Below are 70,872 nucleotides of genomic sequence, written 5' to 3' on the forward strand. Positions count from 1 at the left end.
CAAGGAATTTGTGTGCGTACGATGAGTGCACCCAAGATATCTAGCTTGGACTAGAGAACCATACATAGTGTGCGAGAGAGACCTATAGATGGAGTATATATGCATGCGAACTAGAAAGACCCCCCCCCCACGCACACACACAAAGAGAGAGAGATGGAGAGAAAGCGAGAGGGACCAACAATGTTTGTGTGTTGGATGCGTGCGACATAATTGAAGATTGTCGGCGAGAGAGAGAGAGAGAGAGAGAGAGAGAGAGAGAGAGAGCAGGAGTCCGGGAGAGGGGGAGGTCGCGTTTTATGCATCAAAGACTGATATAAACCATGTTTCGATATAAACTTGCATTCAAATATTTAAATTGGAGAACATGTTGTCTGCAATCCACACATGAACGGATATATGCATATATCAAACAAGTTCATTAATTTGACTTTCAACATGTTCATGGAGTACTATAATACTGTACAACATGCTATTCGATTGAGGTGTTCAATTTTGGATTTAGTTCACTATTTTGACCTGGTGAACGAGCTATTTCATTGAATCGAGATATTTCATTTTGGGTTTGATTCCCTTTTTGAGTGGCTAAACTATTTGTCATATAGTAAATCGCTAGCAACGAGCATGTAAAAACACATTACTCCCGAGCATCATCTCTCCATCTAAAAAAGAAGTGGCAAGCTAATATTTCAAAATTTGATTCGAATCGACTTGGTAAGGTAGACGTGGATGCTCGTTCTCCCAAATTTTGAACGAACCGTTAAACATCCTCTGCTCGGTGGAATTCGCCCGAGCAAATAAATGGGATACGCGAAATTACCGTCCTATGTGGGAGACGCATTAATTGGCCTGTTGTACATCGAGGGTAGGTTCGTAACTTCATCCAAGCGCGCCTTCTCCTCGGCCGAAATGACATGTGCCGAATAATTCATAAACCATGGTCGGCAAAACACGCTCTCCTCGCCCGAAATAGCTCGCGCCCACTATTTCAAAACACGCTCTCCTCGCCCGAAATCGCTCGCGCCCACTATATTTCAAAACACGCCCTCCTCGCCCGAAATCGCTCTCGCCCACTATTTGGGGAGAAGCAAAGTTACTCTACTATCCCCGACCCTCAGTACACAGACCCAATCCGAGAAGCCTAAAGGCTGGGGTAGAACTGTAACTCCCCCTCACATTTCAGACAAATGCGTCCGTAAAACATGGTTCCACTCCCCTCCCAATCCCCCCCATTCATACCTCGTGGGCACCAAATCACCTTCTCCCCGGAAGCTCCCTTCTCCCGAGCCGCGAAACCTCAGCCCCTCCTCCATGGCGCCCCCCACCACACCAATTTCACAGCCGCCCTCCTCCCTAATGCCGGAGACGCTGTCCATTTGTCGTCGTGCACTGGGTCGTGTGCCTCTTACTCCGTGCTGCTGGAGCTTCCTCGACGACGGTCGCGTGAACCGTACCGGAGCCGATTCACCCCCACCGTTGTTCACGGTGCCGGAGCGGCTCCAACTTCGGATCCGTCTAGAGTCCCGGCGCTGCTTCCCCGTAGCCGTCGACCGTCGCGACAATGTTGTTTCCCTGCCGCCGGTGGCCACCGCAACCGCGCCGGCCTCACCGACTCGGCAGCTAGACCTGCCTACTTCACCATGCCGCCAGATAGGCCGAACCCTCATCTCAAATCACTTTATTTAGGCATCAATTGTCTGAATTTTTATTCTGGGCCAATCGATTCCCAATGGGAAGCAGCACCCCTCGAGGCGGCGGAGCTCCTAGGCTGCCGGTTGGCTGGTGTCTAACGTAAGGGTGCGGGGCCGCAAGTTCGCCGTGGAAGCAGCGCTTAGATGGCTATCTTAGAGTTGCGTGGGTTGAAGGTATTGCCGCAGCCGGATCTGGATGACGGGGACTCTGTGTGGATTGGCCCGGGGGCGGCGCAACCACGGCAATGTGGTGGGGCGGGGAGCGGGGTTTTGGCCGGGGCCACGGACGGCGGAGGCAAGCTGCTCTGACATTGGTCGCTGGCTTGGGGAAGATTCCTAACAGTGTCAGCCGGGAGGCACAAGACGGCCATCAAGCCATCCGGCGTAGATCAGACAGTACCAAAATAAAATAAAATCGTGTGACCCCAATTTAGTCTTTAGTCAACAGACGTGTGACCACTCTCGTACCTTGTTGTTGATCTCTTAGTGCATTTCTTCAGATCAATGAGATGTGCCATTCTTAACATTATGCGTTATCTGCATCTTCAGCCACACCGTCTTCCGACTCACCGCAGCTGCTCCAACAAGGGAAGCATACACCAGAAGGGAGCTATAGTCCCCACTCAACAGTTCCCTGCATCGAATGAGCGTGCCCGACATGGACAGCCACAACAACTGCAGGGCCATCGACAAGTCAGCACATGATGCTCACTCCTATGTATGGCGGCCAGATAGGTTGTACCCTCGTCTTACTTGTGTGCAACATTTATGGCTTTGTTATTCATCTAAGCATGGAAAATAGATTATCACATTTCACTGTATATTCATGATGATCTCTTACGGGTCTTGTTCAGGAGTTAACGTTGTTCCATAGTTCAACTAAGATACTTGTTCTTTAGGTAACGTTGTTCCATAGTTATCATCCATCAGCCAATGCTATCCCACAGGCTGGTGATTATAGTATTATACCACTTCTAGTATTACCTATGTTGTTCTTTAATACTTTTGTGTGCCATCTAGTTAATCTCGAGTACAAACGATACATATTCTGTAGCTTTCATCTGTGTTCTCCCTTTAGTTTTTGAGACCTGTTGCTGCTAGTTAACCCCAGTCCTACTATTTATGTCGTCTCCTACAGGCACTCATTACATAAATCTAACTACTAGTTGTCTTCCATGCATGTCAGATATAATTTCACACACTGATATATCCACAAGAACCTCACGGAGCAATGTAAAGGCCAATAAACTTGATGTCAATGATACCCAATATGATGGAACATGTAAAGGCAGTTCTTCAGAAGACTTGCAGAAAGATGTTGAATCCTCTTCACCCCACAAGGTCCTTGCTCTAACTTGGCCCGTGATATGGGTACAACATGCATATAATGTCCTGGAGTGTATCTACTCTGTTGCAATGCCATGTGCTTAGCATGCTGATCATGCATGTAAATATGTCATGCCTTCCTGTTTTTCAGTACCTATTCCATTCATGATAACATGTTTTCGAATTCAAGTACTGTCATTCTACTCTATCGCAATGCCATCTGCTTAATTTGGACATCATGCTTCTGAATATCTTATGCATTGTTATTCATCAGTATGTACTTCATCTGTCTACCATACCATGTTTTTTTACATTGAAGTGTTGTTCTAGTCCTCTGTTGCAATGCCATCTTAGTTTCCCAATCATACACGTGTATGTTGCCTGAGTTTTTTCTGCACGTATTCCGCTAGCATATAGTTTTACATTCAACTAGTGTTTTTTTACTATGTTGTCCTGTCGTATCCCTAGCTCTTACACCATACTCCCTCCGTCCGGATTACATGTTGCCAAAATGGATAAAAAAAGGATGTATCTAGAACTGAAATACGCCTAGACCCATCCATTTTTTCCGAATGGAGGGAATACATGTCAATATGTCATGCCTTTCTATTCTTCAGTACTTATTCCATCTCTCTGATGTAGCATGTTTTATAATTGAAGCACCATTCTTCTATACAAGGCATGCAAGGGGAAGACGACTATGTTAGAATCTGAAGGTTACAAACCAGGTCTTTGCAAAAGATCCAAACGCGAGGAGATAATAAACCAACTCCAGTTTTTATAGATACTGCTCCAGCACAGAGAAACCCAACTCCTACTGATAATAAGCAGATTCCAGTGGCCAAAGAACTAGTCCGCTCCAGTCCAACAAAAATATATCAACTCCATTCTAAGAAGCATGTGCGTATCCTTGCATCATGAAATTTTATAGCATGATGGTCATATTTTCTACATGTTTCTTACCCATCTCTCTTTTAGAAAATAAGATTAACAAATAGAAGAATTTCTGCACTGGTATCGTCTGTGAGGGAAGATTCTTGCAGGAATTCTCTGCACTCCAATGCAGATGTAAGTACCTGTTGTATATCACTATATTTTTACATCAGCATGTATTTTGTTAATCGGCGTGAATCCAACCTTTATCCGATGTAAATTTAGTTGTAGCAAAATGTATGATTAAAGGCCACAATGTTGATTTTTGTAAGGAAAACTGCCTGATAGTTTTGCATCCTGAGCTGCATGAGTGTACTATCTCATATCAGTGGGTTTGATTACTTTGGTTTTGAAGTGGGTTTTCAGTGTTTTTTTACCGTGTTGTCCTGTCGTATCCCTAGCTCTTACATCATACTCCCTCTGTCCGGATTACATGTCGTAGAAATGGATAAAACTGGATGTATCTAGAACTGAAATACGCCTAGACCCATCCATTTATTTCCGGATGGAGGGAATACATGTCAATATGTCATGCCTTTCTATTCTTCAGTACCTATTCCATCTCTGCTGTAGCATGTTTTATAATTGAAGCACCATTCTTCTATGTAAGGCATGCAAGGGGAAGACGGCTATGTTAGAATCTGAAGGGTTACAAACCAGGTCTTTGCAAAAGATCCAAACGCCAGGAGATAATAAACCAACTCCATTTTTCATAGATACTGCTCCAGCACAGAGAAACCCAACTCCCACTAATAATAAGCAGATTCCAGTGGCCAAAGAACTAGTTCGCTCCAGTCCAGCAAAAGAATGTCAACTCCATTCTAAGAAGCGTGTGCCTATCCTCGCATCATGAAATTTTATAGCATTCTAATCATATTTTCTACATGTTTCTTACCCATCTCTTTTTTAGAAAATAAGGTTAAATGATAGAAGACTTCCTTCATTGGGATTGTATTCGAGGAAAATATCTTGCGGGAATTCTCTGTGCTCCAATGCTGATGTAAGTACCTGTTGTATATCACTATATTTTTACATCAGCATGTATTTTGTTAATCGGCGTGAATCCAACCTTTATCTGATCTAAAATTAGTTGTAGCAAAATGTTAAAGGCGCCAATGTTGATTTTTGTAAAGAAAACTGCCTGGTAGTTTTGCATACTGAGCTGCATGAGTGTACTATCTCATATCATGCACATTACTGAATTGTAGTGCTGCTCTGGTTTCCCATTCATTCATTGTGTCAATGTTGCTTTCGTATTACCTTACCTGGCTGATGACAGTTGTGCCATATTGTGTTAATTTGCTGTTGGCTAGTTGCCCAAACGTTCGTTGTGCCAATGTTGCTTTCCTATTATCTAACTTGGCCAATGATAGCAATGCTAGTGTCTTAATTTGGTGCAGGCTGCTGAAGATAAGAAGACAAACTCTGAAAACAGCAAGGCAACCCCATTGTTTCTTTCCAATAAATCTAGGCCAGGTAATATGCCAATAACTCGTGATTAATCTGTTTGGTTCCCCTCCTAATTTATGTTATGATGCAGTGGTCGAGACACTCTCCACTATCAATAATACAAGCCTGCCAAAATCGCCATCTGAATCTGTTCAGTATCCTCTGCCTCGAATGCAACGAAAAAAAGTATGCTTGTGAACCAATTAATGGCTGAAGGAATGATGGAAATGGTGGAGGAATCAGAGGTGCAGAGTCGTGCGACACAACAACTAATCAATGTTTTCAGAGACAGTGTCGCAAAGCATCAAGAACTTGCCCACATGCTTATGGGCGTCATCCGTGCTGAGGTTGCAGATTGTGACGTTGTAGATCGTTAGGTTCTGTTCATTTATTTGCACTAGCATCAATCTTTGATTGCCCAGTGGATGTAATTTCCTATAATATATGCTAGGTGTGCAACGTTTTTCCCTGTATGCCGTACGTTTGCTTGATCGGTTTTGGTCTTGTGCATAATTGCTCGTCGTAATGGGCTCAAATTATCTAATTTGGCCTAAAGACATGTATGAACTTTAGTGGGCCCATTAAGTTAATGGGCCGTTACCAGGCCTAAAGTTCATGGTTGGCCCTCTTAACTCCCGGGTCGTTAACAGGCTGACATCGAAGCGGGCAACAGGTGGGCCCAATTGATTTCACGGGCCGTTAACAGGCTGTTACTAAGTTCGGGCTACATATGGCCCAACTATACTGTGGGCCTTTAGCAGGCCGAAAGAGACAGCGGGCTTGTACAGGACCATGAAGAGCATGGGCCGCTAAGAGGCCGAAAGTCAAGTCGTATTGTAAATGGCCCAACTGTGTTGTGGGCCTTTAGCAGGCCGAAAGAGAAACCGGGCTGGTATTGGACCATGAAGGGCATGGGCCGTTAAAAGGCCAAAACTCAGGTCCGGCTACAAATGGCCCAACTCATTTATGGTCCGTCAACAGGCTGAAAGGCACACAGGGCCGGGAATTGGCCCAACACTTAAATGGGTCGCTAAAAGGCCAAAACTCAGGTACGACTACAAATGGCCCAACAGATATATGGGTCGTCACCAGGCTGAAAGACACACCGGGCCGGAAATTGGCCCAACACTTAAATGGGTCGCTAAAAGGCCGAAACTCAGGTCCGACTACAAATAGCCCAACTGATTTATGGGCCGTCAACAGGCTGAAAGACACACCGGGCCGGAAATTATCCCAACTTTTAAATGGGTCGCTAAAAGGCCGAAAGATGTACATCGTGAAAATTGGACCATCCACTGGATGGGTCATTAACAGGCCGAAATCTCATCGGGCCGATATTGAGCCCAAATATATAGCGGGCTGTTAACGGGCTCGAACTGACGATGGGCTGCAATGGTGTCAAATCTTTAACGGGCCATTGACGGGCCGAATTGGCACATCTCGTATGGGCCGTGGGCTTAAATGGACTTGACACAAGTAGGCCTTATATGGGCCGGCCTGCTATTTTTTACTGGGCCGGCCTTTTTCACCGGAATGGACCACTGTTGGGCCGTGCCACGTGTCGACCTATCATAGGCGCCTCCTGTCCAATGAGTGGATGACATATGTCCCAACGGTGAGGCAACACGTGTTTCCTCCGGCCAATGATGATTTTACACGTGGAAAATCCCCATTGGTCCGGGCTGTTAACGGGTTATCGGATCCAAAACCGGACCTGATAGCTTAACGGCGTTCCGTTACGGTGGATGCCACGTGTCGGTCACCCTTGACGAAAGCACTTCTGTGACGCGCGATTTATCGTCATGGAAGTGGACACTTTCGTGATGATAATTTTGGTAATGTCATGGAACACTTCTACGACAGCACATGTATGACTATCTTGATTCTGTCATAAATTTGTCATGGATGTACATGCATGACAGAAAACTTGACCTACTGTGACAAACACGTATCATCACGGAAGTGTATTTTTTTGTAGTGTAGCCTCCCGCGCCTCTCTCCATCTGTGCTCTATCTGCTCCCCCCTCTACCAGTCTTTGCCCGGCTGCCTGCTCTATGTTCGTGCTCTGTATGCCTATGTGTGTGTGCTCTGTGTGTGAGGCATGCATGTGAGATGATTGTGTGGGTGATCTATTTGAGGCGATGTGCTCAGCCGGGCATGTGTGGTGTTTGTAAAATGCTGAATTTCTAGTACATATGAATTGTGGTTATAAACATATGTACTGTGCATTGCTATTGCATATGAATTGACTCCATGGCTTCTTGGATATGTGCCATGAACTTCGAATTTGTTGTGAATTTAAACATAGAACTACTGTGTATGTTATGTTCAATGTCATTTTGATGCTATGCTTTGTACCGTTGCTCTGCTATATTTAATTTTTTATGCAAAATTGATGACTGTCTATGTAGATGTCCGTGCCTTTCACGGATGCAATTGGTGATAGGGCAACCAAGTACTTAACATGGTTGATTGCTTTCAAATGCAGAAATCTGATTTAGTAATGTCATATTTTATTATGTCTCTAACAAGTACCAAGTTTCATCTTATGTGCAGATTCATATGGCAAGTAGAGCTTTCTGCAAAGGACCTTCAACGAATGTAAATGCGCTTCTCAACATAAGTGGAGGAGCAAATGTTGATGGACTATTAGTCCCAGTATCACCAAATCCCAAGCATAAGGACGCAAGTGCAATTACTTGCAGTCCATCGAAGTTGCAGAAAAATAATGTGTCAAGGGACTTCAATGGTGATATTTTTGCCATTATGGAAGAGGTTGCCAAGTCTGGGCCTCCGAGACTAGTGATGAGTATTAACATGGCTACAAAGTTGTTTGTCGAACCATCAAACCGCAGCTTCTTTTATGCAATGAAGACAAATGCAGGGAGACTTCATTGGCTCAAGAGAAATTTCAAGGAAAGGAAGAAGTAGTTTCTCCTCATGTGTACTGTCATGTATTAGCATCCTTATTTTAGACCTTGTTTGAGTATAGTAGTAATGCAATGATGACCTTGTTTGAATTGTGTGTAATGCAATGACAAACTTGTGACATGGATGCTGATTCTGTGATGGCAGCAAGAGAGTAGGATTGTATTTCACTATAACCATGTATTTTGCAATGGAAGGACGGTCTCATGAAATATATCTATACCTGTTATTAAAGGGAGGTGATATTCTTAGTTTCATCCCGCTTTAACTAATTTCACGTACGCTATTTGGTTTCGTTATTTGCCATCCGTTTTGGCCCAACGGAGAAAGCCCATCTGACGGCGCACTATGGCCCAGGTCCGGAGAAGATAAAATTGTCAATGGGAGGGTTCGATCTCATAACCTGTCAACCGGCCACGCACAGTTTGTCCAACTGACCCAGCTAGAGATATGAGTGGATTTTTTTCTCCCGTTGCAACGCACAGGCCTTTTTGCTAGTAACTTTTTTTGCATGGTAATACGTGTTTCATTCATATCATAAAGAACAAAGTATAAGTCACGTAAAAACCGACATTACAAAATTAAAAAGATAGCAGAACATCTCTGAGCTTGAGACCAACGGCCGTCATCTGCCTCCGGCACTACTACAGCAGCCGCCAAAGAAAAGAATGACGAATCACCTCCTCATCCGAGCTCGACGCGGCTCCATCACTGATATGCAGCTTTGTGGACCTCAAAGGTGGCTCACCAAAAGTGAAGCCCTTGCCGATGAATGAATCAGACCGGGGCCACACCCCGGACACGCCATCAAACTCCAGATCTGGCACCCCACCACGACTAAGACGCCGAAGGAGGAAACCATACCTGCCATCCACGAACCACGAGCCCAGCACATGTTCCGTCTTCCAGATGTCGTCGATGCAGACCACAATCTGCATCCGCTCCTGGACTACCTCCCAAGCTCCGCGTCGACGCTGGAGCAAACGTCGTCGCAACGGCGGAGCCCGAGGACACAGGTCCACCACGAGGATGCCGTCGCCGCTACGCCATCCTCGCTTGAACATACTGGTTTCCAAATCCATCCCCAACCATAGGACCGATGGCCTCGTCAGGGAAGGATTCGAAGAATCTTTATTCAGCGTCGTCATCGTCGCCGCCGAAGCAAAGACGATGAACAACCTAAAAACCTAGACTACGAGGGAATAAAAACGACCCACACGCGTGGATCCGGTGACCCCCCCTCATCACCGACGACCGAGGTCACCGGCGGAGGGGAGCCGCCGGAGGACGGCGCCGGAAGATCGGCCTCTCCTGGCGGCGGCTAGGGTTACAGCCGCCAGGGACCAGGAAAACGTTTGGTTTCCTTCTCCTTTTTGCTAGTAACTAATAACATATGTTATGATGAGTTCAGAAGTATTGTCATGTGCCTAGAATGTAAATTTATTGATATACACTGTATATGCCATCAAAATTTCAGTTCAAATATGTGAAAACTGGACATCTGCGACAAAAACAACTCTTAATCGGGTTGTTTAGTGTTAAAACAATATAATAATAATAAATGAGACCAACCCAAGAGCTAACCCTCGTTGGCTTTTATTTATAGGAGAAACTCCATGAGCACCGCGTGTAAGAGCCGAGACTCCAACGGGTCGACGCCCCATCCTCGTTAAAATAGTATAATCAGCACTTAAACCTATTCTACAGAAGCACAGAGGGCGTTCTTGTTATTTTAGCATGTTTCAGCAACAACCACAACGGTTACATCACAACCACCAAACGCCTGCACCTTAGCTCCAACCTTCCGGCTACAGCTGCTCCTTCTAGCTGTAGCCCTTGCAGCTGCAGCCGAAGAAGCTGGAGCCCAAACAAACACACCCTAAATATGGCTACTGTTGGCAAGCATGCAGAATTTGACCAGTACAGCTTTTCCCTTGGGGAATGGATCGATCGAGTACATGATCACCGATCACGTTCTACAGTTTGGTAAGCATGCATGCAGACGGTAGGATAGGATTGAGGCGGAGATGGAGGGCTGGGCAAAAACCCCGGCCGCGAGAACGACGAGCCACGCCTCCTTTGCCCGCTTGTTCCTCTCGTCCAACCATTTCCCAGTACAATCCTCTCCACCTCTCATTCTTCCATCATTTCCCTCTCTCTCTTGTATAATCAATCAAGGAGTGGTCTGCTAGGTGACCGAGGCAGCTAGCAGTCCGGCGAAGGCGATGGCCGCGTTGTTCACGGCGAAGCTAGGGCGTCAGGCGTCCGGGTACCTGCAGGACAAGTACAAGCAGGCGAGGCTGGCCCTCGGCGACGTAACTCCGGCAGAGCTGTAAGTTTATTCATTCGCATTGCATTTGCATCTAGTATAACTCAACTCATGGTGAATGCATGGATTCGGCCGTAGGGCTGTGCAGGAGGCGACCAACGACGACGCGTGCGTCCCGGACGCCAAGACGCTGGCGTCCATCGCGGAGGCGGCCTTCGACATCGACGACTACTGGCGGATCGCCAACGTGCTCCACCGCCGCCTCGGCTGCGTCCACGACTGGAAGGAGTGGCGGCCGGTCTACAAGGCGCTCGTCGTCCTCGAGTTCCTCCTCACCCACGGCCCCGAGGAGCTCCCCGGGGACTTCCTCCCGGACATGCAGGCCCTGCGCGACCTCCGCGGCTTCACCTACACCGACGACAAGGGCTTCGACTGGGGCGCCTCCATGCAGCGCCGCGCCGACAGCGTCGTCGGCCTCCTTACCGACGCCGACCGCCTCAAGGACGCGCGCCAGAGGGTCCGCTCCCTGTCCTTCTCCCACGACGGCGGCAGCCCGACCTCCTCCGTCGCCTCCTCGGGCTCCTCCCGGGCCTCCCGCGGCACCTGGTCCTTCGCCTCCTCCTCGCCGCACTACTCCGATAGCCCCACCTTCGTCTGCCTCTGCGGCCCCAACGTCGACTACCGCCATGACAAGAAGTTCGACGCCTACACCGCCGACGACAAGCGCGATCTTGTCGGCGAGCAGGAGGTCGACGACTACCCGACTCCGCACAGCCAAGGAAGCTGGCTCGAGGAATCGACCCCATTGTCCGGCTCCCCGGTCAGCTGCGGCAGCGCCAGAAGCGCCGGCGGTGGCAGGAGGGCGTCCGGCTTCAATAGCTTGTCTCAGCCTGAGAGAAGGAACAGCAGCAAGAAGCTCCAGCGCCAGCTTTCCTTGCACTATTAATTTTAGTTGCCTAATTCGTTCATCATTCATCCATCATTTTGCTGCTGAAGTGTATTAATTCTTGGTTCTGCTTACTAGATTCCACCTTATGCGCTAGCTGTTGGCGCAAGTACGTCAATCACCTCAAAATTTAGTAGATTTGAAATATCGTTTTCATTAGCCATTAGTCTCTATGTTGAAAGAGTTTCTGTTGAAGAAATAGCTAGCTAGGCCTACAACTTTTCCCATGTCTTTTTGTCTGATGTCTGGATGTTATTGGAAACCTTATGTTGAAAGAGTTTCTGTTGAAGAAATAGCTAGCCTACAACTTTTCCCATGTCTTTTTATTTGATGTCTTGATGTTTTTTTTTTTGAAGTATTTGATGTCTTGATGTTGGAAACCTTATTTTGAGATTTGAAGGATGGCATTTGCTGACATGGTTTTTCTAACAACAGACACATCTTTAATTGAAGTAAATATAATCTAGTAGGGATGAAATGTAGCTTCGATCATTTAATTCACAAGAGAACTACTCCGTATTTCATAACATTTCAGGTAGGGAATGGCTAGAAGCCAGTTAGCTGACTTTTTCATTTGTGGTCAGTCGATTTCTCAGCCATTGGATGCAAAATCAAAGGCCCATAGTGCTTCTTCAACCTCCACCCCCTTGAGCCGCCAGCCACCACCGGCCGAACCGCTGGCCACCGCCACCCCGCCCTTCTCGGAACCACTCCCCACCACCGGTCCTCCGTCGCCCCGGCCATCCCTCTAGGCCTCCCGCGCCGAGATTTTTCTCCGGTGAATCCCCACGCCACCGCCCCCCACCCCCGCCCCCACCCTGAACCCTAAGATAGATACTGGGGTAGCCTCTCCGGAGAGCCCCCCTCCCCGCTGCGGCTGGCTCTTCCTTCCCTCCGGCGAGCACCCCCCCCCCCCCCCCCCCCGCGCGCGTCGATCAAGAAGTCCGACGCCTACACCGCCGACGACAAGCGTGATCTCGTCGACGACCAGGAGGTCGACGACTACCCGACTCCGCACGGCCAAGGAAGCAGCTCCCCTGTCAGCTGCGGCAGCGCCAGAAGCACCGGCAGTGGCAGGAGGGCGTCCGGATTCAATAGCTTGTCTCAGCCTGAGAGAAGGAACAACAGCAAGAAGCTCCAGCGCCAGCTTTCCTTGCACTATTAATTTTAGTTGCCTAATTCGTTCATCATTCATCCATCATTTTGCTGCTGAAGTGTATTAATTCTTTGTTTTGCTTAATTACTAGATTCCACCCATTGCGCTAGCTGTTGGCGCAAGTACCTCAATCACCTCAAAATTTAGTAGATTTGTAATATCGTTTTCATTAGCCATTAGTCTCTATGTTGAAAGAGTTTCTGTTGAAGAAATAGCTAGGCCTACAACTTTTCCCATGTCTTTTTGTTTGATGTCTTGATGTTATTGGAAACCTTATGTTGAAAGAGTTTCTATTGAAGAAATAGCTAGCGTACAACTTTTCCCATGTCTTTTTGTTTGATGTCTTGATGTTTTTTTTTTTGAAGTATTTGATGTCTTGATGTTGGAAACCTTATTTTGAGATTTGAAGGATGGCATTTGCTGACATGGTTTTTCTAACAACAAACACATCTTTAATGCAAATAAATATAATCTAGTAGGGATGAAATGTAGTGTCGGTCATTTAATTCACTAGAGAACTACTCCCCCCGTAAAGTAATATAAGAGCGTTTGGATCACTACTTTAGTGATCTAAATGCTCTTATATTTGTTTACGGCGGGAGTATTTCATAACATTTCAGGTATGACAGGACCTCCACAAAACTAACAGTGGACAACAACAGAACAACCTAGTGCTCCCGCAAAAAAGAAGAGCACAACCAATTACAAACCTCCGCATTTTACATGATTTGAACAAGAAGCACAAAAAAGGGATATCAAGTTGGTGGATGATAAGAGCATCTCCAGCATCAATCCCGTTCTAGGGCATAACCATTTATTGGGCTTTTGGATCCGCTCCAACAACTGCCCTTGTTGCAAAATTTTGCAAAACGTTTTTGGGCCTCCCAAAAAAGGGCAATGCCGGCTTCGTGTTTGCGGTAGTCTCTAAAAACAACTAAGAAAAAAAATAAACTCACCCTCTAGTCGACATCCTGGGCATATTTGATCCCTAGATCACGGTGGAGCTGGAGGTCTGAGAAGGAGGAGCTCTGCGGCATGGAAGAAGGGTAGAAATGGATATGTGTAGTTGTCACTTCGCTCTGCATCTTTCTTTTGGTCTATTGGGGTAAGGAGAAAAGGAATGGATGATATGAGCACGTCTGAGATGAGTGGATCAGATCGTGCCACGCGTAACATGCACCTGGGCGAACGCTTCTTGTCTGAGAGTGCCACGCCATCCATGCTCGGAGATTCGAGTGATCGATCGAGTGGTTGTCGTCGCATCGCGCCAACAACACTCCCAGCAAACGTCAGCTCATTAGCATTTTTGAAAAGGATTGCTCTCCTAACACAAATAAGGGTTCGGATCATAGGTGTGTCGAGCCAAAGTGTGCGCTACTATATTAGTATCACACGGGCATTGTTGGAATGAAACCAAAATGGTTCTAAAAGCCTTATGAAAAGAGTCAGTTACAATTTTGAAATGAAACCAAACCGACTCTAAAAGTCTTGTGAAACAGTCGGCTAGAATCATCGCAATCGACTCTAGATCCTCACTATACCATCGCATGCTTGAACAAGCTCCAAACGAGTCTTGACTCAACAGTCACCGGGGAGCATCCCCAGATTATCAATCATTTCGAGGCCTTTCCGCATTGCCGTTGTAAGACTAGCCACAATGGGTAGTAACATAGACTAGTAACATGCATATGTTACTAGTCTATGTTACTACCTCTATAGTAGGGAGTAACATATGTGTAGTAACATGCAACACTCCATTTATTAGGTTATAGACTCATCATGCCTTGATATGTGTGATGTTACTCATACTACTAGTAAGACTAGCCACAATGCATATTAACATACACTAGTAACATACATATATCCCTAGACTATATTACTACCTTCATAGTGGGTAGTAACATAAGTGTGGTGTCATGCAAAGCTTCATTTATTAGGTTATAGACTTATATTGTATTGGGACATGTAATGTTACGGTAACTAGCTAAATTACTCAAACTACCTCTCTCCTCATTAACTCATTGCCACATAAGCAAATTTGCTGAGTAGGACTCGATGTTACTGCTGAAGTTACTTTCACTGTGGCTAGTCTAAGTGTGGTGTCATGCAAAGCTTCATTTATTAGGTTATAGACACATATTGTATTGGGACATGTGATGTTACGGTAACTAGCTAAGTTACTCAAACTACCTCTCTCCTCATTAACTCATTGCCACATAAGCAAATTTGCTGAGTAGGACTCGATGTTACTGCTGAAGTTAATTCTACTGTGGCTAGTCTAACTAGCTATGTTACACTTTGCTCCCTTTCTTCATTTATTGCTTGCCACATCATCTATTTTATCTAGATATGTGTGATGTTACTACCTATGTTACTCCCATTGTGAGTAGTCTGATAGAAAAGGAGAACTGAATCCGTAGTGTCTTTCCGGAAGCCGCGATTCGGTGCCCGAGCGCAGATGCTCCCGAAATCGCGATCTCCCGTTCGTGGCTTGGGATCCGAAATAATAGCTCTGACGCATCTGACAAGGGGCGAAGGCAAAAGGGCCATCCGCAATATACGGTCGGAAACAGCGGCGCGTTTGTGGGACCGCGGCGTAGGCGTGCGACGGAGTTCGGACGTGGCCGTCCTGATCCGTGGACCAGGACGTTGACGAAATAACCGAGCCTAGGATCAGGTAAGAAGCTCAGTTCGTTAGCGAAAAGCTGAGCCGTTTTTCTCTCCTGACGAACGAGGAAGGCGGCGGCGGCTGTCCCTTCTCGGCCACAAGGAAAAAAGGGAGGTTGCTGGGATGGAGTTCCTTCTCGACGCCGTCGACAGGTTAGTACACGCAGATCTACAATAAATCCCTACTTGAAGGAGGAGGCTAACAAACGGCCGTGGACGTCGGCCATTGCCGCCCCTTTTCAGGTTCACACTGCTGGAGGAGGTCGCGGACAACGTTGAGCAACCAGATCAGGTTCCTATGGTGTTGATGCAGCCAAGCGAGGCCGCCTGCGGTGGGACTGTGAACTCAAAGGGTGCTTCTGGATGCGGCCAGCAGGTCGGTGGTGACGAGCTAATCGGGAGGCATGGTGGAGCTCGCTGCCGTGCGGACGCATCTCCGACTAGGTCAGCGCAGTCCACTGACAGAGTGAACCCGGAAGCTCCTTTTTCGATAAAGGATGTTTTTTTATTGACTCATAATGTAGCATCGAGGGATACAATCATAATGAGTACAACACGCGGCCTCTGCATAGCTAGAATGCACACAGCCAACACTAACACACACAAATAATCACGTCCGCGTGGAGCAAAGTCATACAAGACCGAAGCTATGGCAGATGGAGTGATAAAAAGAAAAATTCCTGAAGCGATTCGACAATATACGGTTGTGACCATCGGCACCCATCATCTATTGGCAACACAAGAAATACGAGAAAGGTTCTTCAAAAGCGACACCTCCAGGAAGGGAACGACACACAAGCGCCGCCGTCGCCGGGTTCAACCACCAAAGGTCAACCATGGGTTTTCACCCTGAAGATCAAGTCCGAGCAAACTCCAAACAATGCCTTCATCAGGGTAACGACGCAAAGAATGCTGCCATTGTCAGGTACAACCAACTAGGGCTGAACCTAGGGTTTTCACCCTGGAACTCGAGACCGGGTACTCGAGAAGTACTACCCAATCAAAGTCATTCTTTGTTGTCTCCTCCACTTTCCGCAATCCCTGCAACAGCATACGTGCAAGAGCCTCATGACGAAGCCTTTAACGGGGAAAGGACATCAGCACCACCAAAATCCTGAGATTCTCCGGCGGCGCCGCATCATCCTCACAAGTGGCAGCTGATGGTTGATCTGCATCAGACGACGCCACCATGTGACGCCACTAACTCCACCGTCCTCGCCTGTGGCAGCATGACCGCGAACGATCCTGGATGGACAAAAAGGTCTGTATTCACTTTAGGTTCACACAAAATGTGCTTTAGCTCTTGTCATTGGTGATATCTTTCCTGATAATTGGGTGCAAGCTGCTACGCTTGCAAAAGCAAATTCACTGGCTTGTCCACATTCAGAAAGAAGAAATAGTGCTGACATTTTTATTTCTATGGCATTTGGGACAGTGTACTGAATGTTTTACTTGTTCTGAAAATTCAGATTATGGCTAAGGAGTGCGCCACATGACAGGACACCATGTCCGTCGTGGATGAGCGCACTCGAGGAATCGATTCACAAGTTCGGTGAGTCCCGAGTTCAGATTGTGTATGAGCTTATGGGTTTTAAAAAAATGGACTGACTTACATTCTGCAATTCCTGGGAGATTAGATTCAGAATAAGGTACGGTAAGAGCTGGCTAAACTTCGAGAGGACAAGGTGTCAAGGTCAATGCAAGAAATCGTCAGCGGCTGCTCGGTAAACACTGATTCATGTAATTCTCGTTTTGGAAGATAAGCAGCAGCCATGGGTGTCGGTGCTTCAAGTGTGTTTAAATGATGACATTTGTGCTTTTTGTCAAATTATACAGGGGAAACCAGAAGCGGAGAACAGTAGGTCATGCCGGTGGAAGTGTCCTGCATTGATAAGGCTGTTCGATAACAGCTGGTATATAACAGAGCAAGCACATGGCCCATGATAAAATATAACAAAGGCTATCTGGAAACAATCTTTTTCAAGCTTGCTGGAATTCTCGTTGATGTCGCACAAAAGGAACTCTTCTGCTGCGCGCAAGCTGTGAACCCTTGTCTTGTTCATTTCAAGTGTAACCTTTATGAACTGAATTGCTTCAGGGTTTATGTTGGCATCCCTGCCTTTGATTTTGCGATGACCGCAAGGGATCCCAAAAATCTTGCACTCATCCTCAACCCAGAACTTGAGGACCTTGCTGTCTGTCAGCACTATCTCTCTTGGATTGACACTTACCCTGCTCATTATCCAAGAGAATGTAATAACACCGAAGCTGATAATGCATTTATTACATGTAAAATAGGAGTGGAAGAGGTGATGTCCAGCTACCTGAAGAATTGTACTGTTCAATTAGAATTAGAGGAACATACTAAGAGATACAATGAGTTCCTGTTCAATCCATTTTTGTTGCCTTGCCTATCATGCCTTCATTGAACCGAAAAAATGGACTACAACAAAAAAGATAAGTTTCTATTTAGGCATTTCTGCAAAACAACAGACACACAATCATCACAAATACCATGAAAACTACTTGATCTTGGACTTCTGAAGATGCGTCTGGCATGCGCAGCTCAACTTTGCCATCGGCCAAGTGGCACCCCCGACGACAAAGCTCATGCATAGCCTGGTCTTGAAGCTGCTCCCAAGACACATTGGCTTCCTGAGCTCCCCTCAGCGCCTAGGTCCAGTTGTTCATCTTTTTTCATAAATAGCCTGATCATGTCCATGGTGGGGAAGTGATGGAGAAAACGACAGTCATCGCCGAAGTGGTAGTCGCTGGTGCGGCGCATTGACAAAGAAATAAATCCAGAGAAAATTATCCAACTGTTGCAAAGTTAGTGCAGGTAGCAAAGTTTTGTTGTAGATACAAAAGGTTGTTGTTCACAACATGCCATCCTTGCAGAAAAAGATTTGCATTCCGAATGGAACAACTTGATATGTATGACTGCAGAAAATTAACCTGAAAAACCTGGTGCATATCTTCTTCGATTTGTTAAATGCCAACAAAGTAACTGGTTACATGCTCCCATCTACTTTCAAATGCAGAAAATGTTTTGAGACATCAGTGCATGATTCTGGTTGTTCCCATCGACTGTTGGTGTGGAAGCTTATGCACCTTTCAAATATCAATGTCTCTGTATCACTGGTGAGGAAAAATAATAATGAAATATTTGAGTTAACGAACTGAAATGAAAAATAATACTAGTAATCTATATTCTATAATACATTTGCTACTTCAGTCTATGTGCAACCCCATAATGGTCGGCCAGGGCAGAATTTGTATCGAACTGATCAACAAAGACTTATATAAGGGACAGTTCTTATATAACAAATTGTGTAATAGCATAGTGATGCATATAACAATAAGGTTCATTACACAGAATTAATTTCAATGACAGCCAGTAACAAGCATACTTAACATAGTTACCACCATTACATATGAAGCTACCAATTAAGTTCTAACAGTACTAATATTATGTGAAACAGGCTTGAGGTACCAGGGAGCCACCCTGACATGGTTGACGCCTTGCGGCCGTTCCCGGCTCAGTAAACAGCTCTGAACACATTAATTACCGAGCCAAAGTACATGGCGACTATAATACAAGCACGGTAAGCATGAGATTGGCAGCTGCAAGCAGCAGAGCGACAACTACAAGCATTTGGGAACGGGATGCAACGGTGGCTTGAGGACTTGATTGACCAGCACGGTCTGCATCGGTGGCAAAGACTGGATATGCGCCTGGATGGGAGGGGGACTATCTGCACACGGGGTTGGTTGGCATGATGGACCATCTACAGGGCTTGGTGATGTCGACTTGCTCCTAAGCACGGGCAAGCCGAAGCGTATTCGTGTGGATCTGCGAACTCAGCTCTGAAACAAGAACAAGAACAAGAAATTTCAGATCTGCTTACATCGTATTTTCTACACTTGTAGAACCGATGACCCGCCTTGTCTCCCGTCCTTGCGACGTTCGTCGCGTCGCGATCTCGTCGCCGCAAAAAGGATACGGGTTGAGAGGGAGCAGGAAGTCAGCTGGGACGGTCAGAGAGAAGGAAGACGCCACAGACATGGCGGCAAACGAACAAGGTGGGAGGGAGCGGCGGCGATGGGGATTTCTATGGGGCTGTGTTGATTGTGAGGGGGGGCACGGGTGGGGATGCAATTATCGAGGGCTGGGGCAGGTGGCCGTCACGGATACCGGGTCACAGGCACGGCTCAGGGAGGACCAGGAAAATGCCCGAGCCGGCGAGAACCACCTGGTCCGCACATATAGTGCCGGCTGCCGTAGCAATCAATGCGGACAGGGCTGGGGTCATTTTTAGATCGATACTTACATATACGACAAAAAATACCAGTACGAGCATAGATCCACATGCGGGCGAACGGGAATGATTTCAGCTCGAGCTCAGAAACGAATATTCGGTGTCTTCCCCCTTATATAATTCATTAATCGATCGTTAAGTTTGCAATGACGTACAATTTCAGAGACAGGAAGCAAACAGGGACGCATATAGGGTGACGAAAAAGCCAAAAAGTTCCGTCGCCGGGACTTGAACCCGGGTCTCTCGGGTGAGAGCCGAGTATCCTAACCACCTAGACTACGACGGATCTGTGGTGTTCCCTCTACAACAAAAGTTTGAAGTTGGTTATTCACCCACTAACCAGTGCCGGCCCATGCATCCCCAGTGCGAGAGGCCCAGGCCCAGTCCGCCACAGCAGCAGCCTCGCCCTCGCCTTCCTCTCCCTCCACTCGCGTGCGGAACCGCTCTCCTCCCTTATCGCCAAAACCCCCGGCCGGAGCAGCGGCGAGCAAGGCTCACCGGCGGCACCCCTCCCCACTCCCTCGACCGCGGGCGCGCGCGCAGATGCGGCCGTCGCCCATGGCGGCAAGGGCGGCGAGCGGGTGCTCCTCGGCGGCGCTGGCCTTCTTCCGCCTCCGCCCGCTTGGCCGCGCCACCCGCCTGGCCCCCGCGGGCCGCTCCGCGTTCGGCGCCACTGCCGCCTGCCGGGGCCGCCTCGTCGACTCCGTCCTCCAGGAGCTCCGGTCCCGCAGGCGGGTCCGGGTCTCCGCAAGGTAATGCCCCCTTTCGCATTGTAAGAGCTCAGCTGTCTCCTCTCTCAGCGGGTCCGGGTGCATCACATGAGGAGATTTAGTCGTGGAATTGTAGTAGGACAGTGTAGTGGTCTCCAAAGCCATTTCATGTGGGAAATGCACTGTCACGCTGTCTGTTGGAAATGGTACAAGGACTTTAGCTAAATTCACATCGGCAATATGGAGGTCCCCTTCTTCATCAAATTGTGGAATGAGAAAATTGTAGAATGTATACCGTCACATTGGCAAGAGCATTACATGACAACACAGTCACTATTGCGCGTCAACCCACCCCCACAGGACGCACACTACAGGATCACACTTGCTAGATTACCTCCACGGCTCCACCTACAATCTTCCACTAGCGGCACTGATCCTTAATCTTGCCCACGATTAAGCTGGAAGGGCCTTGTTCTTGAACCCACACACCTGTTCCTTTAGCGCCAGACAGAATGGAGGGTGCACAGGTTCACCAAAATGCAGCCCTTCCTGAGTGTAGTTGAGACAGCGTTGTGTGGCACCAATCCACTGCTCGAGAATCGTCACGTCAGGGCCAAGGGCGAGGTGTTGGAACCCGAGCCATTGCAGGGACAGGAACCAAATTTCTCTGGCATAGATGCACGGCCAGTCTTGAGAGCGCAATGGGCACACTCACTGGTGACGGAGCCCCCTCCTAGCTAGACGGACGATCAGACATCCAGCTGCGGTTCATCAGGAAAGCCACACAAAAAACATAATCTTCCACAGCTCATGGCATGTCGCCTACCAGAGGTCAGTGGACTGCAGCACCGCCTGAACAGCAAGGCGGCCACGCAGGACTCTGACCCAACAGTTCCCATCTCGCGCCGCAGCGACCGAGCGGGAAATCGCTGTTGGCTTGATGAAGCCAAGGAATTTGCACGCACCTTTTAATTTTAGGTTCTCACAGGTTTATGTTGGGTTTCATCTCTAGCCTACCCCAACTTGCTTGGGACAAAAGGCTTTGTTGTTGTGATGATAATTGCAAAGGTCAATGCAATGAAGCTTTACTACTGGGCTTCAGATAGTCTTTCCCAGTCCTTTAAGAGAGACAGAGGTTGTGGGTGTACTGTATTGGGTCGGCTCCCTCCTGTGTATTGGAGTCGATCAAACATGATTGTGATTACTTACGTCCATGATTAATATATGCTGGTTTAAAAAAAGACAGCAATGAAGCTTACAGTTGGGATTCTGTCTTGTTGTTCTTCAGGATCGGATTGCAGGGCACAAAGGAACTGTCGGATAGTAAGATAGAGAAGAGAACAATACAAAAAGGATTGCTGCTTGAATTTCACAAAGATTCTGAGAGATCCTTGCTCGCTGTTGTCGAAAGGCCTGATGGGAAGAAAAACTGGGTAGTCACTGACCAGGTATTTAAAGAGGGATAACTAGCCTGTCCAATAGAATACTCGGTGCCTGGTGAATTCATTTCCAAGGATATATTTGTACACTTTTCACAGATGAAAAGACATTACGGATCGATAATTCAACCTAGAGCCTGGTGAACAGTACCTCGATTTGAAATAGAAAAAAAGTTCAAAAAATTCCTTTTTTTTGTGGTGCAAGATGCTTCTATGCGTGAACTTCGTGCAAAATTTTGTGAAGTTTGGACATTCGAGAAGCTCGTGGCAAAAAAGACAAAATCAGGCGTGAATGGTGCGATTTTCAAAAGTTTCTCAGACATCCGAAATTTGTCTTTTTTGCCACGAGCTCCTCGAATGTCCAAACTTCGCACGGAGTTCATGCACAGGAGCATCTTGCACCACAAAAAAAATTGGAATTTTTTGAACTTTTTTTCTATTTGAAATCACGATACTGTTCATGCCCGGGCTCATCTGAGCCCGGGCACCAAATCGCCGCTCCCAAGATTCTCTTGTGATTTAGCTGCTGATTTTTTGTGCAGAATGGTATCTTATCTTCTATAAAGCCCCAGCAGGTGACATATGTTGTACCTGGTACCATGGATTTTGATTGTTCAAGAATAGCTGAATTTCTCGAGAAAGCGCAAGATCTCTTGGTGAGAAACGCTGCATTATTTGTAAGTGTACTACATATAATGTGCATCGTGACTGATAATATGGTTTGCTACAGGACCCTACTATCTTGGAATGTGCCTGGATGGAGCTTTCTGAGAAAGACAAATCAGTAACTGTTGAGGAGTTTGCCGATGTAAGAGGTTCATTAGATTTGTTACTGTGTCTTTCTCTGTTCAAATCATCAAACGTGACACTTGTGATTTTCTCAGATAGTTTATGGCAGCAAGGAGTCTCTGGAAAGCTACTGTGCACACTTTTTGTTGTCACGGGATATTGTGTATTTTGTGAAGGTGGAGAGCAGAGGTTCTTCCATATACCAGCCTCGCCCATCTGCTCAGGTATATTTTCTAAATATATGTGATATATATATCGTGTGTTACACACCCTGAATTAGTTTGGCAAACTCATTAATGTTGCAACAATTCCTTTTGAGAAGAATGTAAGGTCGTGATATTTCCTTTAGGACGCTAGCCTGAACTGACTAATCCTTCAACTGTAATCACAATTCAGTTCCATTTTGCCTCTTGTAAGCCTAGCAGTTGTCTTTGTGCCGGTGTGCCCATGATTTTAGTCTATTGAAGAAGTTTTGCATGGCGGGAGGCCATACAAATCATCAGGTTTACCTTTTTCCTCTGATATGCCAAATGGGTGTTTTTTTTAACACCGATGAAACTGTGTCATTTTGTATTAGAAGAACACCAAGAAGGCGCAGAGTACAAAGCAAAACATCCAAAAGCCAAACCAGGAAACAAAAGAAAGGAAACCTAGGCTAGCCAAACCTATAAACTATCCAACACAGGGAACAAAGCCAAAACAAAACAGAAAGAGAGCAAGCAAAACCCTAACTGCTATAGGGTTTTAATGGATGTTATAGAAATTTGACTGCTAATCTGACATGATTAGTCAGCCAGATGTTTGATTTGAGTGTATTTATCAAGTGTGTGATTCCCTAAATTGCTCTAGTTGCTTCATTTTCTGCAAAATTGTTTCTGTTTTGTGGTGTTCATTGGTAGACTTATGTTTATCATCTGGTAGTAGGTGGATGAACTTTTACGACGGAAGCTTGCTAAAGAGGCCGCCGATAAGGAACTGGAAGAATTTGTCCACCTACTCAAGTCTGCTAAAGCATTGCCTCTAGGCTCTAAGCCTCCAAAAAATTCATGGTTGATGGAAGAGAAAGTGAAACAAAAAATCGAGTCTCTTCAGGCATATGCAGTTGATGTGTGTAATGATGAACAAAGAAGAATGGCAGGAAATGTAACATATCCTATTCCACTAACAATCTTTTGTCTAATGTTTCTGTGTTAAAAGATATTCTTTAGCCTTATATCATGCTTTATTGAGGAAAATGTTTGACTTCCCCATCTTGCTGATCCTAGCCTATATGACTGTGAATGTAATGACAGATTCTCAAGGCTATGGGTTTCGCACGGACGTCATCAGCTGCCCTAAAGCTCCTTATAAATGTGGGTTACTTCCCCGTGCATGTCAATCTTGATCTTTTCAGGTATGATGTTCAAACCACGTATACCGAGAAAGTTTTATCTGTTGCTGAGGAGCTTCTGGTGGATTGTCCTGATTCAGATAAGGTATATGTAGTTACTGTCGAATTCCGAATGACTAATATCTATATAGTTTAAAATACCTTGGGTTCTCTTTCAGCATGTCAGGAAGGATCTTTCAAATTTGAGAGTGTATGCCATTGATGTGGATGAGGCTGATGAAGTATGTTTCTATTATTGCTGCTCACACATCTTTCGTAAGAAACTGAATTATATAAATACGCTGCTCACGGACAAATCTGTTAAACACTATTTTTTTGGTAACTCAGCTTGATGATGCATTAAGTGCAACTAGACTACCTGATGGTAGGATAAAGGTCTGGATACATGTAGCTGACCCAACATGCTTTCTTCAACCCCGGAGCATCCTTGACAGGTTATTTTTGCTTCTCCTGCTCAGCGGGTCTAGCTTTTCTGTCAATAGCATCTTATATTATTATTTGTAAAAACGACATTTTGCCTGCAGGGAAGCAATGCACAGAGGAACCTCCATATTTTTACCAACTGCCACCTTTCCAATGTTCCCAGAGAGGCTTGCTATGAATGCTATGAGTTTGCAACAGGGTACAGATTGTAGATCTGTAAGCGTATCTGTGATTTTGCATCCAGATGGAAGGTAACTTTCTACTACTTCTCCTTTAATGTTTTCTTAGCAAGCTGTCTTTTTTCTTTCTTTGGGAGATACTATATGTTTCTTTTATAATAGTGTAATGAATGCATCCATTTGTGTGTGATAGTATTGCAGAATATTCGATAGAGAACTCAGTAATCAAACCTACCTACATGTTAACATATGAGGGTGCAACTGAATTGCTGTACATGAATCTGGAAGAAGAGAAAGACCTGAGGATTCTTCAAGAAGCTGCTTCAATTCGTGCACAATGGCGTCGCAGCCAGGTAAGAACTATGCAGGCCTTTGCGGTTGCTGGTCTATACATCATCCTTTCATTAGTAACCGAGATTACATTTTTTAGATAATAAGATAGACTACAAATTTAATGTTGAACCGTTGGCTGGACATCTTGCATTAGTCCTGATACCACTTAGAACAAGTCTGTATCTCTGGAGATTTTCTGAAAATTTAAGCGTGTACATAACCAACTGAATATTTTAGATGCATTTGTTACTTTTACTTGATACCATTGACACTCTAAAGTTTGCAGGGTTCAATCGACACTGCTATGATAGAACCTCGTATCAAGGTGGCAAATCCGGATGATCCTGAACCAAACATTAATTTATATGTTGAAGATCAAACCAACCCAGCAATGCAGCTTGTATCTGAGATGATGATACTTTGTGGGGAGGCGGTGGCTGCGTTTGGTTCTGACAACAACATTCCTTTGCCATACAGAGGGCATCCCCAGTCTAATACAGCTGTGTCAGCATTTGCCTATCTACCTGAAGGGCCTGCCAGGAGCGTTGCCAATATCAGTGTGCTTCGTGCTGCAGAAATGGATTTTCGAAAACCTGTAGCACACGGTGTCCTCGGAATTCCTGGCTATGTACAGTTCACCTCCCCTATTCGAAGATATGTTGACCTGCTTGCTCATTATCAGGTATTTTTATCCACCTATTAATCATATGAACAGGGACATGATACAGTTTGGAGGAACTTTGGTAGTTAAATAACTGTCCTTTCAAATTGCTGATTTTTTCTTGTGTTATGAATGGAGTGTAGTTTTATCCACACCATTAGAGCAAATACAATAGTGGGCTTATAGCCAGCTTACATGGCACTTTTGCCTGTGTGGAGGAGAGAGATGTGAAAAAGTAAGGGAAGTGGGCTCTCATGCAAGAGCCTAGCTATATACGCATTTGTAGGTAAATACAATAAATGTGAAGAAAGAGATAGAGAGAAGATAGAAAAAAGTACTCTCTCTGTAAACTAATATAAGAACGTTTAGATCACTACTTTAGTGATCTAAACGCTCTTATATTAGTTTACGGAGGGAGTATTAATGTAATAGCCAACCTTATAGCCCACATTATTGTACGAGTGCCTATAGATGACTTGGCAGTTCCTTATAGCCATCAGCTGGCTATATTATTAACCATGCTCTTATAGCTTTATCTGAATGATATAAATATGGTCTACTTAATTTTATACATTGAAAAATTGCAGGTAAAGGCTTTTCTTAGAGGTGAATCTCCACCATATTCAGCTGGTGATCTGGAAGGGATGACATTTATTGCGAGCATGCATGTTAAAGTAGCTAGGAAGCTCCATAGCAACAGCTTACGTTACTGGTTGCTGGAGTACTTAAGGAGGCAGCCAAAGGGGAGGAAGTATAGAGCACTATTACTTAAGTTCATCAAGGATCGCATGGCAACATTGCTTTTGGTGGATGTAAGTCAATATGCTTCATCCAATAATTTATCTATTTATTGGTGCAGTATCTCCATAGTAGTACTCCCTCCGATCCATATTACTTCGTAGCTTTAGTACATCTTTGTAATAAAGCTGCGACAAGTAATATGGATCGGGGGAAGTACTTTTTTTTTACTTTTGCTGGGATCATGAGCGAGAACTTTAGTTGTCCTGCCCCTTGTTTAAAAACTGGATCAGTCTGCCAGTTCGACTGAGGAAACCCGGTACGGGTACCAGTCTGGTCTTGTTAAGTTTGAAGATCGTGTGTGCAAGTTCACCGGTCAGAACTAGCTGCCCTGGGCATCAACCAATTTTCCTTCATTGATTCACCGTAGATTCCGAGAACCACCAGGTTCCTGGCTAAGTTCAGGCAGATCAGTAATTTTGGCCCGGTTCCATCTTTCTTCCCTTTATTCTTTCTGGTTCTAACTTTTGACTACAGTCAACCAAATCATTCATGCTGTGGAATGGGTAGACCCGTAAATGGGATGGTATATGCTAATCAGTTTGTTTAGCTGCTCATTTAAAACCACAACTGAACTTGCTATTCTTTAGAAAAAGAATAACACTTGGTATGCAGCCAAACGACTCTTCCAAACTGACAAAATCATGTAAACAAGGGAAAGCCAACCTCCTGCTATTGTCAACTGGGGCTTGCCAATTTGAATTTTTTCAAGATTGCATATTGAGTTACTGATTTTATAACTTATAGATTACCGCTCTCCCTGTCTTGATGTTTTGAGCTCCTTATTCTAATCCCTTTTTTCTGGTGACACCGACAGGTCGGGATTCAGGTCACAACCGTGGTTGCAGCCGGGAAAGTGGGAGATGAAGCGAGTGTCGTTGTGGAAATGGTTCATCCCCGCGACGACATCTTATCAGTTACGGAGATTGCACAAGACACGGAGGAGTAAATGCTTGCAATGGGTAATGGACGCTCATTGCCTCGCTCCCTGGACATGGATATTCATTTTTGGTGCGCATGATGGAGGTGATTCATTACTTTGGCACTTAGGTGAGGATCTCCCCTTCAGGACCATGCTCTCGAGTTCGGTATCATGCTTGGGATTATGGAATAGAACACGCGTATGGTCGCCCTGGTTAAAGTTCAAGCAGGATACAATCGTCTAACCGTCTCGCTAATCCATTTTTGAGGCTGAGGCAGTTCTGATGAAAGCACAGGTCTGGTTTGGTTGAATTTCCTTGGGGTCCTTGGGCGTTTAGGTTCGGGTGCTGAGTTCTGGGAGTAATAGTTTTTTTGTATAGCTAGCTACACTCATATAATCCGGGGTTTGACGATCTGCGGACACGCCATCTTATATATTCAATCCATCACAATGTATATTCGTTCTCAGATGTATATAACGGAGTTACTTCGGGCACGTGTTTCTTCGATTTAGTCCCTATGTGTTTCATTTGAAGTCACTCTGACCCTCTTGAGAAGGCATTACCGAAGGTTAACTTGAGATTATGGAATCGCAGAGGACTGGTTGTGCCTGTGCAAACATTATGAAGTTGGTCTATTGACCCAGGCTTTTCAGAAGGAGGAAATGACAAGGACTTAAGAATGATCAGGATCAGTTTAATATGGATAAATCCAAATTAAACTGGGGGCTAATGTCGGGGATATACCCCGCGGTATGACCCGGCCGGAGATATGACCCGGCTGGGACTTGGTGTTTCATTGGTAAACCGCCCGAAAAGTGGCAACTCACTGATGACCTGGCCGGGCCAGGTGACTCACTGGTGACCCGGCAGGTATTTTAGATGGATGACAAGGCCAAAGGCCCAGAGGCCGGCTCATGTTATGGTGGGCCGGTTTAAGAGAAAAGGCGTGAGGAATATTTCTCTTACAAGGAATCAAGACCCGGACTTGTATCCAGTTTGTATTAGAAGATAGACTAGTCTTAATCTTATTGGGACTTCACATGTAACCCGCCCCTCCAACTTATATAAGGAGGGGCAGGGCACCCAAGAAGGGGGGGGGGGGGGGGGGGGGAGGGGGGCGAGATAATCTCAAGGTCTAGATACAACTAGAGGAGAGCCGGCTTATACACCAACTCCCTCAATGAGCATATTGAATAAGACCTAGCCACAAACAGCATGTAGGGCTATTACCGGATGATGTTTCCCGGAGCCCTAAGTTGTCTAAATCTTATCTCGTGTGTTATCCCCTTCGATGATCTACACGCGTTTCTCGTCCCGCTCAACCCCTCTCAAGCTACTACCTAGTTACGTTGGCCTCACGACAAGTCCTCACACTAGGACATATGCTGTGACAAATCCATGACAGAAGGCATTATCGAAGGTTAACTTGAGATTATGGAATCACAGAGGACTGGTTGTGCCTGTGCAAACATTATGAAGATGGAATTCCTGTTTTGGCACAAAATTTTAGTTCTGTTATGGTCTTCTGGATATGCCATAAAAAGATTATTTGCCCCGGGATTTATCTACAACTCTCGTCTTTGTATTGTGTCGGCTAGATCTGCCAAAGTCTCATCTCACCCATACACTTGACCAAAATTGAGACCGTTGAAGTTGGTGAGCTACGGCCAGGGTTCAAAATTTCAATGAAATTTCTGAAATTTCATATATTTCGGTGGGGTCCGAAATGCTTGTAACCCTGAAATTTTGAGCCAGATTCGATCTAAAATTATTGAATTTTATGGTGACAGTTCTACGGGTTAAGGTATAGAATTTAATCTTTCTTCTCAGTGTGTGTATTGACTTTGAGCTTCAAATCGCATGACATGGTACACAACACCTTCTTAATGGTGTTTAATTATCGGGAAACGCTTTAATTCATCCGGATGATTTCTCGAAGAAATCAGCCTGGTCATCTGCTCGCCACGCGTCCATGGCCCACCCACGTTGATGCATCTCACGCTTGGTCAACTAACCAGTCCCAGCCTCACATGCCGCATCTCTTTTTTTTTCTGGAAACCGCGACCGCGCCCTTTCTTCCTTATCCTCCCATGCGCTACCCTGATGAATCTTGCCAGAATTTCTTTCTCCGCCACATCCGGCGAGAGGCACTGGAGGCTCGCGACGGCCCTCTCCAATTGCAGCCACCACACTACCGGCGTTCGCACTTCGCAGCAGGCCTCATCTCTGCTTCGCAGCACCATACAAGCAACACCACTCACCCTCATAGGAGCGGAGCTCCGGTTTCCAACCCTGTCGGTCTTTGCAGCAGCGCCACCGCCGGCCGGCCCATGTACAACATTCCGGTGCGAGCCTCTAATGGTGCAGCATTCCGACTCCTAGAAGCCACCCGTGGATGCAATGGAGCGTCACCGGGATTGTCGAACCTTCGCCGCCAGCGCTGCAATGGAGCGCGCCGGGGTCGCAATGGAGCTTTGCGGAGGGTCGCTGGTGTTGCGTTGAAGCACCGCCGAGGCCGTCGGGGCTGCAATGGCACGTCACCGGGGTCGTTGAAGCATCGCCGTGAATGCAATGGAGCGCCGCCGGAGCTGCAATGGAGCGTTGCCGGAGTCGCCGGGCTGCAATGAAGCTTCGCGGAGGGTCGCCGGTGCTGCGGTGAAGCGCCGCCGAGGTTGCCGGGCTGCAATGGAGCGCCACCGCAATGGAGCTTCGCGGAGCGTCGCCAATGCTGTATTGAAGCACCGCTGAGGTCGCCGGGGCTGCAATGGCGCGTCACCGCGGACGTTGAAGCTTCGCCGTGGATGTAATGGAGCGCTGCCGGAGTCGCCGGGCTGCAATGAAGCTTTGCGGAGCGTCGCCGGTGCTTCGTTGATGCGCTGCCAGGGTTGCCGTGGCTGCATGAAGCGCCGCTGAGGACGGAGCTGTAATAGAGCTTCACTGGGCGTCAATGGTGCTTCGTTGAAGTGCCACCGGGGCTGGAATGTTGCTTCGCTGGGCTGTCATTAGCGCTGCGTTGGAAGCTTTTTATCGGTGTTGCCATGGAGCAGCACCCGGTGCTGCCATGCGACGGTCGCCGGTGGCTCTTGGAGCTGCGATGCATCGCTCGCCGGCGGCACCGGTGCTGCGAGGTCGCCGACACAAGTGCCACGGTGGGTGCATCAATTCTCCGCGTCGTCGCTGGTTTCTCTACAGAGGAGACGCGGTGTGGATGGAAGACCAGAGGAGAATACACAACTGGATGTGTTGTTGCCATCGACGGCCACCAGGGCCAGATCGGACGGCTAATTTGGCGGATGATTTCCTAGAGAAATCATCCGCCTGATTCCTAGCAGCCGCCTTAATTATCTGTGCATAGAGCCCACCCAGCTGGAAACGACTATACTGGAGATAACGTTTTATGGTGAAAGTTCTTCAGTGCTCAGCTAGTCTTGGGGACTCAGAGTTTGGCTGCTCTTGAGAGAGTTTGTTCCCTCGACGGAGCCGCTGTAGTAGATAGTTGGAAAATCGTCGTGCTAAGGCCCCATTGGACCACCAGCTCCAGTACATCAATAGCCACCGGTGAAGAGAAGCATAGATCAAAAGGATTCAATCTGCAGACACACATATGTAGACGAACGAAGACCGGATCCACCAAAGACAAAAGCCAACCGGATCCCACGAGTTCCGTCGGAGACAAACCTCCTGTTAGGTACCAGGTCGATCTATAGCTAGCTCACGCCACAAGTCCCGAATTCGAATTACAAATCAAGCCTCGCTGTTCTTGAGGAGGAAGAAAGGGAAGGTAGGTGGGGAAAGGGAAGAAGCCGCCGTCCGTCCTGATCCAGCCTGGATGCTGATCCCATCGTTGCTCGGGGTTTAAGTAGCGAGCCGTCAGGCGAGCGGGCTCAGCGGGCCCATTCTGGCCCGACGAATCTTCTGTTGGGCTGCGCGATCCTCTTGGGCCGGCTGTTGACGTGTCTCGGGGTGAAGCCTTCGACTGCCTTGGCGGTACGTGCGCTGACATCCCCTCCTCCTTGAGAGTTGGCTTGCCCCCAAGCCAGTAGAGCCGGAAAGCGCTCGCGCATGGACTTGGCGTCTTCCCAGGTGGCGTCAAGGATGGATGGCTCAGACCAGCGCACGAGTACTTGCTCGCGCCGGCCCTGGGGGGTGTTGCGCCAGCATGTGTCGATGATCTCCACCGGCGACAGTGGTTCCTCCGGTGGAAGGGATAGCTTGTCTTCCACCGTCGTGTTGTTGGAGAGCACGCGTCGTAGCTGAGAGACGTGGAAGACAGGGTGGACCTTGGCGCCGGCGGGAAGCTCGAGTTCGTAGGCGACAGGGTTGACGATGCGGATGATCTTGTAAGGTCCGAAGTAGCGGAAGGAGAGCTTGTGGTTGGTGCGACGTGCCACCGTCGTTTGCACGTAGGGTTGGAGCTTGACGAAGACGGCGTCCCCGACGACGAAGGAGCGATCAGTGCGCTTCTTGTCGGCCTGTGCCTTCATGATGTTGCACGCTCGGTGGAGGTGCTCGGCCAGTACTTACTGCATGTGCTTGCGCTCCTCGAGCCAGTCCTTGAGAGAGGGAATGGAGCAAGTAGATGCCGCCTCGATGCCCCAATGACGTGGTTCGTGCCCATACAGAGCAACAAAAGGTGAGGTGCCCAAGGAAGAATGAAAGGAAGAATTGTATCAGAATTCTGCGAGGGCGAGGTACTGGTGCCATTTGCTTGGGCAGGCATGCGTGAAACACCGTAAGTAGATCTCCAGGCACCGGTTGACTCGCTCTGACTGGCCGTCAGTTTGCGGGTGGTATGGCGTGCTCATATTGAGTTCAGTCCCGATGACCTTGAACAGCTCTTGCCAGAATTTGCTCATGAACACTGGATCCCTGTCCGATACGATCGCTTCGGGGAGTCCATGAAGTTTGTATATGTTTTTCAGGTAGGCATGCGCAACTTTGGCCGCCGTGAATGGATGGCTCAGGGAGAGGAAATGCCCGTAGCGGGTGAACTTGTCGACGACGACGAGGATACAGTTGTACCTGCCCGAAGAGGGAAGGCCGTCGACGAAGTCCATGGTGACCACTTTCCAGGCGCGGTCAGGCACCGGGAGCGGCTCGAGTAGTCCTGGGTAGCGAATGCGCTCTAGTTTTGCTTGTTGGCAGATGGAGCAGGACTGGACATACTGGCGAGTCTGTTCCTTCATCTTGGGCCAAACGAAGAGGCGGCGCAGGCGGCGATATGTGACTGGCACGCCGAAGTGGCCGCCCATGGTGCTGTCGTGAAACGCACGGAGCATCCGTTGCTGTAGGGCGGGGGAGCCGCCCAACCAGAGCCGATCGCGGAAGTAGAGCAGTCCATCGCGTGTGGAGAACCGCCCTTTGGGGTCCGGTCGTTTAGACAAGTCTTCCAGAATCTTCTGAACCTGGGGGTTGGCGCTGTAGCTGGCCGCGATGTCGTTCAGCCAAGCGGGTGTGCAGACTGACACGGCTGACACAATCTCCTCAGGAGTGCGGCGCGAGAGCGCGTCGGCGGCAGTGTTTGAAGACCCGGGGCGATAGCAGATTTTGTAGCGCATCCCGAGCAGTTTGGTGAACGCTTTCTGCTGCCACGGGGTGGACAAGTGTTGATCATCAAGATGCACGAGGCTCCTCTGATCAGTGCGGATGATGAATTCGTCGTTGTGCAGGTAGGGACGCCACTGCTCCACGGCCGTGAGGATGGCCATGCATTCTTTTTCATAAGTGGAGAGGCCGTGGTTCTTGGGGCCGAGAGGTTTGCTCATGTAGGCGATCGGGTGCCCATCTTTCTGAAGAACAGCTCCAACACCATAAGCGCATGCATCAGTGTCAATCACGAACTTCTTACTGAAATCAAGAAGTTGCAGCACAGGTGCTGATGTGAGCTTCAGTTTCAGAACGTCGAACGCCTTCTGTGTGTCACTTGTCCAGACAAACTGGTGGTTTTTCTTGAGCAAGGTGAACAGAGGTCTTGCGATGATCCCAAAATGTTGGATGAATTTCCTGTAATATCCAGCCAGGCCGAGGAAGCTGGGCACATCTTTGGTGCACTAAGGTACAAGCCACTGCTGAATTGTTTGAATCTTGCTGGGATCGGTAGAAACGCCACACTCGTCAATCACATGGCCCAGGTAAGTGATCTGACGTTGCGCGAAGGAGCACTTGGACTGCTTAACTTGCCAATGGTCGTCTCTGAGCAGCTGGAGCACGCGCGCGATGTGTTGGATGTGCTCGGCCAAGGTTTTGCTGAAGATGAGGATATCATCGAAGAAGGAGATGACACATTTGCGCATGACTGGGCGCAGAGTAGTGTGCATGCCTCCGTTGAATGTGTCCGGGCCTCCTGCTACTCCGAAGGGCATGACACAGTATTCCCAGTGCCCGGAGTGTGTCTGGAATGCTGTTTTATACTCTTCACCTTCTACCATTCTTATTTGATGGAATCCCGCACGCAGGTTGAGCTTCGAGAACCATTTTGCAACGGCCAGTTCGTCGAGCAATTCATCGACGATTGGGACTAGAAACTTGCCGACCACGGTCATGGAGTTGAGACGACGGTAGTCGACGCACAAGCGCCAAGTACCGTCCCTTTTCTTGACTAGCAGTGCTGGGGACGAGAAGGGGCTAGAGCTTTTCTGAATTATCCCTGCATCGAGCATTTCCTGAACCTGACGTTCGATCTCTGTCTTCAGTTCGGGTTTGTATCTGTATGGTCTGGAGTTGACAGGTTGCGCGCCGGCCATCAGGGGAATGCGGTGATCGCAGTCGCGGCGAGGCGGCAAGACCCGTGGGTCCTCGAAGACGTCGGCGAACTGTTCCAGTAGTCGCAAAATCTCCACGGGAATTGACGAGTCTGTTGCTGTCAAGAGCGCTGAGGTGTACGATGTGGGCCACTAATCCTTGCTTGCAAGCCTTGAGGAGTTCTGGTGCAGAGATGACCGAGCATTGGGTTTGATCTAAAGATGTTGCAAACAATGTCAGTTGGCCGGCTGGAGTTGTAACAGTTAAGAACTGCTCGATCCAATCTATATTCATGGGGCTTGAGGGAGTCCTGGACTAAGGGGTCCTCGGGCGTCCGACCTATTATTCATGGGGCCGGACTGATGGGTTGTGAAGATATGAAGGCCGAAGACTATACCCGTGTCCGGATTGGACTCTCCTTGGCGTGGAAGGCAAGCTTGGCAACCGACTATGTAGATTCCTTCTTATGTAACCGACCCCATGTAACCCTAGATCTCTCCAGTGTCTATATAAACCGGAGAGCGTAGTCCGTATAGGCGGATACTCATTACCATATTCACATAGGCTAGACTTCTAGGGTTTAGCCATTATGATTTCGTGGTAGATCAACTCTTGTAACACTCATATTCATCAAGATCAATCAAGCAGGAAGTAGGGTATTGCCTCCATAGAGAGGGCCCGAACCTGGGTAAACATCGTGTCCCCCGTCTCCTGTTACCATCGATCCTAGACGCACAGTTCGAGACCCCCTACCCGAGATCCGCCGGTTTTGACACCGACATTGGTGCTTTCATTGAGAGTTCCACTATGCCGTCGACAAAAGGTTCGATGGCCCCATCAATCGTCGATAGTGACGCTGTCCAAGGAAGAACCTTCCTCCCCGGACAGATTTTTGTGTTCGGCGGCTCCGTACTGCGGGCCAACTCGCTTAGCCGTGTGGAGCAGATCGATAGCTACGCCTCTGACCACCAAGTCAGATTTGGAAGCTTGAACTACGCCGCGGATACCCGTGGAGACTCGATCTTCAATGGGTTTGAAACCGCAGCGATCGCTCCCCCTCGTCCCGATGAACATGACTTACATCTGTTATCGGATTACATCCAGGAGATGGATCCTGTTGCTGCAACGACCTCAGAACCGAAGTAGATCGCGCCCTCCGAGGCCACAAAGTCTGCGGCGTTGGAGCCGCATACAGACTCGACATCCTGCAATGTTTGCATCAATGGAACTCCGGACTTGTCTCCGGCTATACGTTCCGGACCAGATACGCCTGCAGACATCGAGCTGGATCGGTTATCGATTTTCGAATTTAGCGCCGCAGACATCTTCCAGCATTCACCTTTGGGTGACGTGCTAAACTCTTTAAAGAACTTGTCTTTGGAGGAGGACTCACAGCCGAACTGTGTTCGGTTCGAGCTAGAGGCGGATGACGAGGAATTTTGCTTCCCACTTGCCACCCACTTCATAGCCACTGTCGATGGCTTAACCGACATGCTTGACTATGGCTCCGAAGATATCGACGGTATGGACGACGATGTCGACAAGGAGCAAGGCCAAGACCCGCCATTCACTGGACGTTGGACGGCCACCTCTTCATACGACGTGTACATGGTTGATACACCTAAAGGATCCGGCGACGACAAAGAAGAGCCAGACGCGAATAAACCCTCGGAGACGCAGTCCAAGCGCCGGCGCCCCAAATGCCGTTCTAAGTCTCGTCGCTCAAAAGATGGCAACACTGGCACCGGAGAAAATAGTACTTCGGGCGACGCCGAAAACAACGAAGACCCTGTCGGAGCTGCATCCGAACAAGAGGAACATGACAACAGTCAAGATAAGCCTGATGAACAGGCCATAGAAGATGACTCGGAGGACGATAGTTACCGTCCACCCTCCGAGGAGGAGACAAGCCTCGGCAACGAAGACTTCATCGTGCCTGAGGATCCTCTGGAGCAGGAGCGCTTTAAGCTTCAGCTCATAGCCACTGCAAGGAGCCTGAAAAAGAAACAGCAGCAGCTTCAAGCTGAACAAGATATGCTCGTCGACAGATGGACTGATGTCCTGACAGCCGAAGAATATGGCCTCAAGCGGCCAGCCAAGAGCTACCCGAAACGCAGACTGCTACCTCAATTCGATGAGGAGGCACCGGAGCACATATCTCCCTTGCGTAATGCGGAACGACCACCACGTGGTCGAGACAGGGCAGCCGACCGGCCACCCCGCGGTCGGGATAAAGCGGCAACTCAGGCCGAACAACAGCCCGCCCCACCGCCCCGTAAAAATAGAGAAGGAAGAGTTCGGAGTCACGTGTACGACCTTCGGCAGACCCTGGACAGTAGAGCAGGGCATACAAGATCGATCTACGGATCACGAGGACGTGCCTTGAGGCACGACGACGGCTACCTATTCGGACGTGACAAACCTAACCACGCCCGGGCCGAATGCCGCAGACGAACTCCATCAGAGCTACGCCGCGATGCGGCCCGAGACAGAGGTGCCGCACACCCTCTCTGCTTCACAGATGAGGTACTGGATCATGAATTCCCCGAGGGGTTCAAGCCCGTCAATATCGAATCATACGACGGCACAACCGATCCTGCAGTATGGATCGAGGATTTTATTCTCCATATCCATATGGCTCGAGGAGATGACCTCCACGCCATTAAATACCTCCCACTAAAGCTCAAAGGGCCAGCTCGGCACTGGCTTAACAGCCTGCCTGAAAATTCTATCGGCAGCTGGGAGGACTTGGAAGAAGCCTTCCTGGACAACTTCCAAGGAACTTATGTCCGGCCACCAGACACCGATGACTTAAGCCACATAGTTCAACAACTCGGAGAATCAGCCAGAAAATTCTGGACCAGGTTCCTAACCAAAAAGAACCAGATCGTCGACTGTCCGGATGCCGAAGCCCTAGCGGCCTTTAAGCATAGCATCCAGGACGAATGGCTCGCCCGCCACCTCGGCCAGGAAAAGCCGAGGTCCATGGCAGCCCTCACGGCACTTATGACCCGCTTCTGCGCGGGAGAGGATAGTTGGCTGGCTCGCAGTACAAACACAGCCAACAGAACAGGCCCCTCCGAGGCCAAAAACAGCACCGGCAAGCTCCGGCGCAACAGACACAAACGCCGAAGCAATGGCGATAACACCGATGACACAACAGTTCACGCCAGATTCAGTGGCTCCAAGTCCGGCCAGCGAAAGAGGCCCTATAAAAGGAGCAGCGAAGGACCATCCAGCTTGGACCGCATACTCGATCGTCCTTGCTAGATACATGGCACCCTAGACAAACCGGCCAACCATACTAACAGAGATTGCCGGGTCTTTAAACAAGCCAGCAAGGCAAACAGCAGAAACAAGGAACGGGAATCACAGAGCGAGGACAATGACGAGGAGCCCTGGCAGCCGAACACTGTGGGGCAAAAGAAATTTCCCCCTCAAGTCAAAACGGTGAACATGATATACGCTACACACATCCCCAAAAGGGAGCGCAAGCGCGCACTTAGGGACGTCTATGCGCTAGAGCTAGTCGCCCCGAAATTCAATCCGTTGTCGTCATTCCCGATCACCTTTGATCGCCGAGATCATCCAACCAGCATCCGCCATGGCGGTTCAGCCGCACTGGTCCTCGACCCAATCATCGACGGATTTCACCTGACACGAGTCCTAATGGATGGTGGTAGCAGCCTCAACCTGCTCTAGCAGGACACAGTGCGGAAGATGGGCATTAACCCCTCATGAATCAAACAAACAAAGACTACCTTTAAAGGAGCAATACCAGGCGTAGAGGCCCGTTGTACGGGCTCAATAACGCTGGAAGTAGTATTCAGTTCCCCGGATAACGTCCGTAGTGAAGAACTAATCTTCGATATTGTCCCATTTCGCAGTGGCTATCACACCCTGCTCGGACGAACCACATTTGCTAGATTCAACGCGGTGCCACATTACGCTTATCTCAAGCTCAAGATGCCCGGTCCACGTGGCGTCATTACAGTAAATGGAAACACGGAACGCTACCTCCGTACAGAGGAGCACACCGCCGCCCTAGCAGCAGATGTATAGAGCGACCTTCTCAAGCAGCATTATAATCCGGCTGCCGAGCCCCTGGACATCATCAAGAGGGTCCGGATCACACTGCCGCAGGATAGCTCGGTTCGTCATGAGCCGAATTAGCAATTTGGCCTCCGTCCCAGCCCCGATGAGGCAATGGCATTAGTACCGCGCGTACATAAACTGCGCACTCAAAACCCCATGGGTATTGACGGAGGCATAACTCGTTCGCGGTCCACAGCACGGCTTGACCGACCCTGGGATTCGCACGCTTTTACTTTTTCTTTTACGGGTTTTCTTCTTCTTTCGAGGTCTACACGGACAACCCGCTTGCAGAACACACCAAGGAGGCAAGGAGCTCTGGCTTACAAGGGAACCCCCAGGTGGTCTCTACTAAATGATTGCCATACTTGCTTTTCATACCCGCACATAGCTCGCCCTTGGTTGCGGCATGTTAAATAGCCTTATTTGCTTATCGCATTACTTGTACAACGTACGCGTCCACGTACTAGTTGCACCACAATGGTGAGTACACGGTAGCGTCAGTTTATTATTTCATTTTCCCGTTTACTCACCTCGGTATTAATTACTCATTGCACACGTACACCATGGTACGTATTACTATGGTAGGGGCTTCATTGCACCCAACACTACGGCAATAAAAAGTCCGAACACTTTTATAGTATAGTTCGGCACCCCGAACTTATATCATTATATGCATCGGCTCCGAATCATGTCTTTGGTCAATAGTTGGGTTGCCCGGCTCCTGTGCTTACTACCTTACATTCCGCTATATCGGCTAGGGTAGTAAAGGGAGAACTACTGCGATTGTGTCCCTATTCTTCCAGACGAGCACCTCAGTAGAGAAAGCCCAAAACTGACTGTCATGATGCGGCAAGAGCCGGTCAGCTGTTCGAGAGGTTCCAAATCGTTAGAGATTTTTTCCGCTTCTTGCGAAGAATCGGTTCTTTTGATTGGGCGTGTGTAGCGCCCCTAGTTCGGTCTTCCGAATACCAGGGGCTTCGCCAACTTTGCTAATTGTCAAACTCCTATGGCTAAGTGAGGGCGATAAAGGCCGCATAGTCTGATTGCCTTGTTCATTGCGCTAAACACCTCCTTTAAGGGCCAGAATGTGGAGTAAAGAGTGTTTAGATTTATCCCGAACACCCCCGTACTATATACAAGGGGGCAGAAGCCGACGACTGGTCAACCCTCAGATTTAATAAACGACAGCACAGGAGGTAAAATTTAAATCATAAGCATTATACTGCATAACATCATTGTTCCATATTACATGGCAAGGTAATACACATGTTCTCATGGGAATATGATATCCTTCGAACATTGCTCCGCCGCAAGGCGGGACCCCTCCAGGACACCATCAAAATAATGCTCGGGTCGACGATGCTCCTTGCCCTCCGGCGGTCCCTCGGTCATCAGCTTCTTGGCATCCAGCTTCGCCCAATGCGTCTTGACGCGGGCAAAGGCCATACGCGCACCTTCAATACAGACCGTCCGCTACATGGCTTCGAGCCGCGGACAGGCACTCACAAGCCGCTGCACAAGTCCGAAGTAGCTGCTAGGTATAGGATCGGCAGGCCACAACCGGATTATCAAGTCCTTCATGGCTAGCTCTGCCAACCTGTGCAGCTCGACCAACTGCTTTAGCTGGTCACTGAAGGGCACCGGATGTTCGGATCCTAGATATTGGGACCAGAACAGCTTCTCTGTAGACATCCCTTCTTCGGCCCTATAATGCTCGGCCGCATCCGATACACTGTGCGGCAGATCTGTAAACGCCCATGGAAATACCCAAATTCAGGATAAGTACAAGGAACGTTTCTTCTACATACTTGCTCTGCATGGTGAAGGACTTACCCGCCGCAATCTTCTTGGCCACCTGAATTTCCTGGAGGGCGCTCTGGGCTTCGGCTCATGCATCCTATGCGCTCTGGCGAGCCTTCACCAATTCAGACTCTTGCGCCTTACAATCGCGCTCCAAGGACTCAAATTTCTCTATCGCGCCCTGGAGCTGTTGTTGCGCCTCGCCAACCCGAGCCTCGTGCTTCTCGCGCGAAGCGCGTTCCTTGGCCGTTTTGTCCTCGGTCTCGGCTAGCGCCTTCTTAAGGGCTGCCACCTCGGTCGTGGCCCCTAATAAAGTTTATGACCCTTTAGTCCGGTCGGACCACTCATTTTTTCAAAATATACCCACAGGTTAATGCATACCTTGGCTATGCTCCAGCTGCTTCTTCACGAGGCCGAGCTCCTCCTCGGCCCGCTGCAGTTTCTGCTTCAGTCCGGAGACCTCCGCAGCATGAGCAGTGGCAGCCTGCAGCGATACCTGCTTATTCACGTAGACAACTCATCTTAGACTCCTGCGATTTTTTGATCCTCTGTTCGGCTTTTCTTCCCGAGCACCAAACATAGCATCAGGGGCTACTGTCTATATTGTGATATTTCCTACAATCACATTACTTACCTCAAAGCCTGTTAGAAGGCTAGTGCAGGCTTCGGTCAGTCCCCTTTTGGCGAACTGAACCTTCTCTATTACCGTGTCCATAAGGACACGATGTTCATCCACGATAGAGGCGCCTCGTAGCGCCTCCAGCAGATTATCCGGCGCCTCTGGTTGGACAGAGGTCACCGGTGGAACAGGCACATTCCCTACTTGTGGGGAATGCCGTTCGCTGGACCCCGGAGCCCTGTAGATCTCCGGAATGGTATCCGGCTGAGGTACGAAGGGAACTCGGGCCCCGTCACCAGTCCCCGTGGGGACTTTTTCCCCTGTATGTCCGGCGGCCGAGGAGTCATCCTGGGGCGTCACCCCGACGATCTCCGGAATCTCCCCCCGTCCTGGGAAAGTCTTTCTGGACACCACCTCGTCATCACCCTTGGGTGAGACGGAATGAGCAGGTGGCGGAGACATGCTGGCCATCTCCTTCGAGTCCAGCGAATCCTCTGTCGAGGATCGCGGGGAGCCATTGCGTGCCGGACTGCAGTGACAACATTTACAATATGTCAATATTACAAACTAGGACAGCTAGACGTTTGCGAATTTTGGTACTTACGAAGCGGCTCGAGGCTTGGTCCGACGAGGTCGCTCCGGACTGCTGTCAACATCCCATGCGGAGTTATCCGCGAGGGAGCCTTTAACCCTCTTAGGCACTTTCGCTTCCGGGCTCGTGGGGGCCGCTCTTTTCTTCTTCCCCACCTCTGGTGGGGAGTCGTCTTCTTCCTCCTCCTCTTCGTCGTCGTTGGTGGATGAAGAAGCAGTTTCATCTTCGGACGTCACGCCCGGGGGCGCCTTTTCGGTGAGGGCCCTTCTTGGCCCCTTTGGCCGCATTCCTGACCGTCTTCTCTGGCACCTCATAAGGTGCGGGAAAAAGCATCCTCGTCAGTAATGGGAATTCTTGGTCTTCGGGCAGCAGAGCCGGACAGTTAATCCCCTCTGCTACCTCGATCCAGGCCTGAAAACATGGATGGGAAAGCTTAGGCTTTACCTCAAAATATGCCAGTAAAAGGTATGCCTTGAAAACATGAAATAACTTACCGAATTGGCTTGGCGCTTTAAGCTAAGCCCGTGATCCTCGGTCATAGGCGGCGGCGTCTCGCCGACCTTGAAAAGCACTCTCCAGATGTCTTTGTGCGTCGTGCCGAAGAGCTCTTGCAGCGTCTGTGCTTGGCCGGATCATACTCCCACAGATAGCAAGTCCGGTGTTGGCATGGAAGGACCCGACGAATGAGCATGACCTGGACCACGTTGACAAGCTTGATTTTCCTGTCTATCATATTCTGGACGCATGTCTGGAGCCCAGTCAGCTTGTCCGAAGGACCCCAGGTTAGGCCCCTCTCTTGCCAGGAGGTGAGTCGCATCGGGATTTCGGATCAGAATTCGGGGGCCGCCGCCCAGTTGGCGTCGCGCGGCTCGGTGATGTAGAACCACACCGATTGCCACCCCTTCACCGTCTCTGCGAATGATCCTTTGGGCCAGGTGACGTTGGGCATCTTGCCCACCATAGCGCCTCTGCACTCTGCTTGTTGACCGCTCACTACTTTCGGCCTCACATTGAAGGTCTTCAGCCACAGGCCGAAGTGAGGTGGGATGCGGAGAAAAGCCTCACAAATGATGATAAATGCTGAAATGTTGAGGATGAAGTTGGGGGCTAGGTCATGAAAATCCAACCCGTAGTAAAACATCAACCCACGGACGAATGGGTGAAGAGGGAACCCCAGCCCTCGGACGAAATGTGTAAGGAACACAACCCTCTCGTGGGGCTCGGGAGTAGGGACGATCTGTCCCTTGGCCGGGAGTCGATGAGCGATCTCCTTGGCCAGATATCCGGCCTCCCGGAGCTCCTTGATATCCTTCTTCTTGACGGAAGAGGCCATCCACTTACCTCCAGCTCCGGATCCGGACATCTTTGGAGTGCTTTCTCGAACGAGGGAAAAGCTAAAACTTGGGCGCTGGAGCTCAGGGACGGAAGGGCTGAGGAGGAACCGAGGTGTGGGTAAAAGGGAATCCTTATCCCCTTATAAAGGTCATGAATATCAAGCGCCTCCCCACTCGCCTTAAACTCGCCTATTCCCAAGGGCCATGCAAACGGCACGGTTTGGTCGCCCACGCCCGCATTGATGAGAATCCCGCAATAAGGGGACACGATCTCTGCTTCGACAAGACGTGCCGATAGCAACCGCATCTCGAAACGTGGGATGGCAGATGAAAAAGGTTCGAAATTATGACTGGACAGACGTAATGTCATGTTGTAAAAAAGCTGTCAACAGATTAGATTCGTGCAAATATTATATTCTCTCTGCGGTTGCGTGTGGTATGCGTTATAGGTCCGGATACAATCATCGCATCCGAAGACTATCATGGAGTTCGGAAAAAGGGGAACCCGCCTTGCAATGCCGAAGATGATCTGCGCGCCGGACTCTCGTCATTGAAGCCAGGTTCAGGGGCTACAGAGGGAGTCCTAGACTAAGGGGTCCTCGGGCGTCCGACCTGTTATTCATTGGGCCGGACTGATGGGCTGTGAAGGTATGAAGGCCGAAGACTATACCCGTGTTCGGATTGGACTCTCCTTGGCGTGGAAGGCAAGCTTGGCAACCGACTATGTAGATTCCTTCTTATGTAACCGACCCCATGTAACCCTAGATCTCTCCGGTGTCTATATAAACCGGAGAGCGTAGTCCGGATAGGCGGATACTCATTACCATATTCACATAGGCTAGACTTCTAGGGTTTAGCCATTATGATCTCGTGGTAGATCAACTCTTGTAACACTCATATTCATCAAGATCAATCAAGCAGGAAGTAGGGTATTACCTCCATAGAGAGGGCCCGAACCTGGGTAAACATCGTGTCCCCCGTCTCCTGTTACCATCGATCCTAGACGCACAGTTCGGGACCCCCTACCGGAGATCCGCCGGTTTTGACACCGACAGGGCTATGCTGTCGCAGCCAGTCCATCCCAAGGATTGCATCATAGGAGCCCAGTTTGAGGATCTTGAAGTCTGTCCTGAAATCATGCCCTTGGGTTGTCCACTGACACTCTGGAATGTAAGTGGTGCAGGGGATTGTGGTACCGTTGGCCACACGCACACGACATGGCCGCGGTAGCGGCTTTGCTCCGGAGAGTTTGGACGCCAAGGAGCTGTCCACGAATGACGTAGAGCTGGCGGAGTCGACCAGCAATAGAATCTCGTGGCCTTGCAACCAAGCGTGCAACTGCAACACCCCTGGGTCTGACGAGCCATCTTCGGCCTGACGGGACAGTGTGCAGAGATTTTCTTCGTCAGATATCGGTGATGCTGGTGGCGACTCTTGTTGCACATCGTCTTGGGGAAACATGGCGAGCAGCTCTTCCACGATGTGCATTTGCACTGTGGGCGGGCATGTGTGGTCCTTGCCCCACCGTTCGCCGCACTTGAAGCAGAGCCCCTTCGCGCGACGGAAGGCGCGAAGGGCGGCGACCTTGCTGGCTTCAGGCGTTGCGCGTGCGGCGTCGGTACCGCGACGATCTTCAGAGACCGATGTTGGTGTAGCAGGTCGACTGAAGAATGGCGGTGGCGTTGGGCGGCCCGCGTGGTTGTGGCCTCGGGGAGTGTTGACGAGGCGCCCGAACGAGTGCTCGCCGTCGGCCACTTCCTCCTGAAGCAGGGCCAGCAAGCATGCTGTGTCCAGGTCCGGTGGACGTTGCACGAGCACCACCGCGCGGATATCCGGCCGTAGTCCCTCCACAAAACGAGTCAGGAAAAAATACGGGTGAGTGGACTTTGAGTAAGATATAAGATGATTCATCAAAGTTTCGAAACGCTCGATGAAGTCTGCTATTGTGGTAGTTTGTTTGACAGCATAGAACTATCGGATGAGCATTTGGTGTTTGTCACGCCCGAATCGGGTGCAGAGAAGGGAAGTGAAGGATTCCCAGTCCAGGCCGGCCAATTTCTTCTGGACAGACTGCAGCCAGATGCCCACAGGGCCAGAGAAACTCAAGATGGCCATGGGTACGCGATAGGCGTCGTGGACTATGAACATCTGAAAGTACTATTCGCAAAGCGTTTTCCATAGCTGCGGGTTATCGCCGGTGAACACCGAAAAGTTCATGGATGGTGGTTGGCCCAAATTGGCCAGGATGGATGATGATAGGGGAGGAACATGTGCCGGAACGATCGGGAGGGAAGGCGTACCCGTGACCGGAGGTGCCGCCAGTGACTCGTGGGTCACTGACGATCCCCCTCCGGTGAGATCGACGTCGCCGCGGCCATCGGTCCCGTGGAGATCCCCTCGCACATGGAGCAGAGGAGGGAGGTGTTGTGGAATCGCCGCTCCACTCGGCGGTGGTGGTGTAGGTGCGGTCGCGCGCAGCGCCGCGACCATGGATTCCAACTTCGCGAAGCGAGCCTCGAGATCTGGCTTCCAGTGAAGGAGATCTTCGATCTGCGAGGACTGCGCCTGCAGCTGCTTGAGGACGTGGGCGGAGTCGGCCTTGGCGTCCTGATGGAGCTTGTCGAGGTACTCCTTGAGCACTGGATCCATGGCGGCGACGAAGGCTTGCCGCGCTTGGATTCGCCGGTGGGTTTCCAGGGTTGACGCGGCGGAGGGGGTGGTGTTGGTCTCTGATACCAGGATGTTAGGTACCAGGTCGATCTATAGCTAGCTCACGCTACAAGTCCCGAATTCGAATTACAAATCAAGCCTCGCTGTTCTTGAGGAGGAAGAAAGGGAAGGTAGGTGGGGAAAGGGAAGAAGCCGCCGTCCGTCCTGATCCAGCCTGGATGCTGATCCCATCGTCGCTCGGGGTTTAAGTAGCGAGCCGTCAGGCAAGCGGGCTCAGCAGGCCCATTCTGGCCCGACGAATCTTCTGTTGGGCTGCGCGATCCTCTTGGGCCGGCTGTTGACGCGTCTCGGGGTGAAGCCTTCGACTGCCTTGACGGTACGTGCGCTGACACCTCCACACGCCTTATGACGACACTTGAAACATCACCAGGATAGGGGCTAGACGAGGAGAACCTTATTTCTTCTTCAAGAAGCCGCTGCCGCCTCGCCTTCTTAAGCATGGCACAAACCCTAACAAAACTCAGAAAAGCACTTCGTCATGGCCTCCACGGGCGCCGGCGGCTTCGTGGTTTCTATGCAGCAATTCGCCTCCATAGGTAGCTCCGCTTCCACCTCGGCGTCGCCCGTCGACGTCCTGTTAATACCGGACGCCACGATGACCTTCCCCAACGCGTTCACCGTGGTGCCTTTTCCTGTCGCTTTCGGTGACGGCACGCCGCTGGCAGTCACGGGCAACAAGAGCTATGCCACACATGACATGCCAGCGTTCCTGGCGGCAGGAGGGCTGCCTCCACGTGCTGTGCGGCTCTACGAGACCATGCCCAACCCGCGGCCCTGAGCATCGGAGCGCCGGTGGTGCCCGTGACGTGTGTCAACTGCGTGGGCGTGCCGACCGCGAAGAAGCCCGTCTACCCTGGCAGCGGCCTCGACGTGGCCCCGGACGTGGTTTATGGCGACGGCGACGGGGTCGTGAACTTGGCGAGCATACTTGCGCTTGACGTGGTGATCGGTGGAGACCCGAGACAGGAGTACTACGATTCCGTCAAGATTGCCAATACGTCTCACCTCGGCGTCATCTGGATGATCTCGTCAGGGATCGTTTGGTTAGCGAGATTCTTTATGCCGCTACTCGCACCGGAGATATGCATGAAATGTCAGCTTTCCCAAGGGTTTCTTGTGACTACTACCAAGCTTAATAAACTGATATTTAGACCTAACTTTTGTTGGAGTTAAACACGATCACGTCCGTGTCCTTGCCGTGAACGTATATGTGTGTGTCCGTGTAGGATTCCTAAACAAGCACCGTGTAGGACTAGTACTAGTTGGCTTAGCTAGTATATATAGTCACATATCCCCTTGTAACAAAATCGTGAGTTGAAGCAATAAAGTAATCACCAGGGACAAAACGTTCCTGTGGCAATACATCGGTTATACTTGTGCGTGCTTCCGGCCGGCTGGCCGTTGTGTATGTACGTGTGCTGTTTTGTGTTGCTTGCAGCAACTACGTCGCTTGATCGATCAAGAGCAAGATTAGCTAAAGGAGGCTAGCTTTGCACTGCGGTTGATCGGTGCATCTCGGCGTAAAGCACTTCGTTAAGTTCGTCAGCGAGCTCCGTTCGTCATCGTCGTTCGTCGTCGGTCGTATCACCGTCGCCGGAAAGTACTCGGCGTCGGATCTGGGCCAACAATTGGTATCAGAGTAAGGTTGATCTTCTAGTAACGGAGGATCATGAGCAGCTGGCGGAGTACTCCGGTGCGGCTAAAGTATTTGCTGCTCCGGCGAGTTCGTCGTACCCACAATTTGATCGCGAGAACTTCGGGGTCTGGAAGGCCCTCATGGAGTGTGGTCTCCGCACCAACGAGCTATGGGACGCGGTCGACCCAGGAGGCGACGCATTCAAGAAGGAGGGAGCCGAGCACAGGAAGGATCGGCAAGCGGCGTCGGCGATTTACTCGGTGATGCCGATGGATGTCCTCCAACACCTGATCGCCAAAGAAACGGCGAAGGAGGCATGGGATACTTTGAAGCTCATGTACGAGGGACACACCCGCGTCAAGCAAGCCAATCTCCAAACTCTCCTAAGGAACTACGAGACTTTGGTCATGGGCGACGATGAGTCCGTGGATGCGTTCGCTTCACGGGTAGCTACTCTCGTCAATCGGATTCGCGCGCTTGGAGAAAACCAAACGGAGACCTCGGTTGTCCGACAGTTCTTGCGTGCGGCCCCTCCCCGGTACCTGCAAATTGTCACGGCGATCGAGCAGTGCCTCGATCTCGCGACTCTCTCCATCGACGATCTTGTCGAACGGTACAAGGCTCATGATGAGCGTATGCGGTATAGTCTTGGGGACGGGAGGAACAACGAGCTTGTGATGCTCACAAAGGCACAGTGGATCGCTCTAGAAAAGCAAGGTAGATCCACTAGCAACAGCAAGAAGAAGGGGAAGCAGCGTTCGGTGAGAAAGAACTTCGCCGACTCGGACGACGACTCAGAGGATGAGGCTGCACCACCACTGAGGAGAAAGTTTGACATCAGGAAAGTGAGGTGTTATAACTGTGGCCTCCTCTGCCACTTCAAGGCTGACCGCGAGGAAGCACCGAAGCAGAAGGCGTTCATGGCCCAGCAAGGAGATGAAAGTAACATGATGTTGATGTGCGAACTCATGGATAAGAAGGATCCAGTTCTTCAAGCGTCGGCTAAAGAAACAGTCGTGCTCCGTGAAGAAAAAGTTTGCTCTCAAGATTATGGTTCGGAAACTCGCGTCGACGCTACGAACATGGGTGGTGATTCCGAAGATTATGTCGAAGTTACGGGCTTAAGTGCTAACTTTGCTGGATCGGATGCAGCGATCGCTGCATGTGCACGACCATGAAGAGGTAGTCTTTGTGTGGTGTGTCCAAGAGAGGTTAGCTGCGACCGAAAGAGCAGTTCAAAAGATTGCCAGGCGAGGCGAGACGCATGACGAACTACACTCGGACCAGGAGAGCATTGCGCGCACATGGCGGCAGACACGGCAAGGAGCGGCGTCGTGTACACCGTGTCAGATAGCGTGGTGAGCGCAGGCATCGTGTCACACACCGCGTCACTCTCAGCAAGCACGCATGGCAGCCCAGTTGCTGGCGATGGTAGTAGCACAACAGCAACCCAAGGCAGGAACACCACGTACAAGACATGCACAACAGCTCTACCAGGAGGAAAGTCACTACTATGTGAAAGTCTAATATGTGGGCTAGAAAGTGGGCACGGTCCAGAAAGAAAAGATGGACCAAAAGTGGAGTCTTCAGATGGGAGAGAAGCGAACCAGGGAGCTAGTCTATCTAGCAGTATTGTGGACACAGACCTATGTGACGGGTCAGAAGAGGAGCTGGACCAGGACAGAAGCCAAAACGCGGGTGGTGATGGGCAAGGCCCATTGCCTGGTGGCCTGCATGGGGTTTCGCCTGGTGGCCTGTGTGTGGGCGAGAGCTCATTTACAGCTGCGGTGTTGCCGAACAGTCCAGCAGGGACGTCGACAGCGCATGTGGAGGAAAGAACATCACCTACACCCAAACATCTACAGCCGGTGTTACACCCATATCTGAGGAATACTCTTTGAACGATTGACCCGGTAATGATGAACGGGAGTGGGCGACGGTGTCTAGCAAGCGCCGAGGAACCGGCGGAATTTGTGGACGCAAATATGAAGGAGTGTTGGCGTCATGCTATGATAGAAGAGTTAAGGTCGATCCACGACAATAATGCATGGGAGCTTGTGAATCTTCCCAACAATGAAAAAAATCATGGATCTGAAGTGGGAATTTATGATCAAGAAAGATGCCGATGGGTCCGTGAAGCACAAAGCGAGGCTAGTAGCCAAAGAGTACGTGCAAGAGGAAGGTGTGGATTTCGAAGAAGTGTTTGTTCCCATTGCAAGGATGGAATCGGTGAGATTACTGCTAGCTCTTGCGACTCAAGAATCATGGAATATACATCACATGGATGTACAATCCGCGTTTCTGAACGGAGAGTTAGAAGGAGACGTTTATGTGAGCCGACCACCGGGATTCATCAAAAAGGGAGAAGAACACAAGGTACTGAAGCTACACAAAGTCTTGTACGGGCTACGCCAAGGCTCTCGGGCATGGAGCATCAAACTTGATCGAACGATGATTTCTCTTGGATTTGAGAAAGCCCCACTAGAGCATGCGATGAAAAAGAGAGGTGAAGGAAGGGATCGTCTACTAGTTGGCATCTACGTCGACGACCTATTGATTACTGGAGCAGATGAAGAGGTGATTGCAGAATTCAAGCTACAAATGAAAGAGCTTTTCAAGATGGATGATCTAGGTCTTTTGAGCTATTACTCAGGGATAAAGGTACATCAAAAGATAGAGGAGATCACACTATGCCAGGAGGCATACACAAGGAAGATACTTGAAAACTGTGGCATGAAAGATTGCAATCTAATTGAAGCTTCAATGAAACCTCGTCTTGAACTGAGCAAGAAGAGTAAAGCACCCGTAGTTGATGCAATAGAGTATATTGCAGCTGCCACTGCGATGTGTCAAGGTGTGTGGCTAGGGAGGCTGCACGGTGATCTCATGGATCGAGATCCGGAACAAGTGGTGCTAAATTTTTGACATGTTCTAATATGATGTACCAAAAACAAAATTCATCGTGGGATGTACGATGAAAATTTCCTTGGTGTGTACAAATAAATTTTGCAGAAAAAAGTAAACTTGCCTTGGTGCAAAAAATAAATTTCTCATGATAGAAGACAAAAACAAAATACCAAGGATTCTTCAGTAAATTTGTCATAATCCTTGAAGTAAATTTGACATGATACCAAAAAATAAGTTGTCGTGGTAGTAAAAATTTGACATGATACAAAAATGAAAATTGCCATGGTTCATGAAGTAAATTGGCCATGGTCCAAAAAGTAAATTGCCATGTTCCATGAGTAAATTTGTCATGTTCCATAAATTAAATTTTCAAATACATGTTCAAACATTTTTTTTGAATGATACGATATTTTTTTCCATTGTATAAACAATTTTTTAAAATGTCACAAACGTATCCTCTGTTCCTAAATTGGTACAATCCACTACCTAAGGATCTTCCCAGTGCTACACGATGTACATGTGCTAAGCATTCCACATAAACGAAAAAATGACATGGCGAAGCAATTAAGGAGGAGAGAGAGAGAGAGCACTTTGGTGACACAGGAAGAAACAGTACCAAAAACGTGAAGCTAGGCTAAACATTTAAATGAAGGAATCTTATCGATTCATGGAGGGGTTTAGTTGCTAAAATAATTAAACGAAGAAGCTTAGCTACAAAAAGTTAAGCACTTATGCATTATAAGAACTTTAGTGCTGAACTTTTTAATGTATTTAGCACCTCATCTAAGCACATGTGCATAAGAAGAGATCTAAGTTTTCTAAACATGCAACTATGCCACATCATTACCTATGCATGTCAATCATAAATCACAAGTTATTTTTTTCATGCTGCCCACTATCTAACTTTTCTAAGTGTGCAACCATGACACATCGACACCTATGCTTATCAATCATAAGTTGTGATTTTTATGCATTAATTTAGCCATGCAGCCATACTACATTAGCAAGCCATGCATGCCACTCATAAGTTATATTGTTTGAATTATTTTTGTTCGGAGGGAGTAAGTTTTCTAAGCATGCAGCCATGCCACATCAGCGCATATGCATGTCAATCAAAAACCACAAGTTACATTATTTCATGCAGCCCACTATCTAACTTTTCTAAGCATGCAACCATGACACATAAACACCTATGCATGTCAATCATAGGTTGTCATTTTTTGCATTAATTTACATACAACCACACAACACTAGGAAGCCGAGTGCATATCTGGTGCTCCGGCCCAGAATATGCCACGCTGCTCCGAGGCAGTTTCGTGCGTGGGATCAGACTGTAGGGACAGGATTGAATAGGCTCACCTCCATCTAGCGAATATATAAATAACACCCTTGGTTACTTAGCAATTCACAGAGAAGTTCATGTGTCTTCGATCCCTTCCCTTCGTTGTGTACGTCCTCATCGATTCATCTTTTTCTCACCTCTCCGTAAAAAAAAATTGTTTCCCCAACTATCACACTTTCTTTTTGTTTCTAGGACAATCCTTTTCAACTAGGCAACCATTCGAGAAAATCAGGTAAAACTTATGCAAAGGAAAGCATGTCTTTAAATGTGCATTTTTTGCTCTGAAAACAGATTATGTATCGGTGGTCCTCTCATCAGTGTGATTTTTATTTTATGCTATTTTTTTCCCTTTAGCATATAGCTATCGTTGTGGAGCCACTGATTAGTGTAGAACTAATGTACATCAAGAAATTTTCTTGATCTATGTATGGGTAGTCTAGTACCGGTGTCCGAGTTCTTGCCATTCGAAGTTGTTACGCCACCTCTACATATTATAGCTAATTCCTGGCAGAATTAAGCTTCACTTTTTTGACATGTTCCGGCAGTGCTGCTGGCTGATATCGAAATAAATGTTTGCATATTTGATTTTCACCAAGCATGCCATGATATTAGATTTGTGGCGACATTAATTTACTGTAGCGACATTAATTTTGTGAGCACATCACCACAAAATTTGCAGGCAGGCATTCAGTTCATTTGTAACCTAAGTTTTGACACGAGAGACAAGCATCTTAAGAGGTCCGTTCACTTGCAAGAATGTCAGCCTCACACACATGTTCTCTTCATGCCAAGTACAGATAAATTTCGACATAGAGCTGACTAACTCATGGACCAGTCACCACAATTTCGGAATACCAGCCAGCCAAGAAAATTGACACGATTAGAACATGTCAGCAACAGACTAACTCGTTTGGTTGTGTCTTGCATGTCATGTTGTGGTAAAGCAACAAAGTTTTTTATTTACATGGTCTTATAGGTCAAGAAACAGCAAAATCAATAGGGGAATTAGATGTGCGACATGCATGGAGGTTATTTGGCATCACAAAAGTGTTGTAAACATTCTTCATAATCAATGTTGTATGGTTTTTTCAGAAGTTTTTTTAGGTTATAATTGTTGATTTTGTCAGGTTTGTGCCCGTCACTAGATGGTGCACAACAAGAGTAAGACTCATCAAGTGGTCTGTAGTAAAGTTGTATTGTTTAGCTTTGTAAATTTGTGAACCAACTCTTGTATATATATTGTACGGTCACCAGGTGGTACTCTTGTGAATTTGTGAAGTACTACAAGACAAAAGATGTCAGCATGTGGTGCACCTTTACTTGTTGAAGTGATTTTGTTTCCAGTGATCTTTTGATGCTACGAATGGATTCTCTGAGCTTGCCTTGTGATCAGATAGTGGTCTTGACTAGTGTGTTACCATTGCCTTGCTATAGTCCTGCTTTCAGGATGGTAGGAATGCAAACAGGTGGCAGTACAATTTCTTCTACTTCTACTTACTGAGCAACTCATCCTGAAAAAGTATTAGCATATCTGCACTTGATCTCTTTATTGCATTCAGTGAAGAAATCTGTTGCAGAAAATAAATTATGTACGTGTGCTTGCAATGTCTTCCTAATAATCTGGTGTAAGTTTGCTTAATCTGTCCTTTTTTATCGACACTAGATGTTGGCTGGAGCAACTGACCCACCACGATGCTTAGTTCAGTACAAAAAAGGATGCTTAGTTCAGTACAGATCTGTTGTGATTTTGCAAGGCCTTCCGGGGGCAAGACGCAAATGTACCAAGGGGGTGTATGTAAAAAGATAACTGAGTTTTGATCCCATCCCTTGCATGCAGATCCAACGGACCATGGGGTCGTGGAGCAGCGTATCATGAGATCGACCGTAGCACTAATATTTTCCCCTAGGAAGCCATGCATGCTACTCATAAGTTATATTGTTTGAATTAATTTTTGTACATCTATATATGGTATATGTGTCAAATACTTGAAGCATACCTATGTAGTTAATGGTTTACATGTTTGCTAGATAATGACATTTTGTTATCTACAATGTAAATCAAGAACGCAGTTACATTTGCATTAGTTTTAGTTGTTTTTTTTAGCAAATATTAATACAATTATTTTGATAGGATTCTCGCAGCAAAGCGTGTGCATCATCTAGTTTTTACGTGTGACCATTTATCTAAATGTAACATACATCTTATTAATGGTGCGAAACTTTTTTTAATTACATGAACATTTTTCTACATTGTATATTTTTTCAAAAACGTGTCACACATTTATTGAAACATGTGAACATTTTTTGAATGATACAAACATTTTTATAGAAGTCGACGAATATCTGTTTACACTGCATGAACAGTTTAACAAAATTAACAAAATTGTTTTTTCATAATATATTTATTTAGTATTTTCTAAAACATAAACAATGGAAGTCTCAAGAAGCCACCGCATCAACCTTATACATGGCCGAGGGAGCAACAAAGAAGGCATCAAAAAAATTTAGAATCGGCTGATGCTATTCCCCTCCGTGTTTCTCTCTGCTCCCAATCTCTTCGTTTTCTTCTCCTCTAACCCATATCTTTCTTTGAAACCTTGTATCTTGTATCAAGTAGCTATCAATGAAAAAAGTCCATTTTACTATCACTAGTAGAAAACAGGGCTTTGGTTCGGGCCTGCCCAGCCCATTAGTCCCGGTTCTACACGAACCGGGACCCATGGGGGGCATTAGTCCCGGTTCATAAGCCCAGGGGGCCGGCCGGGGCCTCGTGGGCATTGGTCCCGGTTCGTCTGGATCCATTTGTACCGGTTCTAGGTATGAACCGGGACCAATGGGCTGCGCTCCTGGCCCACAGCCATTGGTACCGGTTCGTGCCTAGAACCGGGTCAGAAGGGGGGCTTTAGTACCGGTTCGTGCCACGAACCGGAACAAATAAGTTGCCTATATATACCCGTCGCCGCGGCAGAGCACTCCACAGTGCTCTGTTTTTTCTGGCCAGCAAGGGGAGGGCATTTGGGTGCTCTAGGTCACCTCCTATGCACATGAGGTGTTCGATGAAATGCCCGAGCAACACTAGTTAAGCTTTCTCCTCTCGAAGCTCGACCTCGGAGCTCCATTTTTCCCGAGATTTGTCTAGATTTAGCGGTCCGTCACGCCCCGTCCCCGTTTTCACCGCCGTCGATCGCCCGCGCTGATCTCGTCGCCGGCACCATCGTGGTGAGCCTCTTGTTCTTATCTTCTTTCTATTTTCTTACTTTAGATAGATACTTGTCTGGTTTCTTACTTTTGACACACATAATTATATATAATGCACGCAGATGAACCGCCAATAGATGTACGGTGACAGACACACCTCCGAGTACATTAAGGGCATGCATGAATTTCTCGAAGTGGCTGAGGCAAACAAGCAGAATGGTTTTATGTGTTGTCCATGCCCTAAATGTGGGAATACGAAGTCTTACTCTGACCGGAAAATCCTGCACACCCACCTGCTTTACAAGGATTTCATGCCACACTATAATGTTTGGACAAGGCACGGAGAAATAGGGGTTATGATGGAAGACGGCGAAGAAGAAGAGGATGATGACAACTATGTGCCCCCTGAATACGGTGATGCTGCAACGGGGGGAGCTGCTCAAGATCAAGAGGAACCAGACGATGTGCCCGATGATGCTGCAACGGGGGAAGCTGCTGAAGATCAAGAGGAACCAGACGTTGTGCCCGATGATGATGATCTCCGCCAGGTCATTGTCGATGCAAGGACGCAATGCGAAAGTCAAAAGGAGAAGCTGAAGTTCGATCGCATGTTAGAGGATCACAAAAAAGGGTTGTACCCCAATTGCGAAGATGGCAACACAAAGCTCGGTACCGTACTGGAATTGCTGCAGTGGAAGGCAGAGAATGCTGTGCCTGACAAAGGATTTGAGAAGCTACTGAAAATATTGAAGAAGAAGCTTCCAAAGGATAACGAATTGCCCGACAGTACGTACGCAGCAAAGGAGGCCGTATGCCCTCTAGGATTGGAGGTGCAGAAGATACATGCATGCCCTAATGACTGCATCCTCTACCATGGTGCATACGAGGATTTGAACGCATGCCCGGTATGCGGTGCATTGTGGTATAAGATCAGACGAGATGACCCTGGTGATGTTGACGGCGAGCCCCGCAGGAAGAGGATTCCTGCGAAGGTGATGTAGTATGCTCCTATAATACCATGGTTGAAACGACTGTTCAGAAACAAAGAGCATGCCAAGTTGATGCGATGGCACAGTGAGGACCGTAAGAAAGACGGGAAGTTGAGAGCACCCGCTGACGGGTCGCAGTGGAGAAAAATCGAGAGAGAGTACTGGGCTGAGTTTGCACGTGACCCAAGGAACATATGGTTTGGTTTAAGCGCGGATGGCATTAATCCTTTTGGAGAGCAGAGCAGCAATCACAACACCTGGCTCGTGACTCTATGTATGTATAACCTTCCTCCTTGGATGTGCATGAAGCGGAAGTTCATTATGATGCCAGTTCTCATCCAAGGCCCTAAGCAACCCGACAACGACATTGATGTGTACCTAAGGCCATTAGTTGAAGAACTTTTACAGCTGTGGAATGGAAACGGTGTACGTACATGGGATGAGCACAAACAGGAGGAATTTAACCTGACCGCGTTGCTGTTTGTAACCATCAACGATTGGCCCACTCTCAGTAACCTTTCAGGACAGACAAACAAGGGATACCATGCATGCACACACTGTTTAGCTGACACTGAAAGTATATACCTGGACAAATGCAGGAAGAATGTGTACCTGGGCCATCGTCGATTTCTTCCGACCAACCATCAATGTCGAAAGAAAGGCAAGCATTTCAAAGACGAGGCAGATCGCCGGAAGAAGCCCGCCATGCGTACCGGTGATCACGTACTTGCTATGGTCAATGATTTACACGTAATCTTTGGAAAGGGTCCCGGTGGACTAGCTGTTCCGAATGACGCTGAGGGACGCGCACCCATGTGGAAGAAGAAATCTATATTTTGGGACCTACCCTACTGGAAAGACCTAGAGGTCCACTCTTCGATCGACGTGATGCACGTGATGAAGAACCTTTGCGTGAACCTGCTAGGCTTATTGGGCATGTATGGGAAGACAAAAGATACAGTTGAGGCACGGGAGGACCTGCAACGTTTGCACGAAAAAGACGGCATGCCTCCAAAGCAGTATGAAGGTCCTGCCAGCTACGCTCTTACCAAAGAAGAGAAGGAAATCTTCTTTGAATGCCTACTTAGTATGAAGGTCCCGACTGGCTTCTCGTTGAATATAAAGGGAATAATAAATATGCCAGAGAAAAAGTTCCAGAACCTAAAGTCTCATGACTGCCACATGATTATGACGCAATTGCTTCCGATTGTATTGAGGGGGCTTCTACCGGAAAACGTCCGATTAGCCATTGTGAAGTTATGTGCATTCCTCAATGCAATCTCTCAAAAGGTGATCGATCCAGAAATCATACCAAGGCTAAGGAGTGATGTGGTGCAATGTCTTGTCAGTTTCGAGCTGGTGTTCCCACCATCCTTCTTCAATATCATGACGCACGTCCTAGTTCATCTAGTTGACGAGATTGTCATTCTGGGCCCCGTATTTCTACACAATATGTACCCCTTTGAGAGGTTCATGGGAGTCCTAAAGAAATATGTCCGTAACCGCGCTAGGCCAGAAGGAAGCATCTCCATGGCCCATCAAACAGAGGATGTCATTGGGTTTTGTGTTGACTTCATTCCTGGCCTTAAGAAGATAGGTCTCCTAAATCGCGGTATGAGGGGAGACTGACTGGAAAAGGCACGCTTGGAGGGGACTCAAGAATATGCAGGGACATATATTCTTGGTCTCAAGCACACTACACAGTTCTACAGAACTCTACCTTGGTGACCCCGTATGTCGATGAACACAAGAAGAGTCTACACTCCAAACACCCGGAGCAGTGCGACGACGGGATTACATGTTAACACATCAGGACTTTCAGTAGTTGGTTGGAAACACATCTCAGAGGTGACAACACTATTTGTGATGAGCTGTACTCGTTGTCCAGGGGACCATCTTCGACTGTATTGACTTACAAAGGATACGAGATAAATGGGAATACATTTTACACGATCGCCCAAGATCAAAAGAGCACCAACCAAAACAGCGGTGTCCGCTTTGATGCAGCAACCGAGAGGGGAAGGGACATATATTATGGTTACATAGTGGACATATGGGAACTTGACTACGAACATGATTTTAAGGTCCCTTTGTTTAAGTGCAAATGGGTCAATCTGTCAGGAGGCGGGGTACAGGTAGACCCACAGTACGGAATGACAACAGTGGATCTGAACAATCTTGGGTACACTGACGAACCGTTCATCCTAGCCAATGATGTGGCACAGGTTATCTATGTGAAGGACATGTCTACCAAACCGAGAAAAATAAAAGATAAGGAAGCGAATACATCATACGATGAGCCAAAGCGCCACATAGTTCTTTCAGGAAAAAGGGACATCGTGGGAGTGGAGGGCAAGTCAGACATGTCCGAAGATTATGAAAAGTTTCATGAAATTCCTCCCTTCAAAGTCAAGGCTGACCCAAGCATCCTGATAAATGATGAAGATTATCCATGGTTATGGCGCAATAAGGAAAGGACACAAGCGAAGAAAAACTGAAGACTTTCTCTCCACAACTATTATGATGATACCATGCCAACTTTCAACCTTTTCATAGTTCATTTGAAATCCCTTTGTAACAGACGAGTTTCCATATGAAATCCTGATACTTCGAAAGAGATTGTCTGTTTTGTACACTAAGTGCATCCAGTTTTTGCCGTAACCCTCTCAACTTTCTTGCACATGCTATGTGGATGAAATGATGATACCATGCCAAGTTTCAACCTTTTCAGAGTTCATTTGAAATACTTTTCAATTTTAGGGTCGTATAGCTCAAAATAATCAGTAAATGCATGAAAAATAACAAATGAAGTCAGAAAGGGTTGAAAATTGATGATGTGGCTTTGAATGGTGCATTTTGAACACACAAAAAGTCAGGAGTTCAAATAAGTTTAAAAAAATGAAATCCCTTTGTAGCAGACGAGTTTCCGTATGAAATCCTGATACTTCGAAAGAGATTGTCCGTTTTGTACACGAAGTGCATACAATTTTTGCTGTAACCCTCTCAACTTTCTTGCACATGCTATGTGGATGAAATGATGATACCATGCCAAGTTTCAACCTTTTCAGAGTTCATTTGAAATGCTTTTCAATTTTAGGGTCTTATAGCTCAAAATAATCAGTAAATGCATGAAAAATAACAAATGGAGCCAGAAAGGGTTGAAAATTGATGATGTGGCTTTGAATGGTGCATTTTGAACACACAAAAAGTCAGGAGTTCAAATAAGTTTTAAAAAATGAAATCCCTTTGTAACAGACGAGTTTTCGTATGAAATCCTGATACTTCGAAAGAGATTGTCCGTTTTGTACACGAAGTGCATCCAGTTTTTGCCGTAACCCTCTCAACTTTCTTGCACATGCTATGTGGATGAAATGATGATACCATGCCAAGTTTCAACATTTTCAGAGTTCATTTGAAATGCTTTTCAATTTTAGGGTCTTATAGCTCAAAATAATCAGTAAATGCATGAAAAATAACAAATGAAGTTAGAAAGGGTTGAAAATTGATGATGTGGCTTTGAATGGTGCATTTTGAACACACAAAAAGTCAGGAGTTCAAATAAGTTTTAAAAAATGAAATCCCTTTGTAACAGACGAGTTTCCGTATGAAATCCAGATACTTCGAAAGAGATTGTCCGTTTTGTACACGAAATGCATCCAGTTTTTGCCGTAACCCTCTCAACTTTCTTGCACATGCTATGTGGATGAAATGATGATACCATGCCAAGTTTCAACCATTTCAGATTTTATTTGAAATGCTTTTCAATTTTAGGGTCTTATAGCTCAAAATAATCAGTAAATGCATGAAAAATGGTGCGTGAAAAATAACAAATAAAATAAATAAGTAATTAGAAACAAAATAATATAAACTTTAATAAAATATATAAGTAGAAACAAAATAAAATAAACTTTAATAACATAAATAAAATTGATGAAACTAAAATTATCAAAGTATTTTTTGTTCAAAACATTATAGCAAAAAGAATTATCATAAAGTAAAAAAATAAGTAATTAGAAATAAAATAAAATAAATAAGTTTTTTGTTGTAAGTAGAAACAAAACAAAATAAATAAAGCAAAAAAGAAAACAAAAAACAGGCAAAAAATAAAAAATATGCCACCTACTGGGCCACCACGGCCTGAATACGACTAGAAACCCATTGATGGTGTCGGAGTAAATGGCCACGGGTAGCCTAACCGACTACCCCTGGTTCTTCAGAAAAATTCTCAGGCCTTTGGGCCTCCCAACGCTCCAAGCATTGGACCCCCTTCCCTGGCCGGCTACCTCTGAAGCTGACTCACGGAAGGCGGCCCAGCCTCAAGCGACCTCCCTCCCCAAGACAACCGCGGGGTGGCCGACTCCAAGAAGCCGGCCTCAAAGAGCGCCGACTCCAAGAAGCCGGCCAAGACCACAACCACCAAAACTACTCCCACATAACGGTGACAAGACGGGGTGTGGCCACAGTGCGGCCCACTACCCCCGAAGCCCGAGGCGGGCATGGCTACAGGAGGCCGTACGGGACGGCCGTCTCCCGTGCGGCTCAACACTGTAGCCATGCTAGCCTCAACGTCATCCACGACAGACCCCCGTACGGCCCACGGGCGGCGGGCCCCTTCAGCCAGAGAGAGGCGTGAAGGCGGCCCGGCCTCTCCTAGTCGGCCAAGGGCGTAGCCGGCCCCCGGAAGCCGGCTACTCCCTTCCTCGAAGCAGGAGCCCCATTAAGGAGACAAGACGAGGTAAGGTTAAAGTGAGAGCCCCTGAGACGGCCCACTGTAGCCACGCTTACCTCGACAAAGCACTCGTCATCAGAGGCGAGGCTACAGTAAGCAGCCGCCGACAAGACCCTAGGCGGTGGGGCCGGCCTGTCGACCAAGAAGCCGGCAGCCGGCGGGACCCACCAGTCGGCGGGGCCCAACAGCCGGCGAAGAAGCCGGCGAACGTAGACACTCACGGCTGGGACCAGAGCCCAGCTGGATTACCATTGTACCCCCGGGGGGTAGGCCTATATAAACCCCCCGGAGCACCCATGCAAAGGGTTGGCTTCTAAGCTTAGCACACACACCATAGATAGAGAGAAGTAAGAGCTAGCCTTGTTCTTCTTCTCCCTTGAACCCAAACAGCTCTAGGAGCGATTGTAGCTACCTTTCCTGGTCTAGTGATCATGCGGAGACCCCGCAGAGCAGGACTAGGGGTGTTATCTCCTCGGAGAGCCCCGAACCTGGGTAAGATTCGCCGGCGTGCATGTCTTCGCCTCATCCCGTTTCCAGGCACCGGCGATGTTTTATTGGCACCCACAATGATAAGCCACCCGTTGGCATATGTCGCACCAACCACCCGACATTTGGCGCCCACCGTGGGGCCAGGTGCACCGTCGTCCGGAGACCTATTCTGGACGGGAACCCTCTTCCTCCCCCGCGAGCGCAGCCAGCCTGCGGCGCCCGATGGCGTTTGCCTCGACGCGCTGCAAGGCGTCGACGACGCCTGCGCTGCGAGATGCCTCGCCGATTTGCTCGACGAGACTCGCATCTCCGACGAGCCTGCGTCCGACGCAGGCACGGGCTACCCCGAGAGCCGTCTCGTCAGCCTCCTCGACCAGCTTCACGTCTCCAGCGAGCCTGCTGCAGATGTGGAGTCGGTCGGCTCCACCGACCCGATGCTTGTCGACTCCGACACCGCATCGCTTGACGCCTACCCCTCCGACGTGGTGGTCTTCGACGACCCCCTCCCTCGAGCTGACAGCGGCAGCAGCGCTGTCACCGAAGTGCTGGTCATTAGCCACGTCGCCAACTCGGGCGAGAACGCCCACGACGCCCTGCAAGCGGCGATGCGCGACCTCTCCGTCCCCATCCCGGCCGATGCCGACGCCAAGACCCTGGAGGCACGCCGCCTCGCCCTCATCGCGGAGGGACAGAAGATAGCCTCCATGAGACGCCTCACCGAGGCCCACCAGCGCGAAGTCGACCGCGCCGCCTTCGGTACGCCGCCGCCTAGCGGCCCGAGCCGAGCCGGCTTCGTCCAGAAGCGCGGCGCGGCCGTCGCCAGCATGCTGGGGGCAGATCGCCCCGTCTACGCCAGCCCGCTCGAGAATTTGCGAGCCGCCCAGGCGGCCGCAGAAGAGCTCAATGGGCTGGGAGCCGATGAGCTCCCCTACATGACAAGACGGATCCAGCAGCTGATCGACGCGGCTGCAGAACGGCACGAAGCCGGCGCCCGTGCCGATAGTCATCCCCCGCGCCGGGAGCACGCCGCGACGTCCCGCTCGCCGACTGCGAGCGGCGCGCGCCAGAAGAAAGACAAGGAGCCGGCTGCCGGCCGCAGCCGGACTCGTATCACCATCGAGCACGACGCGGAGGGCCGCCCTCGAGCAGTAGAGCACCAAGAAAATCTGCCTCCTCCCCCGCCTCGAAGAGAAAGACGCCTTACTCCGCCGCCTATCACACACCCGACTCTTGGCGACCGACTCGGCCGCCGAGAAGGAGTCGGCGAGAACGACGCCCGCCACAGGATCGACCGCCTTGCTCGATCCTTGGCATTAGAAGAAGAAGACGATGTCGGCCCGCCATGCTTTGGCCCCCGCATCCGCGACGAGCCCTTCCCCAAAGGGTTCTCGCTCCCCAGAGACACGCCCAAGTATAACGGCTCAGTGAAGCCGGAAGATTGGCTCATCGACTACTCCACGGCCGTCAGCATAGCCAACGGCAATCGGCGCGTCGCCGTGAAGTACGTCCCCCTCATGCTGCAAGGCACGGCGCGCACATGGCTCAACAGCCTCAAGCCTTACAGCATCAACAGCTGGTTGGACTTCACGGAAGTCTTTGTCCGCAACTTCACCAGCACCTACAAGCGGCCTCCCAAGCCTCGCCAGCTCTCCCTTTGCGTCCAAGGGCCCAACGAGTTGACCTGCGACTACCTCACGCGATGGGCCGAGCTCCGCAACTCCTGCGAGGGAGTGCATGAGGTCCAGACCATCGAGTACTTCACCGCCGGGTGCCGAGAGGGCACCCTCCTCAAGCACCGACTCCTCTGCGACGAGCCGGCTACCCTCGATGAGTTGCTGGTCATCGCCGACAAGTACGCCACCGCCGACTCCTCAATGAAGACCGAGCTTCGAGTAGACGCCTCAGGGAAGGTGATTGCTCCGGCTCCCAAGACGCCGGCTGGCGACCCTAACCGGCGCCCCTACCAGAACGACCACAAGCGCAAGGCCCCCATGCCGACTTCCTCCAGTCGGCAGGTGGCCACCGTTGAAGATGAGCAGCCCGAAGAACGACCCGCTCCCAAGAAGAAGGGCGGCCGGCCGCCTTGGCAGCCGGCCTTCTCCTACGAACAGGCTCTTGATGCCCCCTGCAAATTCCACAGCGGCGCGAAGCCGTCCAACCACACAACCCGGAAATGCCATTGGCTCACCCGCATCACCAAGGGCGAGGGGATGTTGCCGCCTGCGCCTCCCGGCCCGCCGCCTCCAGCACCCTAGCAGCCGGCGGCTCGGCCAGCAGTCGGCGCCATCCAAGACGAATTCCCCGAAGAGCACGCCGCCTACGTCGTCTTCACCAGTCAAGCCGACGACAAGCGCAGCCGATGCCGACAGCATCAAGAAGTGAATGCAGTCGCCTCCAGCACCCCGAGTTCATGCACTGGTCGGAGAAGCCGATCAGTTGGAGCCAGGCCGACCACCCAGAGGCGATGCCATCTCCTGGCTCCTATGCGATGGTCTTGGACGTCACCCTCGCGACGGAGAGGCGAGCTGCCAGATTTTCCCGCGTCCTGATAGACGGCGGAAGCAGTATCAACATACTGTACCGCGATACCATGGAGAAGCTGAACATCAAAGCAAAGCAGCTCATGCCGAGCCGCACCGTCTTCCATGGTATCGTCCCCGGCCTGTCTTGCTCCCCAATCGGCAAGATCAAAATGGATGTTCTCTTCGGAGACAAAGATCATTTCCGCCGAGAAGCAATATGGTTCGAGGTAGTGGATTTGGAAAGCCCCTATCATGCACTGCTTGGCCGACCTGCTCTGGCCAAGTTCATGGCTGTGCCACACTACGCCTACCTGAAGATGAAGATGCCGAGCCCGAAGGGGATCATCACGGTAGCCGCCGACTACAATAAGTCCATCGAGTGCGCCATGGCCAGTAGCCGGCTGGCCGAGTCCCTCGTGGTGGCAGAAGAGAAGAAGATGTTGGAACTGGTTGTGGCCATGGCCGGCAAGCAGCCGGCCCTGTCCCCCAACCCCAAGGATTGTGATGCGCAGGGCTCCTTCCAGCCTGCCAAAGAGACCAAGAAGATACCTCTGGACCCGGAGAACCCGGAGAGGTTCGCTGTCATTGGGGCGAACTTGGACAGTAAATAGGAAGGCGAGCTTGTGGACTTCCTCCGTGAGAATCGAGACATCTTTGCATGGTCCCCAAAGGACATGCCGGGTGTCCCGAAGGATTTCGCCGAGCACAAATTACATGTCCGAGCCGACGCGAAGCCGGTGAAGCAACCCCTCCGCCGACTGTCCGAAGAAAAGCGAAGAATCGTAGGAGAAGAGATAGCCCGGCTCCTTGCCGCTGGCTTTATCATGGAAGTGTTCTTTCCAGAATGGCTTGCCAACCCAGTTCTGGTTCTGAAGAAGAATAACAAGTGGCGAATGTGTATAGACTACACCAGTTTGAACAAGGCCTGCCCAAAGGATCCGTTTTCTCTGCCACGGATTGACCAAGTAATAGACTTCACAGCCGGATGCGAGCTGTTAAGTTTTTTGGATGCGTACTCAGGGTACCATCAGATCAAGTTGGACCCAGCTGACCGCCTGAAGACTGCCTTCATCACATCCTTTGGAGCTTTCTGCTACCTGACTATGACATTCGGCTTGAGGAATGCCGGTGCCACTTTTCAGCGTTGCATGCAGAAATGCCTCTTGAAACAACTCGGCAGAAATGCCCACGTCTATGTAGACGACATTGTGGTGAAGACAGAGAAGCGCGGTACCTTGCTGGAAAACCTGAAAGAAACATTCGCCTACTTGCGCCGATTCCAAATCAAGCTCAACCCCGAGAAGTGCGTGTTCGGAGTGCCAGTGGGCCAGCTGCTAGGCTTCCTGGTCTCCGAACGCGGCATCGAATGCAACCCTGTCAAGATCAAGGCCATCGAGAGGATGGAGATTCCCACCAAGCCGCGAGATGTGCAGAAGTTCACTGGCTGTTTAGCCTCCCTGAATCGTTTTATCAGCCGACTAGGAGAGAAGGCTCTCCCCCTGTACCGGCTCATGAAGAAGTCCACTCAGTTCGAGTGGAATGATCAAGCCGACCAAGCCTTCCATGAGTTGAATAAAATGCTGACCACTCCGCCTGTCCTGGCTGCGCCGACTGAGAAGGAGCCCATGCTCCTTTACATCGCCGTGACTAGCCGAGTCGTCGGCACTGTTGTTGTGGTCCAGCGCCCGGAGGAAGGCTGAGCCCAGCTAGTCCAGAGGCCGGTGTACTATCTCAGCGAAGTGCTATCCAGCTCTAAGCAAAACTACCCGCACTACTAGAAGATGTGCTATGGGGTGTACTTCGCTGCCAAGAAACTGAAGCCCTACTTCCAAGAGCACCCCATCACGGTCGTGTGCACTGCCCCGCTCGCCGAGATCATAGGCAGCCGGGATGCATCCGGCCGGGTGGCTAAATGGGCCATTGCATTGGCGCCCTACACAATCTTCTATCAACCCCGCACCGCCATCAAGTCGCAAGCATTGGCCGACTTCCTCGTCGACTGGGCCGAGACCCAGTACCTACCGCCGGCTCCCGACTCTACCCATTGGCGGATGCACTTTGACGGGTCCAAGATGCGCACCGGCTTGGGAGCCGGCATCGTCCTCACCTCTCCCAAAGGCGACAAGCTCAAGTACACGCTGCAGATCCACTTCGCCGCCTCCAACAACGTGGCCGAGTACGAGGCGCTCGTACATGGGCACCGTCTAGCCAAAGAACTTGGCATACGCCGGATCTTGTGCTACGGCGACTCAGACTTGGTAGTCCAGCAATCATCTGGCGACTGGGATGCCAGAGACGTGAACATGGCGAGCTATCGATTCCTCGTCCAGTAGATAAGCGGATACTTTGAAGGGTGCGAGTTCCTTCACGTGCCAAGGGCTGACAACGACCAACAGATGCCCTAGCACGGATCGGCTCCACCCGACAAGCCATACTGACTGGCGTCTCCCTCCAGCGCCTCCTCAAGCCATCCATCAAGCCGTCTCCAGAGTCGGATTCCATCTTCGTACCGCCTGCGCCAGATACAGCCGGATCCGACTGGAGAAACCCCGCAGGCGGCACGGGGACTTCAGAACCCGGCCCGGGGACTGCAGCAGTCGGCCCGGGGACTGCTACGACACAAGAAGTGGTGGCCGACTCCAATTCAACGCCACCCAACCCACCCACCCGAGTCATGGTGGCCACATTAACAGAAGAAGAAGTCACAGCTCCGTCATGGGCCCAGACCATCCTCAAGTTCCTAGTCAGCAGAGAGCTGCCGGCTGATGAGATCTCAGCCAGACTAGTGCAACGACAAGCCGCAGCATACACAATAATCAACAGAGAGCTGGTGAAGCGCAGCGTCACTAGAGTCTTCCAGCGTTGTGTCGAGCCAGAAAAAGGAGTGGCAATCCTCAAAGACATCCACCAAGGCGAATGCGGCCACCACGCAGCCTCAAGATCACTCGTGGCCAAGGCTTTCCGCCATGGTTTCTTCTGGCCGACTGCCTTGGAGGATGCTAAAGAAATAGTCAAGAGCTGCAGAGGATGCCAAGTTTTTAGTTCCAAGCAACACTTGCCGGCTTCTTCCCTCAAGACCATTCCCCTCACCTGGCCTTTCGCCGTCTGGGGACTGGACATGGTGGGCCCTTTCAAGACAGCCCGCGGCGGCTTGACACATCTACTGGTCGCTGTGGACAAGTTCACAAGGTGGATCGAAGCAAAGCTAATCAAGAAGCTGAACGGGCCGACTGCCGTGACATTCATCACCGACATCACCACTCGGCACAGCGTGCCGCACAGCATCATCACCGACAACAGCACGAACTTCGCCAAGGGAGCACTGGCACATTTCTGCATGACGCGGGGCATCCGACTGGACCTAGCGTCCGTTGCCCACCCGCAGTCAAACGGCCAGGTCGAGCGAGCAAATGGACTCATCCTCTCCGGCATCAAGCCTCGACTAGTTGTACCACTGGAGCGATCGGCCGGCTGCTGGCTCGAGGAGCTGCCGGCTGTCCTATGGAGTCTGCGCACTACACCCAACAAGTCAACCGGCTTCACTCCATTTTTCCTCATGTACGGTGCCGAGGCTGTCATCCCAACAGACATCGAGTTCGACTCGCCTCGGATCACCATGTACAGGGAGGAGGAGGCCAAGGAAGCAAGAGAAGACGGCGTCGACCTCCTGGAAGAAGGCCGGCTGTTGGCACTCAGCCGGTCCGCCATCTACCAGCAAGGGCTGCGCCGCTACTACAACCGCAAGGTCAAGCCAAGATCTTTCCAAGAGGGCGACCTTGTGCTCCGGCTGATCCAGCGAACAGCCGGCCAGCACAAGCTCTCGGCCCCTTGGGAAGGCCCCTTCGTCGTCAGCAAGGCACTCGGCAACGACTCCTACTACTTGATCGACGCGCAAAAACCAAGAGCACGCAAGAGAGACGACTCCGGCAAGGAGTCGGAGCGACCATGCAACGCAAACCTCCTGAGACGATTTTACAGTTGAAAGCAGTATGTATCATGCTACCCTTCTTGTATTAAGTACAAACCAACAGCCCCCCCGAACAGTACTCGGGGACTGCCTTTGTTTATCTATGAATGACAAATCCATGAATGTATTATTACATTTGAATTCTTGTCTGGCACCGGGTTCGACCAGTCGGCCCGGGGACTGGCCGCCTTGAGCTATATTAAAAGTTCTACCTGAAGTCAGAAAAGTAGTGTGCCGGCTCCCGAGTCCTCTCTTGTTGAAAGTCGCAGCTCGAAGAACCGACTGTCCGACTAACAAGAGGCAAGGCAGAAAGGATGCCCACATGAAAAATGGCTAAGGAACAACGAACCTATATAGCAAAAAGACGGCCTCCAAACATGCCTGCCAGCTGTCAAAACAGCCGGCTGGCCGGCTTCCTAAACACTTAGCTTTAGTCCAGCAAAGCTAAAGTACTTCCCCCCCCAATTGGCCAAGCACTCCTCCAGCTACAGATTGCAGAGCAACTGTTGGACTGGGGAGGCGGCAACCAAGGGAGGGCGGCAAAGGAAACAGCAGAAGGACAAAAAGCAAAAGTACAAGGAAAGGCCAAATGCATAAGTTATATATACATAATAAGCCCCCAACAGGCTGGCAACATACATAAGTTCGAATACACCCAGTGGGTGGAATTGTGCAGACTTAACCAAACATTGTTCCAAAAGTAACAAGACAGGAAAATAAAAGACGGCAGTCTTAGGCGCGGTGCGGAGGCCGAGCTGGTCGGTGAAGGCGGCCTCGCCGGCTGAAGGAGTGGCCGCCTAGCGAGTCTCGGCTTGATCACCACCCACGGCAGGCGACGCACTCGCGCGCGACGTAGTGCTGGAGGTGCGGTCAGGCTGAGGCTGGCCGGCTGCTCCACCAGCCGGCTCGGCGTCTTCACCCTCCTCCTCCTCTTCTTCACCCTCGTCGCTGGAGTCGATCTCCTCCGCCGAGTCTTCGCCGTCCGCCGGGTTCAGACTGAACCACTCCTCCGGCTGGGCGACACCGTTGTCGTCCACCTCGGGGGCGAAGACGCTGGTGTCGGTGTAGTCGGCGATCGCCGAAGCCCGCCGGATGATGGCCGGCCGCACCGGCTCCAGCTCCGTGTCGGCTTGCTGCCGCCAGGTAGCCAGCTGGTCCAGGCTCAGGCCGGGATACCAGGCCTTGACGAACTCCAGCGCCCGCCTGGCACCGGAGCGAGCCGCCGAGGCCTTCCAAGCTTCGAAGCGGCCGACTGCCACCTCCAGCTAGTCGGCAGTCCGACTGGGGGTGCGAGGAACCACTTGGCCGGGCCAGAGGGCGGCCAAGACTTGCGCCCCGGCACGCTGAAGCCGGCGGAGCAGCCGGTGAGCCGGCTGGATGCGGGCCTGGATCGCCAGGAGCTGTTCCTCCAGCGAGCGGCCGGCGGTTGGCGAGATCTCAAAGCCAGCCTGCCTTCGCACTTGGCGATGGGCCTCGATGGTCTGGTTGGCGGCAGTAGAATAGCCAGGGAAATACTCTGCGCAAGAAAGAAGAAGAAAGGAAGAAAAGAACACCAAAATCAGAAAACAAGCCAAAGTGGCAGATGACAAGAAAGGACAAAGAGGTAGGCGGCTTACCGTCAACCAGATCTTCGATCTGGCCATAGCCAGAGATCAGAGTCTGCCTGGCCTCAGCCCAGCCAGCCGCCTCCGTCTCGTACTCGGCCTGGAGAGTGGCTTCGCGGTCCTGCACAGCCTTCAGAGCCGCCTTGTGGCCTTCCTCCTGGTCGGCCAACTTCTTGGCCAGGCGGTCGCGTTCCTGCACCAAGGCGGCGAGCTCGGCGTCCTTGGCACGAAGGGCAGTCTGGGACTCCCCCAGCTGTGCCCTCAGACTGGCGTTGGCCGCTGCAGAGGCGGCAGAAGAAGAAAGAACAGTAATAAGAAGTCGTCAAGGAAGATCCGACCCGACTGCTCAGCAGTTGGCCCGAATCTCGGGGACTACACCCAGTGGGTGCGCTGACGCGCCCCCACATGAGACAAAGAACTAAGCACGTACCTCGGCTCTCAGTAAGGTCGGCGGTCTTCTGGGTCAGCTCCCGAGTCTGGGAGTTGAAGGCGGCCGCACGAAGATTGTGGTAGTCCTGCAAGATAGACAGAAGATCGGAGTAAGAACAAGAATAGCAAAGACAAATCCTTCAAGAAGTTCCAAGCCGCCTGCTCAGCAGCCGACTCGGAACTCGGGGACTACACCCAGTGGGTGCGCTGACGCGCCCCCATGGAAGAAATCAAGATCAAGAGAAGCCAGATGGGAAGACTAACCCGGATGGCCGCCCGTGTCGCGAGAAACTCATCGGTGAACTGCCTCAGCGCCGCGGCTTGGCCCTGGAGCCGGGTCCGGACATCCTGCGCAGCCACGTTCATCACGGCCGTCCCTCCGCCTGGCGTCCACCCTGAGGTTGCGCTGGCCGCCTCCGCATCCTGGGCCGACGAGCTAGAGCCCATGGCCGGCTGTGGCTCCGACGCGGCCTTCCCCGCGCGCCGGCTCGACGGCATCCGGACCGCCATCTCAGTCCTCGCGGCCGCCTCGCCCCCCGCCGACTGTGTAGGCGGCTGATCAGGCCGGCCGCCTTGAGCCGCCCCAGTTGGCGGGGTCGGCACCGGCACCCTCTCCAAGATGATGACGTCGTCGTCTCTCCCCAGCCCTGGCTGGTCGCCGCTGGCTCCTTCTGGCGAGGGCTCCACGGACCTCGGCGCCGCAACGCGCAGAGGGGTGACCATCAGGACCTCCCCCACTGCTTCTGCAGCTGCAGCCTCCGCTTGGGCCCTGGCAGCAGCGTCGGCAAGCACCTTCGCCGCCTCCTCCTCCAGCGCCGCCTGGGCGGCAGCCGCCTTCCGTGCCTCCGCCTCTCGCGCCTCCCGTTCCACCCGCGCCTCCCGCGCGTTCCGTTCTGTCGCCTCCTGAAGGTCGGCCCGGGGGTCCACACGGCGAGTGGTGCTCCCAGACCCCCTCGGCGACTCGACGACGGAGGCGGCAGCCGCCCGCTCAAGCAACAGTGGAGCTCTAATCATTGGAGAAAAAGACAAGGGCTCAATAACCACCAGAGAAAAGAAAGAAAAAAGAGTATACAAAGAAAATTGCGAACTTACGCCAACACGGTCTGCGGTTGCTTCACCGTCTTGCGGAAGCGAGCCGCCTTCGCGGCCGCCTCCTCCCGCCTGGTTGCTGCCGCCCCGCCCCTGGGTTTCTTCGACCGACTGCCGAACAAACCCTGGGCGGCGCGACGCTTCTGCCCTCCGCCTCGAGCAGGCGGTGCAGCGGAGGAACCCGCGCCGCGTCCAGAAGCCGGCTGGCGGCGCGGGGCGACTTCGGCCTCATCGTCGTTTGGCCAGTCATCGAAGGTGACTCCGAGCCCGGAGCCGCCTGCTTCGCCGCCGGCTTGGCCGCCACCCGGCTCGATGTTGTCGTCCATGCTGGCCGCCCCCAAGTCGGGGTCCTCCAGATCGTGTTCCGTCCGGTCGGGGACGAATTGACGCTCCGTGTCTGACCCGCCGGCCGGCCGAAGGAGAGGGCTCTGTCGAAAAACAAGCCAACTAAGTTAGAGTCGGCCAAGAGGAATTCGGCAACAAAGATAAGAGAAAAAGGAGAAACAAGGAGAACATACCGTAGGCGGTGGATTGGCTCGGCTGTATGGCTCCTTGCCGAACTGCCACTCTACGGAGAGTTTGCAGTTCGCAAGGTAGTTCACCATAAAGGCGACCTCCTCGTGCGGCATGTCCTTGGTGCACATCCGGCTCGGATCGAGCTGGCCGCTCATCTGACAGATCAGATGAGGACGGCTCTGGAGCGGAAGAACTGGCGCGTGACGAAGGCGGCCAG

General features: G+C 49.9%; 4 protein-coding genes, 1 long non-coding RNA gene, 1 other non-coding gene and 1 pseudogene across 6 annotated transcripts; 4 read left to right on the plus strand and 3 right to left on the minus strand.

Annotated features, from left to right (window-relative positions):
- The first annotated feature begins 10,550 nt into the window (after nucleotides 1-10,550).
- Nucleotides 10,551-12,151, plus strand: LOC109734505 (uncharacterized). The gene is made up of 2 exons (XM_020293709.2): nucleotides 10,551-10,657; nucleotides 10,733-12,151. The coding sequence occupies exons 1-2, from the start codon at nucleotides 10,551-10,553 to the stop codon at nucleotides 11,538-11,540; spliced, it is 915 nt and encodes a 304-aa protein (XP_020149298.1). The 3' UTR covers nucleotides 11,541-12,151.
- A 5,533-nt stretch (nucleotides 12,152-17,684) lies between these two features.
- LOC109734509 (uncharacterized) lies at nucleotides 17,685-19,562 on the minus strand. The gene is made up of 3 exons (XR_012201526.1): nucleotides 19,272-19,562; nucleotides 18,319-18,501; nucleotides 17,685-18,134 (listed from the first exon to the last, which is right to left on the minus strand). It is a non-coding gene; the product is annotated as an uncharacterized lncRNA (long non-coding RNA).
- Nucleotides 19,563-19,895: 333 nt separating this feature from the next.
- TRNAE-CUC (transfer RNA glutamic acid (anticodon CUC)) lies at nucleotides 19,896-19,968 on the minus strand. The gene has a single exon. It is a non-coding gene; the product is annotated as a tRNA-Glu (tRNA).
- Nucleotides 19,969-20,054: 86 nt separating this feature from the next.
- On the plus strand, nucleotides 20,055-27,821 carry LOC109734508 (ribonuclease II, chloroplastic/mitochondrial). The gene is made up of 14 exons (XM_020293711.4): nucleotides 20,055-20,434; nucleotides 21,681-21,840; nucleotides 22,374-22,487; nucleotides 22,562-22,639; nucleotides 22,716-22,844; nucleotides 23,545-23,763; nucleotides 23,913-24,095; nucleotides 24,169-24,231; nucleotides 24,338-24,444; nucleotides 24,535-24,684; nucleotides 24,806-24,965; nucleotides 25,232-25,627; nucleotides 26,194-26,418; nucleotides 27,222-27,821. The coding sequence occupies exons 1-14, from the start codon at nucleotides 20,226-20,228 to the stop codon at nucleotides 27,351-27,353; spliced, it is 2,325 nt and encodes a 774-aa protein (XP_020149300.1). The 5' UTR covers nucleotides 20,055-20,225; the 3' UTR covers nucleotides 27,354-27,821.
- A 3,390-nt stretch (nucleotides 27,822-31,211) lies between these two features.
- LOC109734502 (uncharacterized) lies at nucleotides 31,212-31,811 on the minus strand. The gene has a single exon (XM_020293707.1). It carries the CDS (start codon nucleotides 31,809-31,811, stop codon nucleotides 31,212-31,214), a length of 600 nt encoding a protein of 199 aa, XP_020149296.1.
- A 15,203-nt stretch (nucleotides 31,812-47,014) lies between these two features.
- LOC141027356 (uncharacterized) lies at nucleotides 47,015-48,052 on the plus strand. The gene has a single exon (XM_073504364.1). It carries the CDS (start codon nucleotides 47,015-47,017, stop codon nucleotides 48,050-48,052), a length of 1,038 nt encoding a protein of 345 aa, XP_073360465.1.
- Nucleotides 48,053-49,325: 1,273 nt separating this feature from the next.
- The window catches only part of LOC109734501 (uncharacterized), a 197,000-nt pseudogene continuing 175,453 nt past the window's right edge, over nucleotides 49,326-70,872 (plus strand).

The sequence above is a fragment of the Aegilops tauschii genome, chromosome 1, assembly GCF_002575655.3.
Source record: "Aegilops tauschii subsp. strangulata cultivar AL8/78 chromosome 1, Aet v6.0, whole genome shotgun sequence".
In the NCBI taxonomy this organism is placed as follows: Eukaryota; Viridiplantae; Streptophyta; class Magnoliopsida; order Poales; family Poaceae; genus Aegilops; species Aegilops tauschii.

Coding starts and splice junctions, on each gene's coding strand:
- LOC109734505 (XM_020293709.2), top strand. CDS start 10,551: ATGGCCGCGTTGTTCACGGCGAAGCTAGGGCGTCAGGCGTCCGGGTAC. Junction 10,658..10,732: donor GACGTAACTCCGGCAGAGCT/GTAAGTTTATTC, acceptor ATTCGGCCGTAG/GGCTGTGCAGGAGGCGACCA.
- LOC109734508 (XM_020293711.4), top strand. CDS start 20,226: ATGCGGCCGTCGCCCATGGCGGCAAGGGCGGCGAGCGGGTGCTCCTCG. Junction 20,435..21,680: donor CGGGTCCGGGTCTCCGCAAG/GTAATGCCCCCT, acceptor GTTGTTCTTCAG/GATCGGATTGCAGGGCACAA. Junction 24,232..24,337: donor ATGTGGATGAGGCTGATGAA/GTATGTTTCTAT, acceptor TTGGTAACTCAG/CTTGATGATGCATTAAGTGC.
- LOC109734502 (XM_020293707.1), bottom strand. CDS start 31,811: ATGAAGGCACAGGCCGACAAGAAGCGCACTGATCGCTCCTTCGTCGTC.
- LOC141027356 (XM_073504364.1), top strand. CDS start 47,015: ATGGAGTGTGGTCTCCGCACCAACGAGCTATGGGACGCGGTCGACCCA.